The 72,089-nt window shown below is 42.8% G+C and overlaps 1 protein-coding gene across 1 annotated transcript; it reads right to left on the reverse strand.

Moving 5' to 3' along the window:
* Positions 1-26,677: 26,677 nt before the first annotated feature.
* Positions 26,678-28,697, reverse strand: LOC123185151 (transcription factor UDT1). The gene is made up of 4 exons (XM_044597133.1): positions 28,163-28,697; positions 27,743-27,913; positions 27,140-27,316; positions 26,678-27,037 (listed from the first exon to the last, which is right to left on the reverse strand). The coding sequence occupies exons 1-4, from the start codon at positions 28,409-28,411 to the stop codon at positions 26,960-26,962; spliced, it is 675 nt and encodes a 224-aa protein (XP_044453068.1). The 5' UTR covers positions 28,412-28,697; the 3' UTR covers positions 26,678-26,959.
* Positions 28,698-72,089: the final 43,392 nt, after the last annotated feature.

Below are 72,089 nucleotides of genomic sequence, written 5' to 3' on the forward strand. Positions count from 1 at the left end.
GGTTGGGTCTTGTCCATCACATCATTCTCTAATGATGTGATCCCGTTCATCAAATGACAACACATGTCTATGGTTGGGAAACTTAACCATCTTTGATTAGCAAGCTAGTCAAGTAGAGGCATACTAGGGACACTTTGTTTGTCTATGTATTCACACATGTACTAGGTTTCCGGTTAATACAATTCTAACATGAATAATAAACATTTATCTTGATACAAGGAAATATAAATAACAACATTATTATTGCCTCTAGGGCATATTCCCTTCACTTCCCTTTGGCATCTTTTCTTGAAACTAGTCGTCTTGTTCACCATCAACACTTGATGCTCCTTCTAGATTTCTACCTCCGCAGCCTTTAGCATCGCGAAGAGCTCGGGAATCGTCGGTTGCATCCCTTGCATATTATAGTCCATCACGAAGCCTTTATAGCTTGGTGGCAGTGATTGAAGAACTCTGCCAATGACACTATCATCAGCAAGGTTAACTCCCAGCCGAGTCAAGTGGTTATGGTACCCAGACATTCTGAGTATGTGTTCAGTGACAGAACTATTCTCCTCCCTTTTGTAGCTATAGAACTTGTTGGAGACTTCATATCTCTCAACTCGGGCATTTGCTTGAGATATTAACTTCAACTCCTGGAACATCTCATATGCTCCATGACATTCAAAACGTCTTTGAAGTCCCGATTCTAAGCCGTAAAGCATGGCACACTGAACTATCGAGTAGTCATCATCTTTGGTCTCCATATGTTCATAACGTCTGGGGTTGCTCCTGCAGCGGATCTTGCACCTAGCGGTGCTTCCACGACGTAATTCTTCTCTGCAGCAATGAGGATAATCCTCAAGTTATGGACCCAGTCCGTGTAGTTGCTATCATCATCTTTCAACTTAGCTTTCTCTAGGAACACATTAAAATTCAAGGGAACGGTAGCACGGGCCATTGATCTATAACAACATAGATATGCAAAAACTATCAGGTACTAAGTTTATGATAAATTAAAGTTCAATTAATCATATTACTAACCCACTTAGATAGACATCCTTCCAGTCATCTAAATGATCACGTGATCCATATCAACTAAACCATGTCCGATCATGACATGAGATGGAGTAGTTTTCAATGGTGAACATCACTATGTTGATCATATCTACTATATGATTCATGTTCGACCATTCGGTCTCAGAGCTCTGAGGCCATATCTGCATATGCTAGGCTCATCAAGTTTAACCCGAGTATTCTGCACGCGCAAAAACTAGCTTGCATCCATTGTATGTGAACACAGAGCTTATCACACCCGATCATCACGTGGTGTCTCGGCACGATTATCTATAGCAATGGTGCATACTCAAGGAGAACATGTGTACCTTGACATTTAGTGAGGGATCATCGTATAATGCTACCGCCGAACTAAGCAAAATAAGATGCATAAAGGATAAATATCACACGCAATCAAAATATGTGACATGATATGGCCATCATCATCTTGTGCCTTTGATCTCCATCTCTAAAGCACCGTCATGATCTCCATTGTCACCGGCTTGACACCTTGATCTCCATCGTAGCGTCGTTGTCGTCTCGCCAACTATTGCTTCTACGACTATCGCTACCACTTACTGATAAAGTAAAACAATTACATGGCGATTGCATTTCATACAATAAAGCGACAACCATAAGGCTCCTGCCAGTTGCCGATAACTTTTACAAAACATGATCCTCTCATACAACAATTATATCTCATCACGTCTTGACCATATCACATCACAACATGCCCTGCAAAAACAAGTTAGACGTCCTCTACTTTGTTGTTGCATGTTTTACATGTGGCTGCTACGAGCTTCTAGCAAGAACCGTTCTTACCTACGCATCAAAACCACAACGATTTTTCGTCAAGTGTGCTATTTTAACCTTCAACAAGGACCGGCTGTAGTCAAACTCGATTCAACTAAAGTTGGAGAAATAGACACCAGCCAGCCACCTGTGTGCATAGCACGTCGATAGAACCAGTCTCATGAACGCAGTCATGTAATGTCGGTCTGGGCTACTTCATCCAACAATACCGCCAAATCAAAGCAAGACGTTGGTGGTAAGCAGTATGACTATTATCGCCCACAACTCTTTGTGTTCTACTCGTGCATATCATCTACGCATAGACCTAGCTCTGATACTACTGTTGGGGAACGTAGCATGCAATTTCAAAAAAATCCCACGACACGCAAGATCTATCTAGGAGATGCATAGAAACGAGACGGGGAGAGTGTGTCCATGTACCCTCATAGACCGAAAGCGGAAGCGTTAGGTTAACGCGGTTGATGTAGTCGAACATCTTCACGATCCAACCGATCCAAGTACCGAACATATGGCACCTTCGTGTTCAGCACACGTTCAGATCGATGACGTCCCTCGAGCTCTTGATCTAGTAGAGGGTCGAGGGAGAGTTCTGACAGCACGACGGCATGGTGACGGTGATGGTGATGTGATTCGCATAGGGCTTCGCCTAAGCACTATGACGCTATGACCGGAGGAGTAAACTTTGGAGGAGGGCACCACGCACGGCTAAGAGAATTCTTGGTGTGCCTTTGGGGTGCCCCTGCCCCCGTATATAAAGGGGGGAGGAGGAGGCCGGCAGCTAGGAGGGGCGTTCCATGGGGGGGGTCCTACTTCGACTCCTAGTCCAAGTATGATTCGCCCCCCTCCTTTTCCTTTGTCCACCGAAGGGAATAGGAAGGAGAGGGAGAGGGAAAGGGAAGGGGGCGTCGCCCCCTCCTCCTTGTCCTATTCGGACTCCCTCATGTTCGTGATCTCATTCGGGACTCCGAACAAACTTCGGTCACCAAAACACATAACTTATAAATACAAATCATCATCGAACGTTAAGCGTGCGGAGCCTACGGGTTCGAGAACTATGTAGACATGACCAAGACACATCTCCGGTCAACAACCAATAGCGGAACCTGGATTCTCATATTGGCTCCTACATATTCTATGAAGATCTTTATCGGTCAAACCGCATAACAACATACGTTATTCCCTTTGTCATCGGTATGTTACTTGCCCGAGATTCGATCGTCGGTATCATACCTAGTTCAATCTCGTTATCGACAAGTCTCTTTACTTGTTCCGTAATGCATCGTCCCGCAACTAACTCATTAGTCACATTGCTTGCAAGGCTTATAGTGATGTGCATTACCGAGAGGGCCTAGAGATACCTCTCCGACACACGAAGTGACAAATCCTAATCTTGATCTATGCCAACTCAACAAACACCTTTGGTGACACCTGTAGAGCATCTTTATAATCACCCAGTTACGTTGTGACGTTTGATAGCACACAAGGTGTTCCTCCGGTATTCGGGAGTTGCATAATCTCATAGTCAGAGGAATATGTATAAGTCATGAATAAAGCAATAGCAATAAAAGTAAACAATCATTATGCTAAGCTAACGGATGGGTCTTGTCCATCACATCATTCTCTAATGATGTGATCCCATTCATCAAATGACAACACATGTCTATGGTCAGGAAACTTGACCATCTTTGATACATTGTTTGTCTATGTATTCACACATGTACTAAGTTTTCGGTTAATACAATTCTAGCATGAATACTAATAAACATTTATCATGATATAAGGAAATATAAATAACAACTTTATTATTGCCTCTAGGGCATATTTCCTTCATCTGCTATGCGTCAATGATATTGTCATCACTGCCTCCCGAGAGGATCTTCTTCGCGACATCATCGGTCATCTTGGCTCTGAGTTTCGGCTAAAGGACCTAGGCGTGTTGGACTTCTTCCTCAGCATTAATGTGCAATGTGATGCCTCTGGGTTCTTTGTTCATCAGGGGTAGTATGCTCTTGATCTTCTGGACCGTGCCGGCATGAGTGACTGCAAGCCAGCCGCCACGCCTGTTGAGGCCAAGCTGAGGCTCTTCGCCACCGCTGGCCAGCCCGCTGCTGACGCCGCCCTCTACCGCCACATTGTTGACGCTCTTTAGTACCTTACACTCACCAGACCAAACATTCAGTTTGCGGTGCAGCAAGTTTGCTTGCATATGCACTCGCCCCATGATGTTCACTGGTCTCTGGTTAAGCGCATTCTTCGGTACATTCATGGCACGCTGACCTACGGTCTTCGTGTGCGTGCCTCCGCCTTGACTGGACTCATTGCTTATACTGACGCGGATTGGGCTGGCTGTCCTGACACCCGATGTTCCACATCTGGCTATTGTGTCTTCTTCGGTGACTCTCTTATCTCATGGTGCTCTAAATGGCAGCCTACTGTCTCCCGTTCGAGTGTTGAGGCTGAGTACCGGGATTGTTGCCAATGTGGTCCCGGAGACCTGTTGGCTTCGTCACCTTCTTGATGATCTTCGGACTACCCTTCCGAAAGCTACTGTGGTCTTCTGCGATAACGTATCGGCCACCTACCTCTCATCTAATCCGGTGAAGCACAAGCGCACCAAACACATTGAGTTGGATGTTCACTTTGTGCGTGAGAAGGTTCAGTTGGCCAGCTTCGTGTTCTTCACGTACCGACTACCCAATAGTTCGCCGACATCATGACCAAGGAGTTGCCAACTGCTGCATTCTAGGAGTTTCGTTCCAGTCTTTGCATCACCGATGCCGACGCTTCGACTGCGGGGGGTTGAACCGTGACATATCTGTATTTATTACCGACTGATTCTCCTATCATCTCTAGCCTTGTATAGGTTAACTCCTAGAAATATTGTAGGGTTAGTTGGCTTGTCACCCAAGACATCACCTGTATATATTGTAACAGACTCCGATGAATACAATTGAGTTGCATCCTATAGTCTTCTACACAACTGAATACCCATGAACTGAAGTGGACCGTCCCTGGGTGTCCTAGTGTTGCCGTGGTCAAGACAATATCCTCTTTGGGTTTTCCTAGGTAGGATCTCCTGCCTAATTCTTCCTAGAGGAGAGCCTAGAAAAACTATTTATCAATCGTCTTCTGTGAAAGACAATAAAAAAACAATCAAAAACTAAAAATCAACATGAATCTCCGTGTAAAATTCAACGGTATAGTATTAGTTGAGCTATAACTATTTCTCAATCGATTGGGAAGCAACAACCATGTTTGGGTAAACAAGAGTTCAACAAAAGCTTGCAATGGTTATTTACCGTTTGTATGCGGTAACATTCTGCTGCTTCCTTGGGGATACAAATGACCCTAGAAATCATTAGGCTAAGCATCTCTCTCATCTGAAGCCTCAAAACCCTAGATACCGCATCGGTCCCCTTCCTCATCCCCATCCGACGGCCTCGGTGGCGGCAAGAGGAGTGGGGACCCGTATATCCGTTCCTTTTCTTCTCCTTAGGTTTTGTTTTCCCAGCGCCATTGTAACGCCCTAGATGTAACTTGCCATATTTGTAACTCCGACTCTTGCCTTTTCCAGAGATGCGATACGATATTTCCTTCGTGGTTGGGGTTTTGTCTTTCGTTTGCGTTTTGTTCTTGTCATGCATTTCATATCATGTCATCATGTGCATCGCATTTGCATTCATGTTCGTCTCATGCATCCAAACCTTTTCCCCGTTGTCCGTTTCGCAATCCGACACTCCCACATGCACCGGCGCACCCCTATTGTCTCTTTTCATGGGCGGGAGAAAAATGTTCTCGGAATGGACCGAGATTTGTCAAGTGGCCTGGGTACACCACCGGTAGACTACCTGTCAAATTTCGTTCCATTTGGAGGCCGTTTGATGCTCCAACAGTTAACCGGGTAACCGCAAAAGCCTCTTTGTGTTGCAGCCCAACACCCCTCCAAAACAGCCCAATAACCCATCTAAACCATCTCCATGTTCTCCACCGTCGGATCACGATCGTGTGGGCAAAAACCGCACCTCATTTGGATACTCCTAGCTCCTTCTACCTATATATGTGTGCCCCTCCCCGAAATTCGCGGATGAACCCTAGTATTCTTCCTCATCGCGCCGCCGGACACATCCACCCCCACGCGTGGACATGTCCGCCGTCGCCCCGGGCCACTCCACCGCCGCCACGTCACCCTCTCTCTCTCTCTCTCCCCCGCTGTCGCAGCCAACCAGGCCCAGATCCGGCCCGCCCCCGTGCCGGCGCCCAAGCCAAGCTCCGCCTCCCGGGAGCTCGCCGGAGCACCTCGGCTCCGCCGCGCCGCCGCCGCCTCGGCTCCGCCCCGCCACCGACGTAGCCGCACTGCCTACCTCCAGCCGCCACCGCATGCGTCGTGCCCTGCCGCTCGCGCCACAGCTCGCCTCCAGCGCCTCGCCGCCGCCATCGCACGCAGCCGCCGCCCCGCCACCAGTCGCCGTCCGCCGCTGCCCGCGCGTCGCGCCTCGCGCCGCCCTTCGCCGCCCCGCCATCGCCGGTTGCCCCGCCGCCCCGCTGCGGATCCGGTCGGACCGAATCCGGCCACCCGCGGCCTCCTCCGTCCTCTCCGGCGATCGCCGAAACCCTAGGGTTCGCCGGAGCCGGCGTTGACCCGCTCCAGGATGAGATCCACCAGCACCCCCATCCAAACACGGCGCCCCGTCCTGTACGCCTTCGTCCATGTACACCTCCGTACAGTTTTCCTAGAGGTGAATTTGACAAAGTCCCCGGAGATCCTATTATTTTTATGCCTCCTTCAACATGTCATATCTCCATGCTCGTTGATCCAAATCTTGCATATGATATATCAAATTGATCGTCTCGTTGAGCTCTTCATGGTAGAAGCATTGCCATGCATGTTCCTATTCATTATGATGTGATACGTCTCCGTTGTATCTACTTTTCCAAACACTTTTGCCCTTGTTTTGGACTCTAACTTGCATGATTTGAATGGAACTAACCCGGACTGACGCTGTTTTCAGCAGAATTGCCATGGTGTTATTTATGTGCACAAACAAAAGTTCTCGGAATGACCTGAAACTCCACGGAACGTCTTTTTGGAAATAATAAAAAATACTGGCAAAAGATGAAGACCAGGGGCCCCACACCCTAGCCGAGAGGGTTGGGGCGCGCCTGCCCCCCTGGGCGCGCCCCCATACCTCGTGGGCCCCCTGTAGCTCCTCCGACCTCAACTCTAACTCTATATATTTGCTTTCGGGGAGAGAAAAATCAGAGAGAAGGATTCATCGCGTTTTACGATACAGAGCCGCTACCAAGCCCTAAAACCTCTCGGGAGGGCTGATCTAGAGTCCGTTCGGGGCTCCGAATAGGGTAATCCGTCGCCATCGTCATCATCAACCTTCCTCCATCACCAATTTCATGATGCTCACCGCCGTGCATGAGTAATTCCATCGTAGGCTTGCTGGACGGTGATGGGTTCATGTAATCGAGTTAGTTTTGTTAGGGTTTGATCCCTAGTATCCACTATGTTCTGAAATTGATGTTGCTATGACTTTGCTATGCTTAATGCTTGTCAGTAGGGCCCGAGTGCCATGATTTCAGATCTTAACCTATTATGTTTTCATCAATATATGAGAGTTCTTGATCCTATCTTGCAAGTCTATAGTCACCTACTATGTGTTATGATCCGGCAACCCCGAAGTGACAATAATCGGGACCACTCCCCGTGATGACCGTAGTTTGAGGAGTTCATGTATTCACTATGTGCTAATGCTTTGGTCCGGTACTCTATTAAAAGGAGGCCTTAATATCCCTTAGTTTCTGCTAGGACCCTGCTGCCACGGGAGGGTAGGACAAAAGATGGCATGCAAGTTCTTTTCCATAAGCACGTATGACTATATTCGGAATACATGCCTACATTACATTGATGAATTGGAGCTAGTTCTGTGTCACCCTAGGTTATGACAGTTACATGATGAACTGCATCCAGCATAATTCTCTATCACCGATCCATTGCCTACGAGCTTTTCGTACATTGTTCTTTGCTTATTTACTTTTCCGTTGCTAGTGTTATCATCACTACAAAACACCAAAAATATTACTTTTGCCATCGTTACCTTTTACAATCGTTACCACTACTATCATATTACTTTGCTACTAAACACTTTGCTGCAGATATTAAGTTTCCAGGTGTGGTTGAATTGACAACTCAGCTGCTAATACTTGAGAATATTCTTTGGCTCCCCTAGTGTCGAATCAATAAATTTGGGATGAATACTCTACGCTCGAAAATTTTTGCGATCCCCTATACTTGTGGGTTATCAAGACTATTTTCTGGCGCCGTTGCCGGGGAGCAGAGCTCTATTCTTTGAGTCAATTGGGATTTATATCTGCTCATCATTATGAAGAACTTGAGAGATCCAAAAACCAAGATTTATCCCTCAACTACGAGGGGAGGTAAGGAACTGCCATCTAGCTCTACACTTGATTCACCTTCTGTTCTGAGTAAGCTTGCGACACCTAAATCTGCTTCTGCTATTCATTCTGATATGTCGCATGTTATTGATGATGCCACTTCTGCTATGCATGATACTTATGATGAAACTACTTCTATGCTTCATACTACTGTGCCACTTGGTGAATTTCTTGATGAACAACTTGCTAGGGATAGAGAGAATGAAAATATTGAAACTGATAATATTGATGAAAGTGATGATGAAGACTCTCCCCCTAATAAATATGAATTGCCTGTTATTCCTGAGGGTTATGTTTTGGAAAAAGAAGCTGCTTTAGCTATTTTAGCTTGCAAAGATAGATACGAGCTCAAGAGGTTATTAGCTAAATGAAAGCAGCAATCTCTTAATGCTAGAATGAAACCTAACCCTGCTTTTGCTACTTCACCTATCTGTGTTACTGATCAGGATTATGAATTCTCTGTTGATCCTGATATAATTACTTTGGTTGAATCTGATCCTTTTCATGGCTATGAATCTGAATCTGTTATGGCACACCTTACTAGATTAAATTATATAGCCACCCTGTTCACTAATGATGAGAAATCTCGCTACCTTTATATCCTTAAAATATTTCCGTTCTCATTAAAGGGTGATGCTAAGATATGGTTTAATTCTCTTGATCCTGGTTGTGTGCGTAGTCCCCAGGATATAATTTATTACTTCTCTGCTAAATATTTCCCTGCTCATAAGAAACAAGCTGCCTTAAGGGATATATATAATTTTGTGCAAATTGAAGAAGAGAGTCTCCCACAAGCTTGGGGGAGGCTTCTCAAGTTACTTAATGCTTTACCTGATCATCCTCTCAAGAAAAATGAAATACTTGATATCTTTTATAATGGACTAACCGATGCTTCCAGAGATTACCTGGATAGTTGTGCTGGTTCTGTTTTCAGGGAAAGAACACCGGATGAAGCTGAAATTCTATTGAATAATATGTTGACAAATGAAAATAATTGGACACTTTCGGAGCCTATTCCTAAACCAACTCTGAAGAAAAGAGGTGTTCTATTTCTCAGTCCTGAAGATATGCAAGAGGCAAAGAAATCTATGAAAGAAAATTGTATTAAAGTTGAAGATGTTAAGAATTTACCTCCTATTGAATAAATACACAGTCTTAATTTACCGCTTGTTGAAGAAACATATGATCTTAATCCATTACCTATTGAAGAAATACATGGTCTTGATAACCCGACACAGGTAGTAAAGGTAAATTCTCTCTATAGATATGATAAAGCTGAAATCCCTCTTACTAAGTGTGCTAGCCCATGCTTAGATGAGTTTGATAAATTTATGGTTAAGCAAGAAGACTTCAATGCTTATTTTGGTAGAGAATTAAAACGCAATTCAAATATGCTTGAACACTTGGGTGATTATATGGCTAATGTCAAAGGTGAACTTAAACTTATAAGTAAACATGCTTCTATGGTTACCACTCAAGTAGAACAAGTACTTAAGGCTCAAAATGATTTGCTCAATGAATTGAATAGTAAGAATAATGATTATGCTGTTACAGTGGCTACTAGAACTGGTAGAATGACTCGGGAACCTCTGTATCCTAAAGGCCACCCCAAGAGAATTGAGCAAGATTCTCAGAGAAATAATATAGATGCACCTAGTCCTTCTAAAAGGAAGAAAAAGAAAAATGATAGGACTTTGTATGCTTCTAGTGAACCTATTGCTGAAACACCTGAGAATCCAAATGATATTTATATTTATGATGCTGAAACACAATCTGGTAATGAACCTGAAACTAGTGATAATGTTAATGATAATGTTCATGTTGATGCTCAACCTAGCAATGATAATGATATAGAAATTGAACCTTTTGTTGATCTTGATAACCCACAATCAAAGAATCAACGTTATGATAAGAAAGACTTTGTTGCTAGGAAACATGGTAAACAAAGAGAACCATGGGTTCAGAAACCCATGCCTTTTCCTCCCAAACCATCCAAGAAAAAGGATGATGAGGATTTTGAGCGCTTTGCTGAAATGATTAGACCTATATTTTTGCGTATGCGATTAACTGATACGCTTAAAATGAATCCTTATGCTAAGTACATGAAAGATATTGTTACAAATAAAAGAAAGATACCGGAAGCTAAAATTTCCACCATGCTTGCTAATTATACTTTTAAGGGTGGAATACCAAAGAAACTTGGAGATCCAGGAGTACCCACTATACCATGCTCCATTAAAAGAAACTATGTTAAAACTGCTTTATGTGATCTTGGAGCCGGTGTTAGTGTTATGCCTCTCTCTTTATGTCGTAGACTTGATTTGAATAAGTTGACACCTACTGAAATATCTTTGCAAATGGCTGATAAATCAACGGCTATACCTGCCGGTATTTGTGAGGATGTGCCTGTTGTGGTTGCAAACGTTACTATTTTAACAGGCTTTGTTATTCTTGATATTCCTGAGGACGATAGTATGTCTATTATTCTTGGAAGACCCTTTTTGAATATTGTAGGGGCTGTTATTGATTGCAACAAAGGCAATGTCACTTTTCATGTTAATGGTAATGAGCATACGGTACACTTTCCGAGGAAACGACCTCAAGTTCATAGTATCAACTCTATTGGAAAAATTCCATCGATTATATTTGGAGGTTTTGAATTTCCTCTTCCTACTGTCAAGAAGAAATATGATATTCTTATTATTGGGGATGTGCATATCCCCGTTGAGGTAACATAGTGTTATTCAAAATTTCTCCGGTTCCATGTTACTCGGAATGAGTTTGTTAACAAGACCTGATCAACCTTGTTAGTGGATTCCTTTTGATGAGCATGAGATGGATGAAACTAGAAGGCACAACCTTCTGTACTCTCTTTCTACTTTCTGTTATTTATATTGAATAAAATAAAAATAAGTATTTTCCGTCTGTTATCTGATTTATCCGTGCAATATAAAAATACCCCAAAAACAAAAGTTCTCCAAATGCCCTGAAATTTAAATATGATTTTTTCTGGAATATTTGAGAATATTTGGCACTGAGAACACAGCACGGGGGGCATCCACATGGCCACGAGGGTGGAGGGCGCGCCCTACCCCCTGGGCGAGCCCCCCTGCCTCGTGGGCCCATGGTGACCCTCCTCCACTTATTCCTGCACCCACACACTTCTTCTTCCTCCCACAAACACCAATATCCAGCTCAAGCACGAGTTCTAGCTCATTTTGCTGCGATTTTCGATCTCCTTGCTCAAAGCACCTCTCACAAAACTGCTTGGGGAGATTGTTCCTTGGTATGTGACTCCTCCATTGGTCCAATTAGTTTTTGTTCTAGTGCTCTATTCATTGCAAATTTGTGCTGCCAAGGTGACCCTGTTCTTGAGCTTGCATGTCAAATTTATATGGTCCCAAGTAGTTCTAATGCATGATATAGGCTCTAGGCACTTGTAGGAGTTGTTGCTATCAATTTTGTTGAGCTTGGCTCACTTTTATTTGAAGTTACTAAAAATTTCAGAATTTTTCAAAACATAATGAAGAGATTTTTGAGGGGCTCATCAAGCCGAAGCTCGAAGGAAAAGCAAAGTGAAAAAGCAAAGAGGCCCAAATATAATCTGCCTCGCACCGCAGAGGCCTCACCGCCTTCCTCCACGACCAACGCGAACAGCCAGTACCTTGTTCCATTAGAGGCTATTCACGCCTACCGGAACCCTACATCAGCCATAGAGTCAGAGTCGGAACCACAAGTTGACCCTCCACGACAGTCTAATTACCAGTGGGATTCGGAGATGATTGCCAACCAGTGGCAATCAGAGTCTTCTTCTTTGCAGTACGACCCCAACTATTACTATGGATATCCGCCAGGCCAACCGTGGCCATAGACCAACTTAGGCCAAAAGCCTAAGCTTGGGGGAGTACGTATTTCTCACCGACATTACATTTATGTTCACACACTCATTGTTAGATGTCGGTGCTCATACTTTTTCATTGTATCATCCATGCTAGTTTATTTCCCTTTTTATGCTTTATTCTTGTGTGTTTAATAAACCTTAAGAAAAACCAAAAAAAATTAGTTGTAGATTTTAATTAGTTTACTTTCCATGCTTGTAGTAGTAATTAAAAAAGAAAACCCAAAAAGATTTCCTATTCTTCTTTTTGCTTGTAAGCAGCTTTCCCGTGTAAATAGTTTTATTTCTTTTCTTTTCTTTGGGGGTCGATAGGAGAAGACCATGATTAAATTGTTGAAGTGGCTCTTATATGCATTATTGTTGATCTGACAAAAGAGCCCATATTGCCTTGTTTTCACTTGTTTGTTGAATGCTTGCAGATTCCAGCTTAGTCCAATGCACGTGCACTATTATTATTGTTATCCACATCATTCGGTCGTGCAAGTGAAAGGCAATTATGATGATATATGATGGACTGACTAAGATGAGAAAAGCTGGTATGAACTCGACCTCACTTGTTTTTTGTAAATATGATTAGTTCATCGTTCCTAATTCAACCTATTATGAATAAACATGTTTGCAATGCCAATTAAAGATTATAGTTTCTTGTGCCATGCTTAATTAGCTAGGAGCTTATAATGGTTTACCTTGGGTGCCAACATGCTATTAAAATGGTTGTGATGTGGTATGATAGGGTGGTATCCTCCTCTGAATGATTTAAGTGACTTGACTTGGCACATGTTCATGCATGTAGTTGAAATAAAATCAACATAGCCTTCACGATTTTATGTTCATAGTGGATTATATCCTACTCATGCTTGCATTTGGTGTTGATTAATTTTAATGCATGTTCATGACTGTTGTCGCTCTCTAGTTGGTCGCTTCCCAGTCTTTTGCTAGCCTTCACTTGTACTAAGCGGGAATACTGCTTGTGCATCCAATCCAATAAACCCCAAAGTTTTTCCATATGAGTCCACCATACCTACCTATATACGGTATCTACCTGCTGTTCCAAGTAAATTTGTATGTGCAAAACTCTAAACCTTCAAATAAATATCTTGTTTTGTATGCTCGAATAGCTCATGAATTAACTAAGGCTGTCCGTATCTTCCATGTTAGGCGGGTTATTCTCAAGAGGAGTGGACTCCGCTCCTCACTCACGAGAAAATGGCTGGTCACCGGGATGCCCAGTCCCATGCTTTAAGCAAATCAAATCAAAATAATTGCAAACAAAACTCCCCTTGGGACTCTAGTTAGTTGGAGGCACTCGTTGTTTCGAGCAAGCCATGGATTGATACTTGTTGGTGGAGGGGGAGTATAAACTTTACCATTCTATTTGGGAACCGCCTATAATGTGTGTAGCATGGAAGATATCACCATCTCTTGGTTGTTATGTTGACAATGAAAGTATACCGCTCAAAATATTATTCACCTCTATTTCAAAACCGAGCTCTAGCACCTCTACAAATCCTTGCTTCCCTCTGCGAAGGGCCTATCTATTTACTTTTATGTTGAGTCATCATCCTCTTATTAAAAAGCACCAGTTGGAGAGCACCACTGTCATTTGCATTCATTACTATTAGTTTACATTGAGTATGACTTGACTGGATCTCTTTTACCACGAATTACAATGTCTAGTCAGTCCTTGATCTTTAAAGGTGCCCTGCATTTATGTTTTGCCGTCTCAGAAAGGGCTAGCGAGATACCATCTTGTTATATCATATTATGATTGTTTTGAGAAAGTGTTGTCATCCGGGATTTATTATTATTGCTCGCTAGTTGATTATGCCATTGATATGAGTAAACATGAGACCTAAGCGTTATTGTGAATATGGTTAGTTCATATTTTTTGCTGAAAACTTGAATGTTGGCTTTACATATTTACAACAACAAGAGCAAACAGAGTTTGTAAATTTTTTTATTTATCACTTTCAGTTTGTCAATTGAATTCCTTGAGGACAAGCAAAGGTTTAAGCTTGGGGGAGTTGATACGTCTCCGTCGTATCTACTTTTCCAAACACTTTTGCCCTTGTTTTGGACTCTAACTTGCATGATTTGAATGGAACTAACCTAGACTGACGCTGTTTTCAGCAGAATTGCCATGGTGTTATTTATGTGCAGAAACAAAAGTTCTCAGAACGACCTGAAACTCCACGGAACGTCTTTTTGGAAATAATAAAAAAATACTAGCAAAAGATCAAGACCAGGGGGCCCACACCCTAGCCACGAGGGTGGGGGCGCGTCTGCCCCCTGGGCGCGGCCCCTACCTCGTGGGCCCCCTGGAGCTCCTCCGACCTAAACTCCAACTCTATATATTTGCTTTCGGGGAGAAAAAAATTAGAGAGAAGGATTCATCGCGTTTTACGATACGGAGCCACCGCCAAGCCCTAAAACCTCTCGGGAGGGCTGACCCGGAGTCCGTTTGGGGCTCCGGAGAGGGGAATCCGTCGCCATCGTCATCATCAACCTTCCCCCATCACCAATTTCATGATGCTCACCGTCGTGCGTGAGTAATTCCATCGTAGGCTTGCTGGACGGTAATGGGTTGGATGAGATTTATCTTGTAATCGAGTTAGTTTTGTTAGGGTTTGATCCCTAGTATCCACTATGTTCTGAGATTGATGTTGCTATGACTTTGCTATGCTTAATGCTTGTCACTAGGGCCCGAGTGCCATGATTTCAGATCTGAACCTATTATGTTTTCATCAATATATGAGAGTTCTTGATCCTATCTTGCAAGTCTATAGTCACCTACTATATGTTATGATCCAGCAACCCCGAAGTGACAATAATCGGGACCACTCCCGGTGATGATCGTAGTTTGAGGAGTTCATGTATTCACTATGTGTTAATGATTTGGTCCAATACTCTATTAAAAGGAGGCCTTAATATCCCTTAGTTTCCGCTAGGACCCCGCTGCCACGAGAGGGTAGGACAAAAGATGTCATGCAAGTTCTTTTCCATAAGCACGTATGACTATATTCGGAATACATGCCTACATTACATTGATGAATTGGAGCTAGTTCTGTGTCACCCTAGGTTAAGACTGTTACATGATGAACCGCATCTAGCATAATTCTCTATCACCGATCCATTGCCTACGAGCTTTCCATATATTGTTCTTCGCTTATTTACTTTTCCGTTGCTATTGTTATCATCACTACAAAACACCAAAAATATTACTTTTGCCATCGTTACCTTTTACTATCGTTACCACTACAATCATATTACTTTGCTACTAAACACTTTGCTGCAGATATTAAGTTTCCAGGTGTGGTTGAATTGACAACTCAGCTGCTAATACTTGAGAATATTCTTTGGCTCCCCTTGTGTCGAATCAATAAATTTGGGTTGAATACTCTACCCTCGAAAACAGTTGCGATCCCCTATACTTGTGGGTTATCATGATGTCATTTTCATTGTTGCAAGAGTGCTATAAAATGTTAACTGTTGGTACTTATCAAATCATGAGGTTTTGTCATTTTTGTTGCATTTGATGTGTGCATTGTTTGAGCATGAGGTCTACATGTGTTTTGAACTACAGCATGCCATCTTTACAGGGGTGCTTGTATTGTATTTTTTTGACCTATGTGGTGACTAGCACAAGCATGCAAAATAGGCTTCGTGATGTTTTTGTTTTCAGGGACTTCGGATTTTGCTATCTTTTCCTGTTGTTATTTTGATGCCATGTAACCTTGATGCTACATAGTGGTCCATGCTTATTTTGGGATACTTCAGTAAGGGTGTTTTGAACATGGGGTTATGCTCTATCCATCCATGCCCCTGTTTGCAATTATGGAGTGCCCTAGCATGTCTTTTTCTTGCTCTACGTTTGCTATAAAATGTTCCTGGAAGAATGGTAACATGTTAATCAGTATTACCATGGTTGTTGCTAGTGATCCATATATCCTATGAACTTGCTGTTGCAATAGTTAGCTTCATGAACATGTCACCTTGCTATTGTTATGCTTATATTGTCATGCATTCTAAGTGGCATCATGTTGTTAATCGCAGTTTTGCATCATCCTTATATTGCTTGTCATTTGCAAACCGTGCATCCGTTTTCGGTGATCCTTATATCGATTTCGACCGAAATCACCTCTTCTTTCCAATGGCATATTTGGTTTGCCAAGTTCATGCCTTGATCATTCTTTCCCTTCTGGAGCACGTATATGCATTGCATATCATGTCTTGCATATCATGCCATGTATTGCATCATGTTGCTTGTGCTTTGCACCGTGATTGATTGTTGTTCCATTACTTGTGTTCTTGCCTTGGGTAGAGCCGGGAGACGAGTACGTGTATGAGGAACCTGTTGAGTATGCTAACGAGGATCAAGCTTTCGACAACTCTGAGTACATTGCAAGCAAGATGACCATACCCTCAAAATCACATCTATCTTTGCTTGCTAGTTGTTTGTTCTATTGTTATGTCGCGCTACCTAGCACTTGTTATATCATTCCTCCCATATTGCCATGTCAAGCCTCTAACCCTCCTTCCTAGCAAACCGTTGTTTGGCTAAGTTACCGCTTTTGCTCAGCCCCTCTTATAGCGTTGCTAGTTGCAGGTGAAGATGAAGTTTGTTCCATGTTGGGACATGGAGATGTTGGGATATCACAATATCTCTTATTTAATTAATGCGTCTATATACTTGGTAAAGGGTGGAAGGCTCGACCTTATGCCTGATGTTTTGTTCCACTCTTGCCGCCCTAGTTTCCGTCATACCGGTGTTATGTTCCTTGATTTTGCGTTCCTTACGCGGTTGGGTGTTATGGGAACCCCTTGATAGTTCTCTTCGCTTTGAATAAAACTCCTCCAGCAAGGCCCAACCTTGGTTTTACCATTTGCCTCGCCACCACCTACTTTTCCCTTGGTAGTCATGCTCCCAAGGGTCATCTTTATTTTAACCCCCCCCCCCCCGAGGCCAGTGCTTCTCTAAGTGTTGGTCCAAACTGGGCGATGTCCGGCGCCCCCTGGAAAACCAGGGTCTATGTCAACCCGACGTCTTGCCCATCCGGTGTGCCCTGAGAACGAGATACGTGCAGCTCCTATCGGGATTTGTCGGCACATTCAGGCGGTCTTGCTGGTATTGTTTTACCATCGTCGAAATGTCTGTAACCGGGATTCCGAGACTAATCGGGTCTTTCCGGGAGAAGGAATATCCTTCATTGACCATGAGAGCTTGTGATGGGCTAAGTTGGGCACCCCTGCAGGGTATAAACTTTCGAGAGCCGTGCCCGCGGTTATGTGGCAGATGGGAATTTGTTAATATCCGGTTGTAGAGAACTTGACACTTAACTTCATTAAAATGAATCAACCGCATGTGTAGCCATGATGGTCTCTTTTCGGCGGAGTCCAGGAAGAGAACACGGTCTTGTGTTATGCTTGAACGTAAGTAGCTTTCAGGATCACTTCTTGATCACTTCTAGCTTCTCGACCGTGCGTCGCTTCTCTTCTCACTCTTATTTGCGTATGTTAGCCACCATATATGCTTAGTGCTTGCTGCAGCTCCACCTCACTACCCTTTCCTACCCATAAGCTTAAATAGTCTTGATCTCACGGGTGTGAGATTGTTGAGTCCTCGTGACTCATAGATACTTCCAAACAGTTGCAGGTGCCGATGATACCAGTGCAGGTGACGCGACCGAACTCAAGTGGGAGTTCGACGAGGACCTTGTCATTTCTATGTTCCGTTTCCTGTTGATATGTAGTGGAGTCCAGTTGGGACGATCGGGATCTAGCATTTGGGGTTGTCTTCTTTTATTTTTGGTTCCGTAGTCGGACCTTGATTGTACTCTGGATGATGTATGTTTAACTTGTTATTTGTTTGAAGTGGCAATTGTAAGCCAACTCTTTATCCCTTTCTTATTCAGTACATGGGATTGTGTGAAGATTACCCCACTTGTGACTAAACTACCATGTGGTTATGACTCTAAGTTGTGCCTCAACATGTGGGAGATATAGCCGCATCGTGGGTGTTGCAAGTTGGTATCAGAGCCATCCCCGACTTAGGAGCCCCCTGCTTGATTGAATCGCTGACGTTGTTGAGTCTAAAACGAAAAGTTTTTAGTCTTAGGATTATATATATTGGAGAGTAGGATTCTTTTTACTCCTCAGTCTCTTTGTTGCTCTGGTGAGGCCTCCTGACGTAGAAGTTTTGACTCTTCTCTCCTCAAATTTCACTAAAAAAATTGAGGATCACGTGGGTATCTTGGAATCGTTCCGATAGTCTTGTGACGAGAACATTGTTCTTGGTGCCTCCTAACATTTAGGGGTTGTGGCAGTGTCCCGGGGAGTTGAGCTTCGAGGTGTTGTCATCACAATTTTATCTTTGTTGTTCTGGAATACCTGAGTTCACTAACATCGAAAATCTCATTTATGCAGTTGTTGGTGAGATAACCTCGATGCCACCCAGTACTGGGTAGGGAGTTCGGGAGTATTGCCATAACTCGTATAATGGATGCTTTTCGAAGGTTGAGGTACATGATTTCTGAAGGTTTCTTGGTTATGTGTTGAAGGATGGATACAGCTGGATGTAGGGATTGTTAGTTTGGGTGAGATATTATGCTTCCCCTGTATCCCCAACACCTGATTGCATAACCAGAAAGTTTCGGGAGTTTATAAGTGGGAATTCAAGTCTCACGTAGGAATTCTTTCAAACAGACACATGATACGATATGGGATCTATCATATGTTTGTTTCCGACTTATTCTGCAAGCCAATCCTTTGTTTTGTTTTGAGTTGTGGTATTCGAGTTGCTTCGAAGTCAAGTGTTGATTCCATACCTTTCCTAAGCGGTGTTCTCACACTTCTATGTGAATACCAATCCTTCTTGATCATCGAGATTGGCATGCCAATTCTTTTCCAACTGACGTGCTCTTTTTCAAGTGGATCCGATCATTTCAACATTCGCGAGATCAATTCTCAGTTATTTGCAACGGTGTTTGCTTCATCCGTCCCAAGTTGTCTTTGTTTTTCCCGCCCTCCCACCCTTTTTCTTCAAGGACTCGGATTTCTTAATCAAGTATCCATCTTATATATGTGAAGTCTCTTATTTCTTTTCTTTCAATGTTCTTATCCATTGACTCTCACGAAGATACTAACGGAGCTTCAAGTTTATCATTCTTCATTCTTTTCTTCTCCAGTGGATTTAATTCAAGCTTTATCGATCATATCCTTTCCTCGGTTCAAATGTTTTCTCATGCCGGTGCACCTCTTAATCATTCACTTCTCGCTTTCATTTGTTCTGGAGTGTTGAAGATATCTCAGAAGGCTCGTCTTTTCATTCAAGATCCGTTCAACCTATCTCAAGGTTGTTATCTCATTCAAGCCATTTAATTCAACCGGCGCAATCTCTCTTTTAAATAGTTCAATGATGTTTCCTTTTGAGTGGGCCCTAACCCACAGGTCTTTTCCCAGGATCTTAGACTCTTCTAATTTTCTCAGAATTACTCTCAAATTCTTTTCAAAGTGTGACGTAAGAAAGAATTTTTCATCAGTCAATTGCCTTCTCCAATATCGTTTTCAAATTCTTTTCATTGTTGGCGCAACTTCTTCATTATTCATTCTCAACATTTGAAGACCGAAGAAGAGTTTTTCCTCCAAATCTTATCCGTTTTTCTCTCAGAGATCCTCAGTTCAAGCTTGATGCTATCCTCTCATAATTGTTTTTGATTGTGACAATTCTTTTCAACCATCTGGAGCAATTCAAGAGTCTTTTCAGTTTTGATTCTCCGGAGCCCATCATGTCAAAATTATTCATTCAAGCTTTCAGCTCTCGTTCTCCAAGTCTTACCGGTGCAACGCTCAAGTATTCCCTAGTCAACTCATGATCTCTTCATTCTTATATATTTAAATTCCCTCAAGTATCTTCATTCGTTCTCTAATTCTTCCCGGTGTTTCTTTATCTTTTCTTCATTCATTTTCAATTGTTACAGTGATTCATTCAAGAATTTCTCTTCATTTGTTATCGTATCAACTCTTTCATTCTTTCAAATCCTACCGACGATTCGTTGAAGACCTTCTCAAGTTTGTGCTATATATCTCTTAATCATTTCTACGAGAATAAGTAGTATGCCAAATCCGTTGCTTGTCATCAATATAAATTGGTGAAGGATACGCATAACATAATTCTTATTCTTGCTTCATCCAAGTGATGGATTCATTCTTCCGGAGTTTGTTCACGATGAGTAAATTCTTGGTTCAAGTGCTTCATACTTTTCCCAGAGTTCCAAGATCTCTCAACTATATCACCACGAAGATTCATCTAAATCATTGCAAGGATTCACCTTGTATTTTCAACTTCTCTTTCCGTAAATCATCCTTTTATTACCGGAGTTCTTCATGGAGGCTCTACATGATGGTTCATCAACGATTTAATTCCTTCTCCAAGTGTTCATCGAGATTCTTTTCAGGGAGCTCAAGTATTCTTCATCTTGCATTCCGAAGTGCAATTCTTTCTACCTTAGCTTTTGAGATGGTGTTATGTCATTTTGACAGTTTCCTTAATGTTTCATGATTGACAAGTTGTCAGGAATGAGATATTTAAACCCATCATTTTCTTCCTTGGAGTTATCTTGGTATAGGTTTCACCTAAAGCCTTCCATTGGGAATGTTGCTCTTGGTGATGATTATCTATGATCCAAGTTTTCTCCTTATCACCTCGGTGGAAGAAGCTTTCTATCTTTTCTATCTCTCAATCAAATCTTTTTCTCGTGAGTGGCAGGTTGTCACATCATAATTTTGAGATGTCTGCCATAAGCCCACATCAATATTATCCTTTCGTTGTTGGTTTTTCCAACAACTCCGTTATAACCTTCTTGGAAGGGTGATCTCCAAGCTCTTTTGTGGCAGAAGTTGGCATTTTCTTCTCCATTCTTTCATTCCAATGATCTATATTTTATTCTTTCTTCTGGAGGCATTGTGATGTTGCTCTCTTCACTCATCATCTCGAATTGTGAGGGTCGTGTTCTTTTCATGCTTATCCATTTAACTGGAGTGTTGTGTCCTCTTCTCAAGTTCTTTTCATCTTATCAAGTCTTGCATCTCTTTTCAACCGGAGTGATGTCCGAATTTGTTCTTCCTTGTTCCTCTTTTCTAACGGAGTGTTTTCAACTTCGATCATCTCTGTTGTATTATTTTCTCAAATGGTTTAACCTCTCAAGGTTCATGGTTTCACTCGTTTGGCAAAGAAGCAAATTAGTTTTACCTCTTCTCTTCCTCTTCCGTTTCCCTCTGGTGCCATCCTAGATCTCGGGGCGAGCTCCTCTCGTAGTGGTGGAGTGTTGTAATGCCCCGGATGTAACTTGCCATATTTGTAACTCCGACTCTTGCCTTTTCCGGAGATGCGATACGATATTTCCTTCGTGGTGGGGGTTTTGTCTTTCATTTGCATTTTGTTCTTGTCATGCATTTCATATCATGTCATCATGTGCATCGCATTTGCATTCATGTTCGTCTCATGTATCTGAACCTTTTCCCCGTTGTTCGTTTCGCAATCCGACACTCCCACATGCACCGGCGCACCCCTCTTGTCTCTTTTCGTGAGTGGGAGAAAAACGTTCTCGGAATGGACCAAGGTTTGTCAAGTGGCCTTGGTACACCACCGGTAGACCACCTATCAAATTTCGTTCCATTTGGAGGCCGTTTGATGCCCCAACGGTTAACTGGGTAACCGCAAAAGCCTCTTTGTGTTGCAGCCCAACACCCCTCCAAAACAGCCCAATAACCCATCTAAACCATCTCCATGTTCTCCACCGTCGAATCACGATCGTGTGGGCAAAAACCACACCTCACTTGGATACTCCTCGCTCCTTCTACCTATATATGTGTGCCCCTCCCCAAAATTCGCGGATGAACCCTAGTCTTCTTCCTCATCGCGTTGCCGGACACGTCCACCCCCATGCCCAGACATGTCCGCCGCCGCCCCGGGCCAATCCGCCGCCGCCACGTCACCCTCTCCCCCCCCCCCCCCCGCCGCAGCCCACCGGGCCCAGATCTGGCCCGCCCCCGGCCGAACCGGGCCGCGCCCCCGTGCCGGCGCCCCAGCCAAGCTCCGCCGCCCAGGAGCTCGCCGGAGCACCTCGGCTTCGCCGTGCCGCCGCCACCATAGCCGCACCGCCTACCTCCAACTGCCACCACATGCGTCGTGCCCCGCCGCCTGCACCGCCGCTCGCCTCCAGCGCCTCGCCGCCGCCAGCAGCCGCCGCCTCGGCACCGGTTGGCGTGCGCTGCCGTCCGCCGCTGCCCGCGCGTCGCGCCTCGCGCCGCCCTTCGCCGCCCCGCCATCGCCGGTTGCCGCGCCGCCCCGCTGCGGATCCGGTCGGACCGGACCGGATCCGACCACCCGCGGCCTCCTCCGTCCTCTCCAGCGATCACCGGAACCCTAGGGTTCGCCGACGCCGGCGTTGACCCGCTCCGGGATGAGATCCACCAGGACCCCCATCCAAACACAGCGCCTCGTCCCGTACGCCTTCGTCCATGTACACCTCCGTACAGTTTTCCTCGAGGTGAATTTGACAGTGTCCTCAAAGATCCTATTATTTTTATGCCTCCTTCAACATGTCATATCTCCATGCTCGTTGATCCAAATCTTGCATATGATATATCTAATTGATCGTATTGTTGAGCTCTTCATGGTAGAAGCATGTCCATTCATGTTCCTGTTCATTGTGATGCCATGTTCATTGTTGCAAGAGTGCTATAAAATGTTAACTGTTGGTACTTATCAGATCATGAGGTTTTGTCATTTTTGTTGCATTTGATGTGTGCATTGTTTGAGCATGAGGTCTACATGTGTTTTGAACTACAACATGTCATCTTTACAGGGGTACTTGTGTTGTATTTTTGTGATCTATGTGGTGACTAGCACAAGCATGCAAACTAGGCTCCGTGATGTTGCTGTTTTCAGGGACTTAGGATTTTGCTGTCTTTTTCTGCTGTTATTTTGATGCCATGTAAACTTGATTCTACATAGTGATCCATGCTTATTTTGGCATACTTCAGTAAGGGTGTTTTAAACATGTGGTTATGCTCTATCAATCCATGCCCCTGTTTGTAATTATGGAGTGCCCTAGCATGTCTTTTTCTTGCTCTACGTTTGCTATAAAATGTTCCTGGAAGAATGGTAACATGTTAATCCATATTACCATGGTTGTTGCTAGTGATCCATGCATCCTATGAACTTGCTCTTGCCATGGTTAGCTTCATGAACATGTCACCCTGCTATTGGTATGCTTATATTGTCATGCAATGCTTTGGGATGAGTGGCATGAGCTCGCAAAGTTTCTATCATAATTCTTTTTATGCCATGCTCTGTTTTTCTGCTAAGTCTGAAACTGTTAATAAAATTTGCTATGTTTACATGGGTGCCATCATATCTTTTGTACCTTTTTGGCTCATGCTCAGTAAGGGAGTTTTGTTCTATGTATTTAGTAGATTAATGCCATGCCTTTATTTGTCATGATATGTTCCTGTAGCATGTTGTTTACTTGCTCTAAACAGTGCTTCCCGATGTTGATTATGCCATGTTAGTATTTTCACTAAGTCTGTGAAGCTGATATCTTTTGCACTTTTGCCATGCTTGTTTGAACCTGTTCTAGTGTGATTTAGTCGTAGCTCGGTGTTCATGTTTTGTCAATCATCTCTTGTACATCACTGCCATATGCTTTGTTGCTATGATGGCGAGCAGTAGCTTAGTTTTTTGTTGCATTCTAAGTGGCATCATGTTGTTAATCGCAGTTTCGCATCATCCTTATATTGCTTGTCATTTGCAAACCGTGCATCCGTTTCCGGTGATCCTTATATCGATTTCGACCGAAATCACCTCCTCTTCCCAGCGGCATATTGGTTTGCCAAGTTGATGCCTTGATCATTCTTTCCCTTCCGGAGCACGTATATGCATTGCATATCATGTCTTGCATATCATGCCATGTATTGCATCATGTTGCTTGTGCTTTGCACCGTGATTGATTGTTGTTCCATTGCTTGTGTTCTGCCCTTGGGTAGACCTAGGAGACGAGTACGTGTACGAGGAACCTGTTGAGTACGCTAACGAGGATCAAGCTTTCGACAACTCTGAGTACATTGCAGGCAAGATGACCATACCCTCGAAATCACTTCTATCTTTGCTTGCTAGTTGTTCGTTCTATTGTTATGTCGCGCTACCTACCACTTGTTATATCAGGCCTCCCATATTGCCATGTCAAGCCTCTAGCCCTCCTTCCTAGCAAACCGTTGTTTGGCTATGTTATCGCTTTTGCTCAGCCCCTCTTATAGTGTTGCTAGTTGCAGGTGAAGATGAAGTTTGTTCCATGTTGAAACATGGATATGTTGGGATATCACAATATCTCTTATTTAGTTAATGCATCTATATACTTGGTAAAGGGTGGAAGGCTCAGCCTTATGCCTGATGTTTTGTTCCACTCTTGCCGCCCTAGTTTCCATCATACCGGTGTTATGTTCCTTGATTTTGCGTTCCTTACGCGGTTGGGTGTTATGGGAACCCCTTGGCAGTTCGCTTTGAATAAAACTCCTCCATCAAGGCCCAATCTTGGTTTTACCATTTGCCTCACCACCACCTACTTTTCCCTTGGGAGTCGCGCTCCCGAGGGTCATCTTTATTTTAACCTCCCCCCCCCCCCCCCGGGCCAGTGCTTCTCTAAGTGTTGGTACAAACTGGGCGATGTCCGGCGTCCCCTGGGCAACCAGGGTCTATGCCAACCCGACGTCTTGCCCATCCGATGTGCACTGAGAACGAGATATGTGCAGCTCCTATCGGGATTTGTCGGCACATTCGGGCGGTCTTGCTGGTCTTATTTTACCATTGTTGAAATGTCTTGTAACCGGGATTCCGAGACTGATCGGGTCTTTCCGGGAGAAGGAATATCCTTCGTGGACCGTGAGAGCTTGTGATGGGCTAAGTTGGGACACCCCTGCAGGGTATAAACTTTCGAGAGCCGTGCCCGCGGCTATGTGGCAGATGGGAATTTGTTAATATCCGGTCGTAGAGAACTTGACACTTAACTTAATTAAAATGAATCAACCGCGTGTGTAGCCGTGATGGTCTCTTTTCGGCGGAGTCCGGAAAGAGAACACGGTCTTGTGTTATGCTTGAACGTAAGTAGCTTTCAGGATCACTTCTTGATCACTTCTAGCTTCTCGACCGTGCGTCGCTTCTCTTCTCACTCTTATTTGCGTATGTTAGCCACCATATATGCTTAGTGCTTGCTGCAGCTCCACCTCACTACCCTTTCCTACCCATAAACTTAAATAGTCTTGATCTCGCAGGTGTGAGATTGCTGAGTCCTCGTGACTCACAGATACTTCCAAACAGTTGCAGGTACCGATGATTCCAGTGCAGGTGACGCAACCGAACTCAAGTGGGAGTTCGACGAGGACCTTGTCGTTTCTATGTTCCGTTTCCTGTTGATCAATAGTGGAGCCTAGTTGGGACGATCGGGATCTAGCATTTGGGGTTGTCTTCTTTTATTTTTGGTTCCGTAGTCGGACCTTGATTTTACTCTGGATGATGTATGTTTAACTTGTTATTTGTGTGAAGTGGCGATTGTAAGCCAACTCTTTATCCCTTTCTTATTCAATAGATGGGATTGTGTGAAGATTACCCCACTTGCGACTTAACTACCATGCGGTTATGCCTCTAAGTCGTGCCTCGACACGTGGGAGATATAGCCGCATCGTGGGTGTTACAGCCATCAACTAGGTAGTGCAGGCTATGGCATGTTGGAATAAGGTCTCGGCCTCTCCCTACATCGATGACATTAGATTTGGCATCGACACAGGGCCTATGAGAGTTTGTGTCCCAAGAACTGTTGGCTCTCGCCAAATCTTGGTGATTGGTGTGTCCTTCAAGGAGAGCATTTGGCTGACTATTGGTGCGGCAACTTCAGCATCTTCTTCTGCGATTGTTTTGCGGCATGGTCCGGTTTCTCCAACCTTCTGGACCGGTAGATATAAATTGCAAGCGTGTTTGGCATGGGGTGATGCTCCAACTGATGCTTTTTCGGTGATTTCTAAATCTTGTCTCAAGGGCGAGTGGTTATTACGGTCTTTAAAGCCCGGTATGTCGGAGACATTTGCAGGTATCCCTTTCTTTTTTTGTTGGTTCGATGCAATTTTTAATCTTCAGCTGGCGGCATACAATCAAAAGAAGAAAAAGGCTAGTATGTCTTGCAATGTAATTTTATTTTATACCTTTTGGTCAGCATCCAATTGTTTTTCCATTTGATTGACTATTGTTTTCCTTAATAAATATCAGACACCCCTGGTGTCTCTTAAAAGAAACATTCGGCTAGTAAACACTAAATACATCCGGTTGAAAGATGTTTTGCATCTAGTCCTTGCACGCATTGCAATTTCGGGAGGCAATGTCACTGGCAACTAAATGGCTTGAGGCAATCCCATCCGTTAAAGTTTGAGTTGGACTGCTGTATGCATGATTTATTACCACCCACACCATTAGTAGAAAATACAAAGGTGAATTATGAAATGATTCCCATGTTCAACACAAAATTCAGACTTCTTCCCGTCAGTTTTGTCAGTTCAACATTGTATCTCTGTATGCTCTCCCTACACAGACCACACCACGCTAGACTTCTTTTTTTCTTTCTAAAAAGAGGATGCATTTCCACAGAATCATATATGATTTCTTTCATTTGAATTCTGTGAGTTATTGTTTGCAAGGGCCTCGAATGGTCAAATGCTTGGAACCTCCACAATACTGGACAGGAGGTCCCTTAGCTCCACCATCACAACATCCTGCTCACCCTTAACCTGCAAATGGAGACATGGAGAAGAAGCCGGCCGCCTTATCAGAAGTTAAGCAGTATAATCTAGCAAATTCTGCTGCAGGCAAAAATTGTGAGGGTTTTTTACCTCAATGCAGAAGAAACTCTCTGCATAGCCATAGTAGGTGATGGTGTTGAGGCTAAGCACCTGCACATTGTAGTTGCAGAGTGCCTCCAGCACCTTGGTGAAGAGGCCTGCCCTTTTGGTCCAGAAGATCTTGAGGTTGTACTTACAAGACCCCAGAGGTATCAGCTCCACCTGACCCTGCGAACATGAACAGCTCGGTTAGTATGCGAGAAATCGGCTGGATATCACAACTGACTCTGGAGGCGATGAAGCAATGCACAATACTACGTTATACCTTTGTACCTTGTACACAAATCTGTTCTCTTTTGTAAAACTTGGCCTCCTAGAAATACTCGGGTAGGTTTTATTGGGGTAAGAAAAAATGCATGACTACTTTATACTAGACAAAATAAAAGTGTGAATTTCTCGCCTTGGTTTGGCTGTGTTTAGAAGTGGTTATATTCTGAAAAGTATTTGGCCAGTGTGGTGAAGTTGAGCGATCGTATTCTGCAGATTGCGGCATTGGTTGGTTGATCTGAATTTCAGGTTCTCGTTGGGTTATGTTTTTTTTTACTCTGGTATATAGTTATTCATGGCTCATAGCAGAGGTTACTACGTACGTACCTGATAATGGATGTTGTCGGTGGGGGCGAGGGATTCGGAACAGGAGGCGCTGCCTTGCTTCTCCCAGGCCTCGCCGGGCGAGTCGGCGAGCTGGCTCTGCAGCTCGAGGACCTGGTTCTGGAGCTTCTTGATGTGACCGATGGCGTCGGCCAGGGTGGACTCCTTGCTCATCTGAAAACAACACAACAACAAGGTCGATGAGTGTCAGGAATGTCAACCGAGTTTTCACTTTTCTCCCAGGAAGAAACAATTTTTTCTTTCAAAACTAATTATTATTATTATTTCGTTCTTTGCAGACAGATATGTCCGGAGAAGCAGAGGCAACTTCCTCTGTCCCGCCCGATTGTTGGGTGGGGTGGGGTGGGTGTGTGATCAGTGCAGTTAATCGCTGCTGGAAGAGAGGATTATGGAAGGAAGCACCTTTGTGATGTTGGGCACGACGGCCCTGAGCTTGAGGATGTTGGTGTTGAGCCTGCCCCTCCTCCGGCGCTCGGCGTCCAGGTTCTTGGACTTGTACTGCGTGGCGTCCGCCGCCGGCAGCTGCTCCCCCTCCTCGCTCTCCTCGCCCTCGCCGCCGCCGCCCAGGTTCAGCATCGACTCCACGAAGTCCTCCATCTTCACCTCCTCGCCGCCGCTGCCGCCGCGGGAGGCCCTCGGGCGGCGCGGCATTGCTCGCTGGCCGGCCGCTAGGAGGGTCGATCGAGGAAAAAGATCAAGCTGGGTGGCTGCGTGCCTCCCGGTCGCCCACCGAACGAGACCAGAGGGCAGCGCCGTGCAGTGTCACTCACTCTCACTCACCCTCCCTCCTCTGCTGCTGCCGGTGCGGTGCCTTGTGGGCATCTTGCGCCTCGGGTGGTGGTAGCTTATAAGGACGGGACGGGGCTGAGGAGAGGAGGAATCTCGCGGGAAAGCAACCGCAAAGGAAGGGCTCCAACGCAAACGCAAGTGAGATGAGACGGTGTGCTCCCTCCCTCCCTCCCTCCCTCCCTCCCTCCTCGTGTCCTTGGAGAGAGCCGAGTTAGTTGCGGCGGCACCTGATGCGGTTGGTTGCGCTGTTGACTGACTGCACCGAGGTAGCGAGCGAGGAGCTCCCGGTGTTCTTTCCTCCCTCTTCACGGTTACTACTACTGAAAAAGGTGGTAAAGTTTCAGGTGTGATTGGGTCATGGCGCTCATCGGCATTATGATTTCATGGCTGTATGCATCGCTTGATGGGTACTCCTCCTTTTCGAAAAAAAAAACGGTATTATGATTTCGAAAATGGGTGGTACACGTACAGCAGACGATGGTACAGCGAGATCTCTGAAGCACATCCTATGATTTCTTTCTTTCCGGTACAAGATGCTGCGGCGCAAGATCGAGCAGTGCGTTATTTGATCGGAGGGGGCTCTTCAGTCTCTCTCTGCAGCTTTTGGGCAACCCGGTAACCGAAAAGACGTAGTGCTACGTACGCTGGATCGATGGATGGATGGACCAGCGTGTGTAGATCAGTGCAGGATCATGGGAATTCTCAAAAGGCAGAGAGGTACATGCAGATATATCTCGCGTACTACACCAATGATCCGGCAAGGTCTCTGAAACTTTATATCTTTCCCGATTTCTTTCTTTCTGGCACAGTAGCTGCATTGCATTGCATCTCAATCTCAACGAGTACACCGGACGCTCTGAGCTGATGCTTGCGTTGGTTGGAGTTCCTCTGCCCCTCAGTTTGCTCCTAGTTATTGTGTTGCGTCAGTGCAGCGAATGTATTGCTGCGTCGATCTGTTCTGTGGTCCGAAGAATCCATCAAGACCGTTCTGTTAGGTTGATCTCTCCACCTATGGGCCCAACGGCTCATTGGGCCCTTAAACCACGCCCTGATCGGGGGTGTCCAGCCCAAGCAAGGCTGATGGGCCCCTATCGCGCAGTGCTATAAAGAGGAGGTGGGGACCAGGGGCACAGGGTACGAGGTTCGTCACCGCCACTGTTCCCCACTCCTAACCCTATCCGATCCAGAGGGAGGCACTGAAGCGATGGGAAGCTCCACCGCCGCCACTCACGCACTTCACCGTCGACCTCTACACCAACCGTCGATGCCCGTGCGCAGACCTTCATCGAAGGACCAGCTATGGCCGGAACGCTAAGGTATACGCGCAAACAGATCATAGATAGTTCAATCTACTCCGAAACCCTAGCCTAGTCGATCCCATGGTTTTAACAATGGTATCAGATGCTGTCAAGGGCTTGATTTTGGGTAGAAACAGAGAACAGGGACCCTCCCCTTACCAGATCGGATCGAATCCGAACCCTAAACAGAGGGAAAAAAAGTTCTTGAATCACTTCACAGAAAAGTGCGCCGCCACTGAGCCGCGCTGTTCCTCTCGATCTCGATGCGCATCGGCGAGCCAAGGCATCTGGGAAGAAGAACACCACCCCTTCGGGGGCAAAGGGCACCACCACCGAGCCGCTTGACGGCAGCGCGTTCACCCTAGGGTGCTCGCGCACGCCGGCAAAAGGGTCGGCAGGGGCGCCATCTTCACACGCACGCCGGCATAGGGTAGCAGCAGGAGCCGTCGCGGCTCTCTCTCTCTCACTGGCCAGTAGGCGGTGGTGGATGGAGAAAGAAAGAAGGGGAGGAAGAGAAAGCGTGGCGCGGTGGCCGTCGCCGCCGTCGCCGGCGGCCAGGCGCTGCGCGACACAGTGGCCCGGCGATGGGGATCAGAGGAAGGTTCGACCGGGACCTCTCTCTCTCTCTGTTGCTATTTGCAGTGGTGGACAGAAAGGAGAACAGGAAAGGGGAGAAGAAAGAGAACACGGCCAGGCTCGCGCAGCGGTGGAACTCGTCGCCGTCGCCGGTGTCAGGTGCGGCGCGGTGGCCCGGCGTACGGGAGAGAGGCGCACAGAAGTTTGTTCAGCCGATCCGCGCGCTGGACCGTCGGATGGAATCCGACAGTCAGGCAGCAAACCCTAGCTCGCTGCTGGGCCGCTGGGCCAGAAAGGGAGCAGGCGAGAAGGCCGTGGGACGGTTTCTCACCGCGGGGAACAGGCGGCGCTCGCCAGCTGGCCGTGGGCCAAGAGCAGCAGGCCACAGAGCGACGCGCTGAGCGGGCTGTGGGCCGCTGGCGTGAAAGGAACGGCCCACGCACAGAGTTTCCTCTGATAATTTTTACAGAGCACCGTTTTGATGTTTTTTGTCAAGTTTTTGGGCAGATTTCAAACAATTTTTCTATGCAAAATTTTCCAACGAAAATATTTGTTTAGAAAATAGAAAAAGTAAACAGAAAGAGTTTCTGAAAATAAAAAAAATAGGAAATTTTTTAAAAAAGAAATTGTTCATGAATTTATAAAGAAAATAACAAATTTCATGAATTTTTATTTAGTCAAAGAAAAGTTTCTGCAAACAGTAAAAAGTTCATGAATTTTTTATTCATGTTTTTCCGCTGCGTAAATAATTAATAGTACTATTTTACAAAGAAAGAAAAAGTATTATCCTTCAATTAAATTGGAACCAATGGGAAAATTTAATTGGATGAACAGTTTTTTGAGAGAAGTTTTTTCACTTATGGGTGAAATCAAATTCAGATAGCTTCTGCTATGACAGTACAAAGATATTTGATTAAAGTTTAATTATGGTATTGTTATTTTCTGACCAAGGTTGATGATGACAATATTATAATTCAATGAGTCTTGTAGTTAAAAAGTTCAAATCTCTGATAAATTTTGTATCAAAGTGACCTTTTTTCAGAGAATTTGATAAAGACTGAGAAATGTATATTGCTAGTTTTCCGCTGCAATAAAGTTGATGATGATTATCATTTCTGAGCAAAGTTATTTAATAGAAATACTATCATCACATTATTCATGAGTTATATGCATTATTTCCATTTCCGCCCAACGGTGATATGGAATTAATGTAGAAGAATGAGTTTTATTCTAATTCTACCAGAACGATGATTTAGAGTATAAAAGGAAGTTTTGCAAAAGTTTATTGTGCATATTTTTTAACCAGACCAACGTAGGGTTATTTTTATGCTCATTATTGCTGATTATTGGCTAAGTTTTCTCAGACCAAAAGTTTTCCATGCTTCCATTCATGAAAGCGAATGGTTGGGTACTTGTGACCCGAAAGATGACCAAGAAAGGTCATAACATGAGATAGTATGTTCTCTCTAAAGAATGGTTTCAAAAGAAAAGAGATAGATCATTGAGAGTCTTGGTTGATGAATGTCTTTCATGTACTCTCTATGATTTGAGATAAAACAAGCAACATGCATGTTTAATTTGACCAACGTCGAATCAAGCATGTGTGTCAAAGAGCATTCGGATTTATTTATAAATTTGATGATTGAATATGCAGTCAAAAGAGCCAATTCTGGCATTTATGTCCCTTGCAGGGAATTACCCGCATGGCGGGAAAAGATGATTATGACAAAACCCGCATGGCAGGATAAGTCTGGGAAAGTCCCTGCGTAAACCGTATGGCGGCAGAAATTTTCTCAGACTTATCCTGTATGACAGGAGAAAGACATGATGACTCATGTGCTTTTAATATGTCCCACTCTGGGAGAAAAGTATGGAGTAGCTATTATGCTTTCCTAGTATCGACCGTACATCTTATGTGTAACGGTCATTAAGCACTCAATAAATCCAAAGAGAATAAAAGTTACAGACGAACCTAAAGATAAGAATGATATGCAAGTGTGACTTGCAAAAGTACTAATGATAAAGAACTCTGTTGAGTTTCTGAAATAGAATGAGGAAAAAGTACTCCTGATAAATGAAGTAGATAATCGAAGTTTCCTCATTCACAAGAGTTATGAATGGCTTTTCGAAATTGTGGCAGAAAAGTTCTTGCCACATTTCGAGGGGGAGAAAGATATATGAGATAAATTAAGAATGATGAAACTCCCCTATACTTTAGATAATGTGATAAAGAATGTGATCGTGTGGGGGAGTATGACGGTCATATTAATACCCCTAAAGAAAAGAAATAGATGTATTCCTGGATCTTTTACAATTTCGAAAGCAGACTAAGGAATACTAAGATGGTGCTTAAAAGTGCCATAAAGAAGAAAGTTTTAACAGAATAAACCCAAACAATAAAGTTTAAAGATACGCCTTTTTAGTGAAGATGGAGTAATCTGGGGGAGCATGTTGTATGACGTATACAACACCTGATGTTAGCTCTATAAAGGATGAATGAGTACACATGGATCTTGTAAAACTTGTTGCCTCTTGGAAATGAAAGACTATATAATTAATTTGCCTCTTGGCAATGACAGAGCAACAACAACCCCATATGAAAGAAGTGCCAGTACCTGAGACACCGATGGTCTCAAGGAATGAGAAAATCAGATACTTTTGATTACTATAAAGTCTATGTTAGTGAAATTCAAATGGAGGTTGATCCCACCTCATTTAAAGTTCTCATTCAAGTTTTGAGAAGTGTCTGCTTATCTAAATGATAAGAGACTATGTGAGATGAAATGAAATTAGTGAATCCCGACGATGTTTGGGACTGATGAGTAATTTCCAATGGAGCCAAAACAGTAGGCTATAAAGAGTCTACAAGCACAATCTGACTCCAAAGGAAATACGTAAAGGTGTAAAACACGACTTAAATCGAAAGGTTTTTGCGCGTTTTGCACTGAATAGATTACAATGAGTGTTGGTAGCACATCATGATCTAAGTTACATCAGATGAAAGATATTATGATCTGAGTTACATCAGATGAAAGTAAAGAACACAGGGGATACTGCCTGAAGAAGTCTTTTATGGACTAAAGAAATCAAATGTTGTTTTGGGTTAAAGAAATGTGAGGACAATTGTGTTTGTATAAAGTTATAGAATGGGAAATTCATTTCATAATCCTGTGCGTGTGGATGACGTCCTACTTGCTAGTGGTCATGTCAATCTACTACAAGAGAAGAAAAGAAGTTTTTGTTCTCAAAGTTCAAAAGAATGTTCTCAGTAGAGTGTCTCTCGTTATAATTATCGAGATTCACCAAGAAAAGAATAAAAGGGGTATTAGTAATGTCGCATGGACATACTAAGAAAGGTCTCTAAAGTATGCATGCGAGAAAACCTACGCCTGTTCTTATAGTCAAGGGTAATGGAACTGGAAACTATGGTGTTCCAAGAGTTGATGAGAAAAGATTGAAAACGGATATGGTACCATATGCTTCAGTTGTTGGAAGCTCAATACATTACCCTGACACAGTTCACATATCCGGGTTGTTTTGTCAATGTCCAGTCCATATGTAGATCACTGGAACGAAGTCAAAGATATTGGCCTCAAGCTGAAAGAAATAAGTGCTCTCAAAAGATTGTGAGTACAAAGACATGACTTGTGAAATGTATAGCGAAATCCACAATTGTCGCTAACTTTCATACTTGGAGGTTTTTGTGTGGAAAAGCTCCAAAGAATGAAACAATTATCATCAATGTGATGCAAAGATATGTTGTAGCTTGATATGAGGCTAAGGGACATGCAAAATGGTTAAGGAGACCTGTACCCGGAGTTGATAATGGTTGACAACAGCGATAACTATTTTAAGTCTTTCGCTCCTATGACAACGAGTCAAGTGTTGGTGCCAAACACATTGACACAAAGTAATACGTTGTTAAGGAGGAAGTCCGGAATTATGTTGAAATGCTTGGAGCATGAAAGCAACAGACAAGTATTTGCAGATCTACTTATTAAAGGCTTACCGCCCAGTGTGTTCGTAGAACACACAGTCGACATGGGTTTTATGGTATAGTCTAACATTTCCGGACAATAAAAGGGCCCAAGGTTAAAGAATCTGTTTCAAAATAGAGGAGTGTGTTGTAGGTGTTGATTCTATCGGAAATGAACCGTGATGATGAGACATGCTCTACATGCAAATCTGTGATGGAACGAGTGCTTTGAAAAGAGTTATTTCAAAGTATAAAAGTTAAAAGTATATGATGAGATCAAGGGGGAGAATGTTAGGTTGATCTCTCCACCAATGGGACCAACGGCTCATTGGGCCCTTGACCCACGCCCTGATCGGGGGCGTCCAGCCCAAACAAGGCTGGTGGGCCCCTATTGCGCAGTGCTATAAAGAGAAGGTGGGGACCAGGGGCACAGGGTACAAGGTTCGTCACCGCCACTGTTCCCCACTCCTAACCCTATCCGATCCAGAGGGAGGCACTGAAGCGATGGGAAGCTCCACCGCCGCCACTCACGCACTTCACCGTCGACCTCTACACCAACCGTCGCTGCCCGTGCGCAGACCTTCATCGAAGGACCAGCTATGGCCGGAACGCTAAGGTATAAGCGCAAACAGATCATAGATAGTTCAATCTACTCCGAAACCCTAGCCTAGTTGATCCCATGGTTTTAACACGTTCAGCCTCCATTCCTCTCCGTCGTCAAAGATCGATGTTATGTTACCGAATATCTGCTCGGCTGGATTTGTTTGCGGGTCTCTTTGGGTGTGCTGAAAAAAACTTGCTCAAGAATATCTGAGCTACTCCCTTGAATGCAAGTGCGGATTGCTTTACCCCGGCCCGGTCCGCATAGAAGGAGCTAGTGCTTCACTTTGGGTGTTGAAGTACGAGCCAAGAAGAGCTCTCAAGCATTAGCGAATTTTGTAGCGGAATGGACTGGATCTCAATACCCTTCCACCTAGCTACAGTCGTTTTTTTAGGAATTGGCAGTTGTGCTGCCCATATACATAGTTTAAAAAACCGAACCGGACCAGCGGTCGAACCAAAAAAAACGAGAACCATGAGGCGCAGCGGTTTTTTAAGCTAATAAGACCGTTCTGCAATCAGACCGGAGAAAACCGGTCAAACTGACCGGTTTTATGGAGAACCAGCAAAAAAAGGGGCCCTTAAACCAGGAAAAATAGGAAAATGTTTTAGTAGAAATTGGGAGAAGTGCAATTCAATCCCAAGTCGTGTGAGTAGTACGTGGGGCCTGCCCATGGCCAAATAAACAACTCAGCTGTGATACTTTGTTGTCCATACATGGAAATAATTTTATTTGACCATGTTTCACACTATATTAGCACATATATTATTTTATTGCTTAAAAACCGGCAATCGAACCGGTGAACCGGTGGTCCGACCGGTAAAAACCTGAACCGACAACCTTTTCAGTTCGATTTCCGGTTCGGTTTTTTAAACTATGCCCATATATTAAGCACAAGAAAAATAAACCAAAATTAGTTCAATGCAGAGCTTGACAAAGTTTACAATAGTTCATGGGTGAACAAGTACCACATGCCTAAAAATGAGGTAAAAGAGTAATCTAATTCGGATTTTTTTTCTTGAATACGCAATCTAATCCGGCTTTGGTTCCAGTTCATTCTTGCAATCCAACACCCAATGTGATGCTGCTTGAGATCGTCTCATGTCCAGCTTGATTAGATGAAGAATCTCGGTCGCTTGCATTAACTTATGGTCAAATACTCGTCTGACCTTTCCTTCCACAATTGCTAGAAGTGTAAATTGCCATAGAGAGGCTTGGCTGCAAGGCTACCAGTTAGGTCGTTCCACCAGTGCGCGATGGAAGTGGAGTACTGTGCATTGACTGCAAGTAGCGGAGAGCCAATCCATTTTGCCACCATTAGCCAAACTGGGCGAGAGAATGGGCATTCCAAGATTAGGCGGAAAGGGATTTCATCCTTCTAGTTACAAAGAGGGCAAAGATCCTCATGTGGCAAGACCCTAGTAGCCAGATTATCACTCGTGAGGATCCTCCCACGCAACCAAACCTGCATAAAGAATTTGCACTTGGCTTCGACCTTGCCCTTCCAAACTTTTTCAAATCTGATGGAGGGGTAAGAACCAGCAAATTGAGCAAGATAGGCGGACTTAGCAGAATATAGTAGAGAGTTGTCTAAGTTTCAAACAATTGAGCCCTCGTTGTTAATATCCAAGTTCATGAAGGAAATATGCCCTAGAGGCAATAATAAAGTTGTTATTTATATTTTCTTATATCATGATAAATGTTTATTATTCATGTTAGAATTGTATTAACCGGAAACTTAGTACATGTGTGAATACATAGACAAACTGAGTGTCGCTAGTATGCCTCTACTTGACTAGCTCGTTATCAAAGATGGTTAAGTTTCCTAACCATAGACATGAGTTGTCATTTGATTAACGGGATCACATCATTAGAGAATGATGTGATTGACTTGACCCATCCGTTAGCTTAGCACAATGATCGTTTAATTTGTTGTTATTGCTTTGTTCATAACTTATACATGTTCCTATGACTATGAGATTATGCAACTCCCGAATACCGGAGGAACACTTAGTGTGCTATCAAACATCACAACGTAACTGGGTGACTATAAATATGCTCTACAGGTGTCTTCGATGGTGTTTGTTGAGTTGGCATAGATCAAGATTAGGATTTGTCACTCCGTGTATCAGAGAGGTATCTCTGGGCCCTCTCGGTAATGCACATCACTATAAGCCTTGCAAGCAATGTAACTAATGAATCAATTACATGATGTTGCATTACGGAACGAGTAAAGAGACTTGCTGGTAACTAGATTGAACTAGGTATTGAGATACCGACGATCGAATCTCGGGCAAGTAACATACCGATGACAAAGGGAACAACGTATTTTGTTACGCGGTTTGACCGATAAAGATCTTCGTAGAATATGTAGGAACCAATATGAGTATCCAGGTTCCGCTATTGGTTATTGACCGGAAGTGAGTCTCGGTCATGTCTACATAGTTCTCGAACCCATAGGGTCCGCACGCTTAACGTTCAATGATGAACGGTATTATGAGTTTATGTGTTTTGATGTACCGAAGGTAGTTCGGAGTGCTGGATATGATCACAGACATGACGAGGAGTCTCGAAATGGCCGAGACATAAAGATCGATATATTGGAAGGCTATGTTTGGACATCGCAATGGTTCCGGGTGAGTTCAGGCATTTACCGGAGTACCGGGGAGTTACCGGAACCCCCCGGGGAGTCAATGGGCCTTATTGGGCCTTAGTGGGAGAGAGGAGGAGGCGTCCAAGGTGGAGGGCGTGCCCCCCAAGCCCAATTCGAATTGGATGGGGGCCGGCCCCCCTTTCCTTCCCTCTCTCTCCCCCTTCCTTCCTTTCCTACTCCAACTAGGGAAGGGGGAATCCTACTTCCACCGGGAGTAGGACTCCCCCCTTGGGCGCGCCATGAGAGGGCCGGCCCTTCCCTCCTCCACTCCTTTATATACGGGGGAGGGGGAACCCCATAGACACACAAGTTGATTGTTTAGCCGTGTGCGGTGCCCCCTCCATGGATTTCCACCTCGGTCATATCGTTGTAGTGCTTAGGCGAAGCCCTGCATCGGTAACTTCATCATCACCGTCATCACACCATCGTGTTGACGAAACTCTCCCTCGACCTCAGCTGGATCTAGAGTTCGTGGGATGTCATCGAGCTGAACGTGTGCAGATCACGGAGGTGTCGTACCTTCGGTGCTAGGATCGGTCGGATCATGAAGACGTACGACTACATCAACCGCGTTGTCATAACGCTTCCGCTTTCGGTCTACGAGGGTACGTGGACAACACTCTCCCCTCTAGTTGCTATGCATCACCTAGATGGATCTTGCGTGTGCGTAGGAATTTTTTTGAAATTACTATGTTCCCCAACAGTTCACTTGTTGCAACCTCTGTCAACGATTGGACAAATGTCGAAGCTGCAGGATAGTGTTCATACCCCGCAGCCCAGCCATCTAGGAATGATTTTTATAGCATCCGCCACAGTGGTGTTCTTCCGTGAACAAATAGGCAAGAGATCCGGCACAAGATCCCGGGGAACTTGGCCATCAAGCCAATGATCATGCTAGAATAAGGCCTTGCACCCATTACCGAGTGTGATGGTGGTAGCAGCAGTGAACAAGGCTACATCGAACTCGTCACACGGCATCAGAGATCCCATCCATGGCCTTTCATCACCCATCCACTCCAAGCACTTCCTCCTAAGATGAAGAGCCCTTCCAAACCTCGTGATATCTATAACACCCAGACCACCAAGGTCCCTTAGCCGGCACACCATTGCCCAATTAACCAGGGCTAAGCCCCCAACATTAGGCTTAGATCTCCAAAGAAAATGTCTCCTAAGTTTATCAATCTGCTTAATGGCCCATACATCCAGCTTGAAGACCGGGATCAGGTACGAGGGGATGATAGATAGCACCGAATTGACCAATCTTAGGCGAGCATCGCTAGAGAGAAGTTTGCCACTCCAAATTTGTAATTTAGCTACCATTTTATCCAAAGTTGGTTGGATGTCCCCACGTGTGATCTTATTGTAGTGCAGAGGTAGGCCAAGGTACTTGCAAGGGAAGTTAACTACTAGGATTAGAAGATCAATAAGCAAGGAAGGTAGGTCAATATTTTCATAGGAAACTAGAAGGATTCTGCTTTTGTCCAGATTGTCTTGTTGTCCAGAGGCACTTCCAAAGGCATGCATAATTTGCTTGACCACCCTAACATCTACCGGTGTGGGAGCAACAAACAGAGCAACATCATCAACATAAAAGCTAACCCGCAACTGAGATGGAGGAAGGCAAAGATTGCTTAGAATTTTGGTAGAGGGGGCCTTAGCAAAGAGTCAGATATTTGGACCATGTATTTTGATGTCTCTAAAATATTGGTTGACGTGGGGTTGGTGTAGTCCTAATTGTGAAAATAGAGAAAGAGAGATGGGTTCGACGCACCATACGTGATGGCCTTAAGGTCATATTTATATATACGTTCACTAGGGCACTTTGGCAATGCCAGATTACATAGGTTAGTACAACCGAGAGATCATGGATTGTTATCCTAACAACTATATCTCAACTAAGTTACATGTTTAACATTCCCCCTCAATGTCAACTTCTATATAGAAGATTGAGATTGAACCTTTAGATACAAATGGTGCCTCGGCCAAAGGTTCAGTGAATATGTCAGCAATCTATTCCTTGGAAGAAATAAACCGAATCTCCAATGCCTTCGCTGCTACCCTCTCTCGAACAAAATGGAAGTCCATTTCTATGTGTTTTTGTTTCCCAAATAGACACGAGTGTGCATGTCATGCATTAAAGAAGACAGAGTGGGCAAAGCGCCCTCCACCCCAGAGTGTTACAAGTTACAAGTATCTCATAACACTCCACCAACCTCATTAGCTAAACATACTCATTCTAACCTCTCTCGTTCACCCACCTAGCTAGGCGACCCAAAAACTCGTCTATGCACATGATAACCCACAAGTATAGGGGATCACAACAATTTTCGATAAGTAAGAGTGTCGAACCCAACGAGGAGCTAAAGGCAGAACAAATATTCCCTCAAGTTCTATCGACCACCGATACAACTCTACGCACGCTTGATGTTCGCTTTACTTAGAACAAGTATGAAACTAGAGGTACTTTGTAGGTGTTGTTGGATAGGTTTCCAAGATAATAAAGATTACGTAAATAAAAAGTAGGGGTTGTTGTAAGTAAAGAAGCAATAAAGTAAATATAGCGAGTGTGGAAAAGTGGTGGTCGGAGTTGTGAAATTGCCCCTTAAGCAATTGACTACTTTACTAGACCGATAGCAGGTTTTATGTGGGAGAGGCCACTGCTAGCATGTCATCCCTGACTTGGAATTCTATGCACTTATGATTGGAACTATTAGCAAGCATCCGCAACTACTAACGTTCATTAAGGTAAAACCCAACCATAGCATTAAGATATATTGGTCCCCCTTCAATCTCGTATGCATCAATTTCTATGCTAGGTTGAAGCTTCTGTCACTCTTGCCCTCCAATACATAGCCCTATCAACATACAACTAACCCTATGGTGTGATCCACGCGCACGCTCATATGATGGGCACCAAAGGATAACAACATAACCACAAGCAAATTAAATCAATCATAAGAATTCATCAGCGACCAATAGGACAACGAAAATCTACTCAGACATCATAGGATGGCAACACATCATTGGATAATAATATGAAGCATAAAGCACCATGTTCAAGTAGAGGGTACAACGGGTTGCGGGAGAGTGGATCGCTGTAGATAGAGGGGGAAGGTGATGGAGATGTTGGTGAAGATGGCAGAGGTGTTGGAGTAGATCAAGGTGATGATGATGATAGCCACGGCAGCGTTTCGGCGCCACCGAAAGAGAAGGGGAGAGGGGGGCCCTTCGTCTTCTTCTTCCTTGACCTCCTCCCTAGATGGGAGAAGGGTTTCCCCTCTGGTCCTTGGCCTCCATGGCATGGGAGGGGCGAGAGCCCCTCCGAGATTGGATATGTCTCTCTGTCTCTCTCTGTTTTTGCGTTCTAAGATTCTTCCCTTTCACCGTTCTTATATTCTCGGGGATCCGTAGCTCTGATTGGTCTGAAATTTTAACACGGTCTCTATCCGGATATTAGCTTTCTTGCAGCGAAAGAAGGGCACCAGCCGCCTTACGGGTGACCACAAGGGTCAGGGGCGCGCTTGCCCCCCTGGGGTGTGCCCCCTGCCTTGTGGGCCCCTCGAGCATCGTCCCGCGTTAATTTCACTTCCCAAAAATCACATATATTCCAAAAAAATCTCCGTCCATTTTTACCCCGCTTGGACTCCGTTTGATATGGATTTTCTGCAAAACAAAAAACATGCAACAAACAGGAACTGGCACTGGGCACTGGATCAATATGTTAGTCTCAAAAATAGTATAAAAAGTTGCCAAAAGTATATGAAAGTTGTAGAATATTGGCATGGAACAATCAAAAATTATAGATACGACGGAGACGTATCAGCATCCCCAAGATTAATTCCTGCTCGTCCTCGAGTAAGTAAATGATAAAAAAAAGATAATTTTTGATGTGGAATGCTACCTAGCATAATCTTGATCACATATCTAATCATGGCATGAATATTAAGACATGAGTGATTCAAAGCAATAGTCTATCATTTGACATAAAAACAATAATACTTCAAGCCCACTAATAAAGCAATCATGTCTTTTCAAAATAACAAGGCCAAAGAAAGCTATCCCTACAAAATCATATAGTCTAGCTATGCTCCATCTTCACCACACAAAATATTCACATCATGCACAACCCCGATGACAAGCCGAGCAATTGGTTCATACTTTTTAACGCGCTTCAACATTTTCAACCCTCGCGCAATACATGAGCGTGAGCCATGGATATAGCACTATAGGTGGAATAGAATGGTGGTTGTGGAGAAGACAAAAAGGAGAAGATAGTCTCACATCAACTAGGCGTATCAACGGGCTATGGAGATGTCCATCAATAGATATCAATGTGAGTGAGTAGGGATTGCCATGCAACGGATGCACTAGAGCTATAAGTATATGAAAGCTCAAACTGAAACTAAGTGGGTGTGCATCCAACTTGCTTGCTCATGAAGACCTAGGGCATTTGAGGAAGCCCATCATCGGAATATACAAGCCAAGTTCTATAATGAAAATTCACACTTAGTATATGAAAGTGATAACTCAAGAGACTCTCTATATGAAGAACATGGTGCTACTTTGAAGCACAAGTGTGGAAAAAGGATAGTAGCATTGTCCCTTCTCTCTTTTTCTCTCATTTTTTTGTGGGCTTCTTTGGCCTCTTTTTTATTTGGGCTTCTTTGGCCTCTTTTATTTATTTTTAAAGTCCGGAGTCTCATCCCGACTTGTGGGGGAATCATAGTCTCCATCATCCTTCCCTCACTGGGACAATGCTCTAATAATGATGATCATCACACTTTTATTTACTTACAACTCAATACTAGAACAAGGATATGACTCTATATGAATGCCTCCGGTGGTGTACCGGGATGTGCAATGATCTAGCGTAGCAATGACATCAAAAAACGGACAAGCCATGAAATATAATGCTAGCTATCTTACGATCATGCAAAGCAATATGACAATGAATGCTCAAGTCAAGTATATGATGATGATGATGGAAGTTGCATGGCAATATATCTCGGAATGGCTATGGAAATGCCATGATAGATAGGTATGGTAGCTGTTTTCAGGAAGGTATATGGTGGGTTTATGGTACCGGCGAAAGTTGCACGATACTAGAGAGGCTAGCAATGATGGAAGGGTGACAGTGCGTATAATCCATGGACTCAACATTAGTCATAAAGAACTCACATACTTATTGCAAAAGTTTATTAGCCCTCGAAGCAAAGTACTACTATGCATGACCCTAGGGGGATAGATTGGTAGGAAAAGACCATCGCTTGTCCCCGACCGCCACTCATAAGGAAGACAATCAATAAATACCTCATGCTCCGACTTTGTTACATAACGGTTCACCATACGTGCATGCTACGGGAATCACAAACCTCGGCACAAGTATTTCTACTAATCCATAACTACCCACTAGCATGACTCTAATATCACCATCTTTATATCGCAAAACTATTGCAAGGAATCAAACATATCATATTCAGTGATCTACAAGTTTTATGTAGGATTTTATGACTAACCATGTGAATGACCAATTGCTGTCATCTCTCTAAATAGATATAAGTGAAGCAAGAGAGTTTAATTCTTTCTACAAAAGATATGCCCACGCTCTAACAAATATAAGTGAAGCAAAAGAGCATTCTACAAATGGTAGTTGTCTAAGTGAAGAGAAACAGGCAATCCAAACTTCAAATGATATAAGTGAAGCACATGAAGCATTCTATAAAGCCATAATCAAAAGATATAAGTGAAGTGCATAGAGCATTCTATAAATCAACCAAGGACTATCTCATACCAGCATGGTGCATAAAAGAAAGATGAAAACTAAATGCAAAAGACGCTCCAAGATTACACATATCGCATGAACGAAACAAATTCGAAAACATACCGATACTTGTTGAAGAAAGAGGGGATGCCTTCCGGGGCATCCCCAAGCTTAGAAGCTTGAGTCTCCTTGAATATTTACTTGGGGTGCCTTGGGCATCCCCAAGCTTGAGCTCTTGCCTCTCTTCCTTCTTCTCACATCGAGACCTTCTCGATCATCGAACACTTCATCCACACAAAACTTCAACAGAAAACTTGGTAAGATCCGTTAGTATAATAAAGCAAATCACTACTCTAAGTACTGTTGCAAACCAATTCATAATTTTTTTTTGCATTTGTATACTGTAATATAGCTTTTCCATGGCTTAATCCACTGATACAAATCGATAGTTTCATCAAAACAAGTAAACTATGCATCAAAAACAGAATCTATTTAAAACAGAACAGCCTGTAATAATCTGAACATTCACCATACTTCTGATACTTGAAAAATTCTGCAAAAATGAGTAAAAATAAACAATTTGTATAGGAAGATAGTGCGAAAAGAATCAGAACCATTTGACGTTCCAGCAAAAAAATTAAAATCGTGCACTACAGCCAAAGTTTCTGTCCTGCACCGTACAAACCATCAAGCAAATGTAAACATCCTAAAGGCAAACCTTGGCACATTATTTTTATAATACAATGGAATTGTACAAGGGGATAATTATTTTTGTTGAAAAATTCGTGTAATCAAGATTCACGAAGTTTCAGTGAGCATGAACAAAGTTCAAGGACCTCTCCCACTTCAACAATGCTTGTCTTTCTCACTTTCACTTTCCTTTTTGAAAAAGTTTTGGGTTCCCCTCTTTATTTTTGTTGTTTTTAAACTATATGAAAGCACTCAACAGAAATAAATGACTCCCTGAAACTCCTGGGTTGTCTCCCTGGCAGCGCTTTCTTTAAAGCCATTAAGCTAGGCATATAGTGCTCAAGTAGTGAATCCACCCGGATCCCAAGGTATATCAAAGCCAATTTTAATTAGCAATCATTTGGCATTCAATAGTGAGCACAAATCAACATATATAAAGTAATGACGAAGTCTAACTCTCTTCCTATGCATCGGCATGTCATAAAAGAACAATTTATGCACACAAAGTAAAGGCCAATGCATAGTATAAACAGTTTCTTGCAATTTTATCGTGTGGGAAACATAGAGAGGTGGAGATATAGTTCCTCTCTCATAATAATTGCAAGTAGGAGCAGCAAGCACATGCATATTATATCTATCAAAATCATCATGTGTAACGGTAAAAGGCAACCCATCAATATAATCCTTAATAAGTGGAAACTTCTCTGATATAGTGTAGTCGGGTGAATTCAAAAGGATAATAGGACTATCATGCGTGGGTGCAATAGCAACAATTTCATGTTTAAAATAAGGAACTATAGCAAGTTCATCTCCATAAGCATAATTCATATTGGCATCTTGTCCACAAGCATAGCAAGCATCATCAAAAAGGGATATTTCAAGAGAATCAACGAGATCATAACAATCATCATAGCAATCATCCTTCGGTAAGCACGAAGGGAAATTAACCATATATGAGTTGAAGAGTTACTCTCATTAGAAGGTGGGCACTGGTAGTTAATCCGCTCTTCCTACTTTTGTTCTTCGCTCTCCTCCTCATCTTTTTCATCCAATGAGCTCATAGTTTCATCAATTTCTTCTTCCATAGACTCCTGCAAAATATTAGTCTCTTCTTGGACAGCGGGGTAGTCCTCAATATATGGTTCAACATAGGCATTAGAAGCATAATTATCATAGCAATATTTAAGTATGGCAAAATTTTCAGATTTGTAAAGAGTAGCATCATACGTTTCAATCAAAGAAGCAATTTCATAAGCACCCTTAAAAGCAACAAATTCTTCAATTTGTTGAACATCATAGTAACTATAAACACCCTTAGCATACGAAGATACGATTCCATTATCACTAAACTCACATTTATAGGGAAGGTGTTTCTTAGGTTTTTCAGAACAACAAGTAATATCATATATTTCGCATAAATTCCAAGCATAGCATTGCAAACGATGAATTTGACACAGTAAAATTTTCCCTTTTTCAGATATTCGGTGTCGCACATAACAAGCATGCTCATCTAAGGATTTGCCCTCAACTAAGCTAGTTGGGGTTTCAGCACGAGCACATAGGGATCGAAGATGAACCAAGTAATAAGCTTCAGCAGTGTGATAGATTTTGAGTGGTTCTTCAACCATTGGTTTAGTAGGTACAACTAGTTTTTTTTGGTATTCTGTGTTTCCTACCCATAACTAAAGATAGAAAACAACTAAGAACAGCAAATAAAAATTACTTAGAGATAAAGCAAACAAGCACACACGAGAATATTCACCCCATGCTATTGCTCCTCGGCAACGGCGCCAGAAAAAGGTCTTGATAACCCACAAGTATAGGGGATCGCAACAGTTTTCGATAAGTAAGAGTGTCGAACCAAACGAGGAGCTAAAGGCAGAACAAATATTCCCTCAAGTTCTATCGACCACAGATACAACTCTACGCATGCTTGATGTTCGCTTTACCTAGAACAAGTATGAAACTAGAGGTACTTTGTAGGTGTTGTTCGATAGGTTTGCAAGATAATAAAGATTACGTAAATAAAAAGTAGGGGCTGTTGTAAGTAAAGAAGCAATAAAATAAATATAGCGAGTGTGGAAAACTGGTGGTAGGAGTTGTGAGATAGCCCCTTAAGCAATTGACTACTTTACTAGACCGATAGCAAGTTTTATGTGGGAGAGGCCACTGCTAGCATGTCATCCCTGACTTGGAATTCTATGCACTTATGATTGGAACTATTAGCAAGCATCCGCAACTACTAACGTTCATTAAGGTAAAACCCAACCATAGCATTAAGATATATTGGTCCCCCTTCAATCCCGTATGCATCAATTTCTATGCTAGGTTGAAGCTTCTGTCACTCTTGCCCTCCAATACATAGTCCTATCAACATACAACTAACCCTATGGTGTGATCCACGCGCGTGCTCATATGATGGGCACCAAAGGACAGCAACATCACCACAAGCAAATTAAATCAATCATAGCAATTCATCAATCACCAATAGGACAACGAAAATCTACTCAGACATCATAGGATGGCAACACATCATTGGATAATAATATGAAGCATAAAGCACCATGTTCAAGTAGAGGGTACAGCGGGTTGCGGGAGAGTGGACCGCTGTATATAGAGGGGGGAAGGTGATGGAGATGTTGGTGAAGATGGCAGAGGTGTTGGAGTAGATCGCGGTGATGATGATGATAGCCACGGCAGCGTTCCGGCGCCACCGTAAGAGAGGGGAGAGGGGGCCCTTCGTCTTCTTCTTCCTTGACCTCCTCCCTAGATGGGAGAAGGGTTTCCCCTCTGGTCCTTGGCCTCCATGGCATGGGAGGGGTGAGAGCCCCTCCGAGATTGGATATGTCTCTCTGTCTCTCTCTGTTTCTGCGTTCTAAGATTCTTCCCTTTCACCGTTTCTTATATTCCCGGAGATCTGTAACTCCGATTGGTCTGAAATTTTAACATGATCTCTATCTGGATATTAGCTTTCTTGCGGCGAAAGAAGGGAACCAACCACCTTACGGGGTGGCCACGAGGGTCAGGGGCGCGCCCCCCTGCCTCGTGGGCCCCTCGAGCATCGTCTCGCGTTGATTTCACTTCCCAAAAATCACATATATTCCAAAAAAATCTCCGTCCGTTTTTATCCTGTTTGGACTCCATTTGATATGGATTTTCTGTGAAACAAAAAACATGCAACAAACAGGAACTGGAACTGGGCACTAGATCAATATGTTAGTCTCAAAAATAATATAAAAAGTTGCCAAAAGTATATGAAAGTTGTAGAATATTGGCATGGAACAATCAAAAATTATAGATACGATGGAGACATATCGGTTCACACCTAAGAAGGCCGACCTATTTCTAGCTTCTCCCTTCCCTCTCGATAGAGCTTATGACCTTGAGTTGAGAAGGCATTTCCCCATCAAATACTATGGTGTTCCGGTGCTTCCAGTGCTCCCGCATGGTGAGGATAACGATGGCCCTCAATTCCTTGGCTTGACATTTGTCTCCCTGCTAGTCGAGCACCAAACGCTGAGCATGTCCTGCATACTAGGCACCCACTCCGGTCTTCCCAAGGCAAGACACACCGTTGTCCAAGTTTCCTGGGCGAACACACATTCTAGAAGGATGTGGTTGATTGATTCCTTGCATTGTGCACAAAACGGGCAATCATCCTCGTGTGGAAGCCCACCTTGCCAGGCGGTCCGACATCCAACATCTGTTCCAAAGAGCTAACCAAGCAAAGAATCTGCATTGCAGTGGCGCTCGCGACTTCCATGTGAACTTCGTCGTTGGTGCCACCTCTCTCCCGCAAAATTTTGCCGCATATGCCGATCTTGCCGAGTAAAGGCCATCCTTCTCCCATGCCCAAGAGAAACTGTCACAAGTGTTGTCATCGAGTTGTATCATGTCAACCCTAGTCCATAGCTGGAAGTACTCCTGTATGAGTCCTTGGTCCAGCTCAGGGCTAATATCCAAAGCCCAAACACCTTCCCTGATCGATCGGTGCACCATCGTTGTTCTTCTCGCACCAAAGAGACCCTGTCATAGATTCGAGGGGGGGGCAATTCCTGCACCACATAGCCATCGATCCATCGGTCCCCCCAGAATAACGTTGCCTTTCCATCCCCGATCGAACAACACATGGCAGATTTGAATAGGGCTAGTGACTCCTTAGGTACTTGAATCTAAAACTCTGCCCATGGTCTAGATGGCTATGTTCTCTGCAACCAAGGCCATCAAGCTTGCATGGCCCCATTTAGCCACCCCAGGTTCAGGATGCCTAGGTTGTCGGTCCATTTAGGAGCACATATCATGTCCCACGATGTCGCACAGTTACCACCATTCGCCTGGGCTTTACAGCACCACAAGAAGCCCCTGCATATTTTCACCATCGCCTCTAAGGTTTTTGGGGGAAGATACAATGCTACCATCACATTGACAGGAATCGTGCACAGAACTGTTTGCACCAGTAATAGTCTACCACTCTTCGGTAGTGACGCCGCTCTCCATGTGGGAAAATAGGTCGCCAATTGCTCAACTAACCCAGTGAATTGCGCAGCCGTTGCTTCCAGATTATTAGCGGTAACCCCAGGTCTTGCATCGAAAGGATCCCACAGGCAGTTGAGGAGCGTACTGATGGTCACCATGTCCTCCTCCGATAATCTAATTGGCATGGTCGCACTCTTCACCAAATTTACGCTCAGGCCGGAAGCTTCCGCAAACAAGTCAAGGATGGTAGCACTCGCCCTCAGATCATCGACCCTCGGCTTGATAAAGATCACCACATCATTGATAAACATTAAAAATCTCTGCTTCAGCCCACTCTAGTGAAATGTGCTAATTCTCCATGTGTCACTGCGAGCTCAAAGAATTTCTGGAGGGTTTCCATGATTTGGTTGAAAAGCATGGGTGACAATGGATCACCTCGGCGGAGTCCCTTACAGTTGAAAATTGGCTTCTTGGGCACCCCATTCACCAGCACCCTCATTGATGCATTGCTGAGCAGACCACCCTCATTTAGGAGGTTCATTAACCTTTTTCCTGATTTACGTAGTTTAGTTACAAGCTTTAACTAGGGTTTCTACAACTAGTGTTGTAACTTCTGGTTCAATCATGTAGACAACTTTTGGAACAACTTCTGGTTTGTTAATCCTGCTAACTTTTGCCGGAGATTCAATAATCTTATCTAGCTTGCACTGTCCTCCTACTTACTTATTTAGTGAGAAAACTCCTTGAGAAAGTGTTCATTCTTTGTGACAAACATTTTGTCCCTGAACTTTTGGTTGAAGGAATATCCAATTTGTCTCTGTTGGATAACCTACAAATTAGCATCTGACTAGATCGAGTACTCCATAACTCATATGGTGTTGTACTGTCTGATATAAGACGGTGCTTTATTTAGTATATACGTTGTTGTTCCAAGTATATATCCCCATAATTTAATAAAAGCATATCAGTGTGAAATAATTCCACAATTATTTGAATGTTCGCTAAACTCATGACTTAGATATATTTCTTCATGTTTGAAGAACCTTTTATCTTTTGTCATAATGATTCTTATCTTCATTCTAAATTTCTTTGAACTCTTTCAAATATTTTAGATCTTATGTTTTATTAAGTAAACCATATTTACTCCTAACATCAATGTAGTATAAGTATTCACCGTAACCTGGTTTTCTCATTGGACCATATACATCACCATGTATTTTGTCAACTGATTCAAAACCAAAAGACTCCAATACATCATCTACATGAAGATTATTTTTCTGATATAACCAAGCAGTGCCACATTTAAGTGGTGTTTATCAGTCTTCTCAAGAAGTTTAGCATTATGTTATAAATTTTCAATTCAATATTCATGAATAAACCATCAATAATAGAGGTAAATCCAAAACATATTCTTATAACAACTTGAATAACTATTGTTTAAAACTTATAAGTATATCCATCGCATAACCCAAAACATAATGTTTTACACAACTCCAGAATGAAATAACTATTATCCAGTTATGAGATAAATCTTGAAAATAAACTAAAGGCATGACTTCAACGGCTTGAGTAGCGATTCTGTCGCCATTCCCGATTTGCATCGCGACTTCATTCCTTCCCCGATCCGTGCAGACAATTGCTTCCACTTGGCGATAGGAACTGGATCATCTAGCAGTCGGCTAACCAAATCAAGGACTTTGACTGGAGCGAGTTCATCCAACAACAAGGGTGCACATACTCCTTGTCCGATTTATTTTAGTCTCTCCAGCAGGCCAATGGTCTGCCCTAGTCAGTCCTCCAACACGGCTAAACTCCAGAAGATCTGTTCAGCATGAGGAATCACTGCCACTTGGTCTGCCACACGTGCAGCCTCACCCTCAACATTAGGGCATTATTCTGAAAAAAGGCAATAATTAGCAACAAAGACAACACACCAAAATATAATCTTCTCCATAAGGAGAAATGATTTACCAAATAGCCTATGTTCATAGGAATACATATAGATTCATTTGCCAATTTTCATCAAGTGATGTTTGATGTGTGACAGCCTCTTGGCTACTAGAGCAAAGAACAAAAGTGTTAAGTTAAGAAAATGACTAACACTATGAAGATCACGGAAATGGATAAGGCACTTATGCTGACGCCTTTTGTGGGTTGATGCTTCTCTTCCTCCTCTCTAGAGCAGAAGAGGATGCATCTACCACCTTGGCCGAGGGCCATGCTGCCTTGACAGATCTAGCAGAACCGCCACTCGTCGCCATAGACTGGCTCTACGGGTGTGCTTCATGGATAGATGAGGCATTGATTGGATCCCGAATGCAAATCCCATTCTTCGACTTCAGCTTCCTTGTGTTGGCGACAGGGGTTTTCTTCCCTCGCCACCTTCGAAACCGTGTTGCTGGGAGCAACCTTCTTCGAAGACTTCTTCCTAGCCCCGACAGAACTTGACTTGGCATAGCGCGGATTGTTCTCGGGCTGATCCTCCGAGAGAGGGGTATTAGAGGCATATCCTTCAAAGGTCTAAGAAGACAAGTAGGATCCAAAGTTAGAAAGGAGTTCTAATAAAAGAAGAAAAATACCAAAGTAAATCTACTAAGTCAGAGGCTTACTTGCGGTAGTGGATGAGCCGCGTCATACTCAGGGAAGCCTTATCCAAGGCTATACAGGCAACCATACTCTTCTGATGTCTACTACACAACCTTCTTCTTGTAGACGTTGTTAGGCCTCCAAGTGTAGAGGTTTGTAGGACAGTAGCAAATTTCCCTCAAGTGGATGACCTAAGGTTTATCAATCCGTAGGAGGCATAGGATGAAGATGGTCTCTCTCAAGCAACCCTGCAACCAAATAACAAAGAGTCTCTTGTGTCCCCAACACACCCAATACAATGGTAAATTGTATAGGTGCACTAGTTCGGCGAAGAGATGGTGATACAAGTGCAATATGGATGGTAGATAATAGTTTTTGTAATCTGAAATAATAAAAACAGCAAGGTAGCAAGTGATAAAAGTGAGTGTAAACGGTATTGCAATGTGTTGAAACAAGGCCTAGGGTTCATACTTTCGCTAGTGTAAGTTCCCTCAACAATACTAACATAATTGGATCATAAAACTATCCCTCAACATGCAACAAAGAGTCACTCTAAAGTCACTAATAGCGGAGAACGAACGAAGAGATTATGGTAGGGTACGAAACCACCTCAAAGTTATTCTTTCCAATCAATCTGTTGGGCTATTCCTATAAGTGTCACAAACAGCCCTAGAGTTCGTACTAGAATAACACCTTAAGACACAAATCAACCAAAACCCTAATGTCACCTAGATACTCCATTGTCACCTCAAGTATCCGTGGGTATGATTATACGATATGCATCACACAATCTCAGATTCATCTATTCAACCAACACATAGGATCTCAAAGAGTGACCCAAAGATCTACCGGAGAATCACGACGAAAACGTGTGCCAACCCCTATGCATAGGTTCATGAACCCGCAAGTTGGTCACCTTAACATACATCAAGTGGAACGAGGTATCCCATTGTCACCACAGATATCCACAGCAAGACACACATCAAGTGTTCTCAAGTCTTTAAAGACTCAATCCGATAAGATTACTTCAAAGGGGAAACTCGATTCATTACAAGAGAGAAGAGGGGGAAGAAACATCATAGGATCCAAATATAATAGCAAAGCTCGCGATACATCAAGATCGTATCACCTCAAGAACATGATAGAGAGAGAGAGAGAGAGATCAAACACATAGCTACTGGTACATACCCTCAGCCCCGAGGAAGAACTACTCCCTCCTCGTCATGGAGAGCACCGGGATGATGAAGATGGCCACCGTAGAAGGATTGCCCCCTCCGGTAGGGTGCCAGAACGGGTCTAGATTGGTTTTTGGTGGCTATGGAGGCTTCTGGCGGCGGAACTCCCGATCTATTGTTTGTTCTGGAAGTTTTAGGTCACGTAGGTATATATGGGTGCAGGAGGTACGTCAGGGGAGCCACGAGGGCCCCACGAGACAGGGGGCGCCCTAGGGGGGGCGCCCCCACCCTCATGAGCACCTCGTTCCTTCCTTGACGTAGGGTCCAAGTCCATCGGGTGTGTTTCCTTCCAAAAATAACTTCTCCAGTTGATTTCGTTCCGTTTCGACTCCGTCCGATATTCCTTTTCTTCAAAACACTGAGATAGGCATAAAATAGCAAATCTGGGCTGGGCCTCCGGTTAATAGGTTAGTCCCAAAAGTAATATAAAAGTGGATAATAAAGCCCAATATTTCCCAAAACAGTAGATAATATAGCATGGAGCAATCAAAAATTATAGATACGTTGGAGACGTATCAAGCATCCCCAAGCTTAATTCCTGCTCGTCCTCGAGTAGGTAAATGATAAAAAGATAATTTTTGATGTGGAATGCTAGTTGGCATAATTTAAATGTAATTCTTCTTAATTGTGGCATGAATATTCAAATCCATAAGATTCAAGACAAAAGTTTAATATTGACATAGAAACAATAATACTTCAAGCATACTAACAAAGCAATCATGTCTTCTCAAAATAACATGGCCAAAGAAAGTTATCCCTACAAAATCATATAGTCTGGCTATGCTCCATCTTTACCACACAAAATATTTAAATCATGCACAACCCCGATGACAAGCCAAGCAATTGTTTCATACTTTTGATGTTCTCAAACTTTTTCAATCTTCACGCAATACATGAGCGTGAGCCATGGACATAGCACTATAGGTGGAATAAAATGGTGGTTGTGGAGAAGACAAAAAGGGAGAAGATAGTCTCACATCAACTAGGCGTATCAACGGGCTATGGAGATGCCCATTAATAGATATCAATGTGAGTGAGTAGGGATTGCCATGCAATGGATGCACTAGAGCTATAAATGTATGAAAGCTCAACAAAAGAAACTAAGTGGGTGTGCATCCAACTTGCTTGCTCACGAAGACCTAGGGCACTTGAGGAGGCTCATTATTGGAATATACAAGCCAAGTTCTATAATGAAAGATTCCCACTAGTATGACAAAACAAGAGACTCTCTATATGAAGAACATGGTGCTACTTTGAAGCACAAGTGTGGAAAAAGGATAGTAGCATTGTCCCTTCTCTCTTTTTCTCTCATTTTTTTTATTTTTATATTTTTTTATTTGGGCCTTCTCTTTTTTATGGCATCTTTTCTCTTTTTTTATTTGGGCTTCTTTGGCCTCTTTTATTTATTTATTTATTTATTTTCGTCCAGAGTCTCATCTCGACTTATGGAGGAATCATAGTCTCCATCATCCTTTCCTCACTGGGACAATGCTCTAATAATGATAATCATCACACTTTTGTTTACTTACAACTCAAGAATTACAACTCGATACTTAGAACAAGATATGACTCTATATGAATGCCTCCGGCGGTGTACCGGGATATGCAATGACTCATGAGTGACAAGTATGAAAGAATTATGAACAGTGGCTTTGCCACAAATACTATGTCAACTACATGATCATGCTAAGCAATGTGACAACGATGAAGCGTGTCATAATAAATGGAACGGTGGAAAGTTGCATGGCAATATATCTCGAAATGGCTATGGAAATGCCATAATAGGTAGGTATGGTGGCTGTTTTGAGGAATGTATATGGTGGGTTTATGGTACCGGCGAAAGTTGCGCGGTACTAGAGAGGCTAGCAAAGGTGGAAGGGTGAGAGTGCGTATAATCCATGGACTCAACATTAGTCATAAAGAACTCACATACTTATTGCAAAAATCTATTAGTTATCAAAACAAAGTACTACGTGCATGCTCCTAGGGGGATAGATTGGTAGGAAAAGACCATCGCTCGTCCCCGACCGCCACTCATAAGGAAGGCAATCAATAAATAAATCATGCTCCGACTTCATCACATAACGGTTCACCATACGTGCATGCTACGGGAATCACAAACTTCAACACAAGTATTTCTCAAATTCACAACTACTCAACTAGCATGACTCTAATATTACCATCCTCATATCTCAAAACAATCATCAAGTATCAAACTTCTCTTAGTATTCAACACACTCATAAGAGAATTTTATTATTCTTGAATACCTAGCATATTAGGATTTTTAAGCACATTACCATGCTATTTAAGACTCTCAAAATAATATAAGTGAAGCATGAGAGTTCATCTATTTCTTCAAAATAAAACTACCACCATGCTCTAAAAGGTATAAGTGAAGCACTAGAGCAAATGACAAACTACTCCGAAAGATTTAAGTGAAGATCAATGAGTAGTTGAATAATTATGCAACTATGTGAAGACTCTCTAACGTTTAATAATTTCAGAACTTGGTACTCTATTCAAACAGGAATCAAAGCAAAATAAAATGACATTCTTAGGATCAACCGAAACTAACCGATAGTTGTTGAAGAAGAAAGGTGGGATGCCAACCGGGGCATCCCCAAGCTTAGATGCTTGAGACTTCTTGAAATATTATCTTGGGATGCCTTGGGCATCCCCAAGATTGAGCTTTTGTGTCTCCTTAATTCCTCTCATATCATTGTCTCCCTAAATCTCAAAAGCTTCATCCACACACAACTCAACAAGGACTCGTGAGATAAGTTAGTATAAACCATTGCAAAAACCTTATTATACTCTACTGTAGCAAATTACTAAAATTATTATTCAAAATTGCATACTAAATTCCTCTGCATATTTAATAGTCCTATCCTCAAATAGAATCATTAAAGAAGCAAACATATCCAAACAATGCAAACATAACAGCAATCTTCCTAAACAGGATAATCTGTAAAGAATGCAGCAACATCCATACTTCCCTAGCTCCAAAAATTATGAAATAAAAATCCCACTGTAGTAAATTTATCAGAGCTTAATATGCAAAAGGTTTCAACATTTTATCACATTCTGACTTTTCTAGGGAATTATTGCAACAGCGGTAAACTTTCTGTTTTCAAACAGCAACATGTATACTTGTAACATAGGCATAGTAAAGGCTATCAATGCCACTTTTATTGAAATAAAAGATGCAAAACATTGTTATAAATAACAGAAAGCAAATCCTAACAAAATAAATTGACGCTCCAAGCAAAACACATATCATGTGGTAAATAAAAATATAGCTCCAAGTAAAGTTACCGATGAACGAAGACGAAAGAGGGGATGCCTTCCGGGGCATCCCCAAGCTTAGGCTCTTTGTTATCCTTGAATATTACCTTGGGGTGCCTTGGGCATCCCCAAGCTTAGGATCTTTCCACTCCTTATTCCGTAGTCCATCGAATCCTTACCCAAAACTTGAAAACTTCACAACACAAAACTTAAAGTAGAAAACTCGTAAGCTCCGTTAGTATAAGAAAATAAATCACCACTTCAAGGTACTGTAATGAACTCATTATTTATTTATATTGGTGTTAAACCTACTGTATTCCAACTTCTCTATGGTTTATAAACTATTTTACTAGCCATAGATTCATCAAAATAAGTAAACAACACATGAAAAACAGAATCTGTCAAAAACAGAACAGTCTGTAGTAATCTGGATCAAACGTATACTTATGGAAATCATAAAATTCTCAAATAAATTTCTGGACCTGAGGAATTTATCTATTAATCATCTGAAAAAATAATTAACTAAATATCACTCTCCAAATAAAAATGGCAGCAGTTCTCGTGAGCGCTAAAGTTTCTGTCTTTTACAGCATGATCAACAAGACTCTCCCCAAGTCTTCCCAAAGGTTCTACTTGGCACAAACACTAATTAAACACATAAAACCATATCTAAACAGAGGCTAGACAAATTATTTCTTACTAAACAGGAACAAAAAGCTGGGAACTAAAATAAAATTGGGTTGCCTCCCAACAAGCGCTATCGTTTAATGCCCCTAGCTAGGCATGATGATTTCAATGATGCTCACACGAAGGATAAGAATTGTAACATAAAGAGAGCATCATGAAGAATATGACTAGCACATTTAAGTCTAACCCACTTAATATGCATAGGGATTTTGTGAGCAAACAACTTATGGGAACAATAATCAACTTGCATAGGAAGGTAAAACAAGCATAACTTCAAACCTTTAAGCACATAGAGAGGAAACTTGATATTATTGAAATTCCTACAAGCATATATTCCTCCCTCATAATAATTTTCAGTAGCATCATGAATGAATTCAACAATATAACCAGCACCTAAAGCATTCTTTTCATGATCTGTAAGCATAGAAAATTTACTACTCTCCACATAAGCAAACTTCTTCTCATGAATAATAGTGGGAGTATCATAAGAGACTTGAATATTATAAATTGTTTCCACATTAAAAGAGTAATGTTCAGAAAAGGGGTAACCATAATCATGACAAGTTTTATAAATATAATCCTTACTACTTTTTATAGCATATGTATCATCACAATAATTATCATAGGTAGGAGGCATGTTATTATCATTATGAGTTTGCATATCAAAATTTGGTAGACTAAAAGTATAATCTTCATTAAGCGTAGAATCCCCAAGCTTGGGACAAACATTAATTGCAGCAAATATATTCTCAAATATGTCATCCTCATCAAACCTAGCTTCTCCAAGCTTGGGCCTTTTTGTATCATAAGAATAATCACTCTCATCATTAATAGCATGGATAGCACCAATAGTATAGCAATTATTATCTTCTTCCAAGCAAGTGCCAAAAAAATTTTCAAGATCATAAGAAGTATCATTATCTTCCACAATCATATTTTCATGAGGCATAATAGTAATAGGAGCAGCGTTATTTCGGAGAGATATCTTTTTACCTCTCTTCCTTTTTCTTTTCTTCTTCTTCACCACATCATGCGTGGGTTCAATTCTCTTTTTGGAGCTCCTTATTAATGAGATTGGTTGAATAAAAGGCTCCTCCTCGTTACCTGATTCATCATAAGAAATAATAGGAGGATATTGGGAGGTCTCTTCCCTTTCATTAGTATTCTCTTCATCCTCTATTTGTTTTCTTTTCTTTATGTAATTGGCAATAGAAGGATTTTCAATGCAATTCACCGCACAATACATATAAACCTTCTCTAGATCAATATCAAGGAATTTCTCAAGGTTATATTCTGGAATATGCTTAGTTTGACGTTTCAATTCTTCATAACCCAAAAGCAAACTTAGTTCATTATAATGCGCAAGGGAAATCAAGTCATCACAATTTTTGGACATGATTCGGTCATGAAACAATTTGCATTTGATATTTAAATGACCATGTTCATTACAAAGTTCACAAGTACGGTAAAGATATTTTAAATTTTCAGCACTCTCATCAAGACTTTCTTGCAACAATTTATTTCTAAACACTTATGCCTCTTGCAATATCTATCTTCCCTATTTGGTGTGTACTTGCAAATCCAATCTACTCTGCAAAAATTGACATGTTTATAGGAGGAATTTTCATCATAACTAGTGCAATCATCATTAGCATCATGGATATTCAAAGAATTCATACTAACAACATTGCAATCATGCTCATCATTCAAATATTTAGTGCCAAACATTTTAGAGATTTTTTCTTCTAGCACTTGAGCACAATTATCCTTTCCATCATACTCACGAAAGATATTAAAAAGGTGAAGCGTATGAGACAAACTTAATTCCATTTTTTGTAGTTTTCTTTTATAAACTAAACTAGTGATAAAACAAGAAACTAAAAGACTCGATTGCAAGATCTAAAGATATACCTTCAAGTGCTAACCTCCCCGGCAACGGCGCCAGAAAAGAGCTTGATGTCTACTACACAACCTTCTTCTTGTAGACGTTGTTGGGCCTCCAAGTGCAGAGGTTTGTAGGACAGTAGCAAATTTCCCTCAAGTGGATGACCTAAGGTTTATCAATCCGTAGGAGGCATAGGATGAAGATGGTCTCTCTCAAGCAACCCTGCAACCAAATAACAAAGAGTCTCTTGTGTCCCCAACACACCCAATACAATGGTAAATTGTATAGGTGCACTAGTTCGGCGAAGAGATGGTGATACAAGTGCAATATGGATGGTATATAATAGTTTTTGTAATCTGAAATAATAAAAACAGCAAGGTAGCAAGTGATAAAAGTGAGCGTAAACGGTATTGCAATGTGTTGAAACAAGGCCTAGGGTTCATACTTTCGCTAGTGTAAGTTCCCTCAACAATACTAACATAATTGGATCATAAAACTATCCCTCAACATGCAACAAAGAGTCACTCCAAATTCACTAATAGCGGAGAACGAACGAAGAGATTATGGTAGGGTACGAAACCACCTCAAAGTTATTCTTTCCAATCAATCCGTTGGCTATTCCTATAAGTGTCACAAACAGCCCTAGAGTTCGTACTAGAATAACACCTTAAGACACAAATCAACCAAAACCATAATGTCATCTAGATACTCCATTGTCACCTCAAGTATCCGTGGGTATGATTATACGATATGCATCACACAATTTCAGATTCATCTATTCAACCAACACATAGGATCTCAAAGAGTGCCCCAAAGATCTATCGCAGAATCACGACGAAAACGTGTGCCAACCCCTATGCATAGGTTCATGAACCCGCAAGTTGGTCACCTTAACATACATCAAGTGGCACGCGGTATCCCATTGTCACCACAGATATCCACAACAAGACATACATCAAGTGTTCTCAAGTCTTTAAAGACTCAATCAGATAAGATTACTTCAAAGGGGAAACTCGATTCATTACAAGAGAGAAGAGGGGGGAAGAAACATCATAGGATCCAAAGATAATAGCAAAGCTCGCGATACATCAAGATCGTATCACCTCAAGAACACGAGAGAGAGAGAGAGATCAAACACATAGCTACTGGTACATACCCTCAACCCCGAGGGAGAACTACTCCCTCCTCGTCATGGAGAGCACCGGGATGACGAAGATGGCCACCGGAGAAGGATTGTCCCCTCCGGCAGGGTGCCGGAACGGGTCTAGATTGGTTTTTGGTGGCTACGGAGGCTTCTGGCAGCGGAACTCCCGATCTATTGTTTGTTGTGGAAGTTTTAGGTCACGTAGGTATATATGGGTGCAGGAGGTACGTCAGGGGAGCCACCAGGGCCCCACGAGATAGGGGGCGCGCCCTAGGGGGGCGCCCCACCCTCGTGAGCACCTCGTTCCTTCCTTGACGTAGGGTCCAAGTCCATTGGGTGTGTTTCCTTACAAAAATAACTTCTCCAGTTGATTTCGTTCCGTTTCGACTCCGTCTGATATTCCTTTTCTTCAAAACACTGAAATAGGCATAAAACAACAAATCTGGGTTGGGCCTCCGGTTAATAGGTTAGTCCCAAAAGTAATATAAAAGTGGATAATAAAGCCCAATATTGCCCAAAACAGTAGATAATATAGCATGGAGCAATCAAAATTATAGATACGTTGGAGACGTATCATCTTCCTTTGGGGTGTCCAGGAAGTCCTTGATCCTAGAAACAACTTTGCCATCGCCCATAGGAGCCTTGACGGTTTGATGACCTAATCGGGGTCCTCTTCTCAAATGTATTGTGACATGTAACCGGTCCGGATCCTCATGGTTTGGATCTGGCGACGCAGAAAGGCCTTTAGTATAATATATATTGTCAACCCCTCTCCCACCTTTAGCAGAATAATTTCATTAAAGAGGGGAAGATATTCATGAGTCTTTGTGTCTATCAAGGTCTTGGCTCTGGAGGCGCCATCATGAACTCTGGCAAGTGATACGTCTCCAATGTATCTATAATTTTTGATTGTTCTGTGCTGTTATAGTGCCAAGTGCCAGTTGCTGTTTTTTTCATGTTTTTTTCATCGCAGAAAATCAATACCAAACGGGGTCCAAACGCAACGAAACTTTATGAAGATTTTTTTTGGACTAGAAGGAACATAATGGGCCCTGACTGCGCCTGGGGGATGCTCCGAGGAGAGCACAACCCACCAGGGCGTGCCAGAAGGCCCAGGCGCGCCCTGGTGGGTTGTGCCCATCTCGGGTGCCTCCCGGGCCGCCTCTTTACTCTATAAATGCCCCAATATTTCCAGAACCCTAGGGGAGTCAACGAAATATTCATCTAGATGTCGCAGAGTCCAAAACCACCAGATCTAATCTAGACACCATCTCAGATGGGGTTCTGATACGTCTCCAACGTATCTACTTTTCCAAACACTTTTGCCCTTGTTTTGGACTATAAGTTTCATGATTTGAATGGAACTAACACAGACTGACGCTGTTTTCAGCAGAATTGCCATGGTGTTATTTTTGTGCAGAAAAAAAATTCTTGAAATGACCTGAAAATTCACACAGACACATTTTGCAATTTATAAAATATACTAGTGAAAGAATCAGCGTAAGAGGGCCCACACCCTGTCCACGAGGGTGCAGGGCACCCCCCCTGGGGCGCCCCCTGCCTCGTGGGCCCCCTGAGGCTCCACCGACGTCATCCAACTCTATATATTCATGTTCGGGGAGAAAAAATTAAAGAGAAGGATTCATCGCGTTTTACAATACGGAGCCGCCGCCAAGCCCTAATCTTCATCGGGAGGGCTGATCTGGAGTCCGTTCGGGGCTCCGGAGAGGGGAATCCGTCGCCATTGTCATCATCAACCTTCCTCACCAATTTCATGATGATCACCGCCGTGCGTGAGTAATTCCATCGTAGGCTTGCTGGACGGTGATGGGTTGGATGATATTTATCATGTAATCAAGTTAGTTTTGTTAGGGTTTGATCCCTAGTATCCATTATGTTCTAAGATTGTTGTTGCTATGACTTTGCTATACTTAATGCTTGTCACTAGGGCCCGAGTGCCATGATTTCAGATCTGAACCTATTATGTTTTCATGAATATATGTGAGTTCTTGATCCTATTTTGCAAGTAAATAGTCACCTACTATGTTTTATGATCTGGTAACCCCGAAGTGACAATAATCAAGACCACTCCCGGTGATGGACGTAGTTTGAGGAGTTCATGTATTCACTAAGTGTTAATGCTTTGGTCCGGCACTCTATTAAAAGGAGGCCTTAATATCCCTTAGTTTCCAATAGGACCCCGCTGCCACGGGAGGGTAGGATAAAAGATGTCATGCAAGTTCTGTTCCATAAGCACGTATGACTATATTCGGAATACATGCCTACATTACATTGATGAATGCTACCTCTTGAGCATGTGTTGGTTTTCCCTTGAAGAGGAAAGGGTGATGCAGCAAAGTAGCGTAAGTATTTCCCTCAGTTTTTGACAACTAAGGTATCAATCCAGTAGGATACTACACGCAAGTCACCTAGTACCTGCACAAACAAACAAGAACCTCGCAACCAACGCGATAAAGGGGTTGTCAATCCCTTCACGGTAACTTACGAAAGTGAGATCTGATAGAGATAATAGGATAAATATTTTTGGTATTTCTGTTGTATAGATTGAAAAGTAAAGATTGCAAAGTAAATAGTAAACAAGAATTGTAGATCGGAAACTTATATGATGTAAAGTAGGCCCGGAGGCCATAGGTTTCATTAGTGGCTTCTCTCAAGATAGCATATTATTACGGTGGGTGAACAAATTACTGCCGAGCAATTGATAGAAAAGCGCATAGTTATGATGATATCTAGTCATGATCATGAACATAGGCATCACGTCCGTGTCAAGTAGACCAAAACGATTCTGTATCTACTACTATTACTCCACACATCGACCGCTATCTAGCATGCATCGAGAGTATTAAGTTCATAAGAACAGAGTAACGCATTAGACAAGATGACATGATGTAGAGAGATAAACTCAAGCAATATGATATAAACCCTATCTTTTTATCCTCGATGGCAACAATACAATACGTGTCGGTTCCCTTTCTATCACTGGGATCGAGCACTGCAAGATTGAACCCAAAGCTAAGCACTTCTCCCATTGCAAGAAAGATCAATCTAGTAGGCCAAACCAAACTAATAATTCGAAGAGACTTGCAAAGATATCAAATCATGCATATAAGAATTCAGAGAAGAATCAAATATTGTTCATAGATAATCTTAATCATAAACTCACAATTCATCGGATCTCGGCAAACACACCGCAAAAGGAATTACATCGAATAGATCTCCAAGAACATCGAGGAGAACTTTGTATTGAGATCCAAAGAGAGAGAAGAAGCCATCTAGCTAATAACTATGGACCCGAAGGTCTGTGATAAACTACTCACACATCATCGGAGAGGCTATGGTGTTGATGTAGAAGCCCTTCGTGATCGATTCCCCCTCCGGCATATCACTGGAAAAGGTCCCCAGATGGGATCTCACGGGTACAGAAGGTTGCGGCGGTGGAAAAGTGGTTTCGTGGCTCCCCTGGATGTTTTCAGGGTATAAGAGTATATATAGGCGAAAGAAGTAGGTCGGTGGAGCTGCGGGGGCCCGCAAGGGTGGGGGGCGCGCCGCCCTACCTCGTGGCCGCCTCGCTGCTTCCTTGACGTCCACTCCAAGTCTCCTAGATTGCGTTTGTTCCAAAAAAGATCCTCGCGAAGGTTTCATTCCGTTTGATATTCCTTTTCTGCGAAACACTGAAATAGGCAAAAAACAGCAATTTGCACTGGGCCTTCGGTTAATAGGTTAGTACCAAAAATAATATAAAAGTGTATAATAAAGCCCATAAACACCCAAAACAGATAATATAATAGCATGGAACAATCAAATAGATACGTTGGAGACATATCAAGCACCCCCAAGCTTAATTCCCGCCCGTCCTCGAGTAGGTAAATGACAAAAACAGAATTTTTGATGTGGAATGCTACCTAGCATAATTTTCAATGCATTTCTGTTTATTGTGGCATGAATGTTTAGATCCAAAAGATTCTAGACAGAAGTTTAATATTGACATAAAAATAATAATACTTCGAGCAATGCTAACCAAGCAATCATGTCTTATCAAAATAACATAGACAAATAAAGTTCATCCCTACAAAATCATATAGTTTGGCCATGCTTCATTTTCGTCACACAAAATGCTCCCGTCATGCACAACCCCGATGACAAGCCAAGAAATTGTGTCACACTTTACTCTTTTCAAACTCTTTCAACTTTCACGCAATATATGAGCGTGAGCCATGGATATAGCACTATGGGTGGAATAGAATATGATGATGGAGGTTGTGTGAGAAGACAAAAAGGAAGAAAGTCTCACATTGACGCGGCTAATCAACGGGCTATGGAGATGCCCATAAATTGATGTCAATGCAAGGAGTAGGGATTTCCATGCAACGAATGGACTAGAGCTATGAATATATGAAAGCTCAACAAAAGTAACTAAGTGGGTGTGCATCCAACTTGCTTGCTCACGAAGACCTAGGGCATTTGAGGAAGCCCATTGTTGGAATATACAAGCCAAGTTCTATAATGGAAAATTCTCACTAGTATATGAAAGTGACAACATAAGAGACTCTCTATCATGAAGATCATGGTGCTACTTTGAAGCACATGTGTGGAAAAAGGATAGTAACATTGCCCCTTCTCTCTTTTTCTCTCATTTTTTGGGGCCTCTTTTTTTATGGCCTTTCTCTTTTTTTCTTTTTTTTGAAGAACTTTCCTCACATGGGACAATGCTCTAATAATGAAAATCATCACACTTTTATTTACTTTACAACTCAAGAATTACAACTCGACACTTAGAACAAAATATGACTCTATGTGAATGCCTCCGGTGGTGTACCGGGAAATGCAATGAATCAAGAGTGACATGTATGAAACAATTATGAAGGTGGATTTGCCAAAAATATGATGTCAACTAAATGATAATGCAAGGCAATATGACAATGATGGAGCGTGTCATAATAAATGAAACGGTGGAAAGTTGCATGGCAATATATCTCGGAATGGCTATGGAAATGCCATAATAGGTAGGTATGGTGGCTGTTTTGAGGAAGATATAAGGAGGCTTATGTGTGATAGAGCGTATCATATCACGGGGTTTGGATGCACTAGCGAAGTTTGCACCAACTCTCGAGGTGAGAAAGGGCAATGCATGGTACCGAAGAGGCTAGCAATGATGGAAGCGTGAGAGTGCGTATAATCCATGGACTCAACATTAGTCATAAAGAACTCATATAATAATTGCAAAAATCTACAAGTCATGAAAATCAAGCACTACGCGCATGCTCATAGGGGGATATATTAGTAGGAAAAGACCATCGCTCGTCCCCGACCGCCACTCATAAGGAAAGCAATCAAAGAACACCTCATGCTTCAAATTTGTCACACAATGTTTACCATACGTGCATGCTACGGGACTTGCCAACTTCAAGACAAGTATTTCTCAATTCCATAATTACTCAACTAGCACAACTCTAATATTACCACCTTTATATCTCAAAACAACTATCAAGAATCAAACTTCTCATAACATTTAATGCACTCTATATGAAAGTTTTCATTATACCCATCCCGGATGTGTATCATATTAGGACTAATTTAATAACCAAAGAAAATTGCCATGCTGTTCTAAAAGACTCTTAAAATAATATAAGTGAAGCATCAGAGATCAATAATTTCTATAAAATAAAACCACCACCGTGCTCTAAAAATATATAAGCGAAGCACTAGAGCAAAAATATTTAGCTCAAAAGATATAAGTGAAGCACATAGAGTATTCTAATAAATTCCGATTCATGTGTGTCTCTCCCAAAAGGTGTGTACATCAAGGATGATTGTGGTAAACTAAAAATCAAGGACTCAAATCATACAAGAGTTCCAAGCAAAACACATATCATGTGGCGAATAAAAATATAGCCTCAAGTAAAGTTACCGATAGATGAAGACGAAAGAGAGGATGCCTTCCGGGGCATCCCCAAGCTTAGGCTTTTGGTTGTCCTTGAATTTTACCTTGGGGTGCCTTGGGCATCCCCAAGCTTAGGCTCTATCCACTCCTTGTTCCGAAATCCATCAAATCTTTACCCAAAAACTTGAAAACTTCACAACACATAACTCAACAGAAAATCTCATGAGCTCCGTTAGTACAAGAAAACAAACCACCACTTTAAGGTACTGTAATAAACTCATTCTTTATTTATATTGGTGTTAATCCTACTGTATTCCAACTTGTCTATGGTTCATACCCCCCGATACTAGCCATAGATTCATCAAAATAAGCAAACAACACACGAAAAACAGAATCTGTCAAAAACAGAAAAGTCTGTAGTAATCTGTAGGTTTCGAATACTTCTGTAACTCCAAAAATCCTGAGAAATTAGGAAATCCTAAATAATTTGTATATTGATCTACTGCAGTTGGAACCAGTATTTTATCGCTCTCTGGTTAAAAATGAAAATTATTCTCGTGAGTGCATACTTTCTGTTTTTTTAGCAAGATCAAATAATAATCATCCAAGAAGATCCTAAAGGCTTTACTTGGCACAAACACTAATTAAAACATAAAAAACACAATCATAACAGAGAATAGATGATTTATTTATTACTAAACAGGAAAAAAATCAAGTAACAAAAAATAAAATTGGGTTGCCTCCCAACAAGCGCTATCGTTTAATGCCCCTAGCTAGGCATAAAAACAAGAATAGATCTAGGTATTATCATCTTTGGTATGTAATCCATATGTGGCTCTCATAATAGATTCATAAGGTAATTTAATTTTCTTTCTAGGAAAGTGTTTCATGCCTTTCCTTAACAGAAATTGGAATCTAATATTTCCTTCTTTCATGTCAATAATTGCACTAATTGTTCTAAGGAAAGGTCTACCAAGAGTAATAGGACATGTAGGATTGCAATCTATATCAAGAAAAATGAAATCTAGGGGCACATAATTCCTCTTTGCAACAATAAGAACATCATTAATCCTTCCCATAGGTTTCTTAATGGTGGAATCCGCAAGATGCAAATTTAAAGAACAATCATCAAATTCATGGAAACCTAACACATCACACAAAGTTTTTCGAATCGTGGAAACACTAGCACCCAAATCACATAAAGCATAGCATTCATGATCTTTAATCTTAATTTTAATAGTATATTCCCACTCATCATAAAGTTTTCTAGGAATATAAACTTCTAGTTCAAGCTTTTCTTTATGGGATTGCATCAAAGCATCAACAATCTGTTTAGTAAAAGCTTTGTTTTGATCATAAGCATGAGGAGAATTTAGCACGGATTGCAACAAGGAAATACAATCTATCAAAGAGCAATTATCATAATTAAATTCCTTGAAATCCAAAATTTTGGGTTCATTGCTATTTAAAGTTTTGACCTCTTCAATCCCACTTTTACCAATTTTTGCATCAAGATCTGTCACGACCGGTTTTCCAATAAAAATATTTATTGAGAAACCAATCTTTTGAGTCCAGTATGAGAGAAATCCTCCTCACTGGTAGACAGATTCTTGATACAATAAGCCAGTAGCATAAAATATATTACAGGGTCGAACTACGGTTGCTCAACCAAATTATTACAAGCACGCCAATAATTATACATAATGGCGGACATGACACAGTGGTGTGGAGGCATACTACTGACTCGAGGATAGGGCGGTGGTGGAGAAACACAGCGGGGAGAGAAATACAAGACTCTAAGTCTGTCATCTCATCGAGCGTCGAGGTGAGGCTCGATGTATTTATTTGGTAGCGGAAGCGGATATAAAACAGTGACCAAATCCAGGGTCGCACGAGACTGACTGGGACTCCTCTAGGTGTCGGACTCGCTATCAAACTCTTCATCCATGAGATCGCCTTTGTCAGCATCTGGCCAAATCAACAAGCTAGTGAGTACTTTGAAAGTACTCGCAAGACAGTTCAGATGTAGGATATAACAAATGCATGCATGGATGCGTCATGAATAATTCACCAATGTACATTCAAAAATTAGCATAACAAGGTAAGTAAAAGGGAAACGGCGGTAGTCCGCCTGAAATCCCACAAAACATAAATGAAGACCGATCGGGTGTCTGAAGCGACGCCTCGAAAGGTGGACAAATAAATATAAGGAAATGATGCCACAGTCGGGCGTCTTAGCGACACCACATAAAGGGCTTTAAAAGAAATACCACAATTGGACGTCGAGGCGACATCACAGAAAGGGCTTTAAAAGAAATGCCACAGTCGGATGTCGGGGCGACATCACAGAAAGGGCTTTAAAAGAAATGCCACAGTCGGACGTCGGGGCGACATCACAGAAAGGGCTTTAAAAGAAAGTAAAATACAACAATGCCACAGTCGGACGTCTGAGCGACATCGCAGAAAGGGCTTTTATTCACAAGTAAGTAATACTCATAATAAACATTTAATTCATGAGAATAAATGGGTTAGTCCATCCACAGGAATAATCATTTAACCGGACTTAGCACTCATGCGATTCACCGGAGTCTCTGTCATCAAACTGATACTGTTAGGACAAGATAATATGAATTTGGACATGGAATAGATGATTCAAGGAATATATGACTCTGCAGAGTTTGTACAAAATTATTCCCACAGCCAACGGATTTCCGTAGTCACGAAGGACTAGTTCCGTTTACGGTATTTTGGAAGAAAACACAGCTAACCAGTACACACCCATCCTACCTCTCGATGCTAGGAATCACCCTAGACATCGTCCAAGAAAAACTTTTGAGATGGGGAGATCACAATCTCGAATAGCATGGGATCAAATTTATATACGCGCGCTCTAAGGGGTGCCCCCCTCTCGGTCCCAACCGGAAACACCCATGCCCCCTGACTGGATGACTGGCTTTAATCCAGGGCCATGGAACCATCATCACGGCCTCTCCTTTTGGTGTGTACCAGAAAAGTGGTTTGCAACTTACTAAACCATATTCCTTGCAGAAAACATGTGGTAATACAGGGAAGGAAATGAGAGGAACTGGACCGATACGGTTTGACACTGAAGTCACATAGTCTGGCATAAGACTGGCATGCTACGACACTGCCATCTTACCCATCCTCATGCCAACACATGGCCATTCATACTCACATCCATCCACTTATGGATCATCGAACCCACTTACCTCATTATTGCATAAAATAACGTTCATCGATATGCTCCTCAACATGTCATGAAACTAACTAAATGCAAAACATGCCAAGACACTCATCATATCAAAAGTTCAAACATGCTTGCCTGGTTCAGAGTAGTCGGAGCCTAGCTCAGTGAAGTTCGCGGCTCCGTCACCTCCTTCGGTATCTACGGTATAAAGGAAATATATGCGCTATCGTAAATACCAAGGAGTGCACAAAAAGTATTCCAAATATTTTTCAAATAAATCTTGTAAAAAACTAGACAAAATTTTAAAGAGAACAGAAAAAGAATCAATCAAAAATACCTTTCTGTTTAAAAGTTATAAAGGTTTTTGCCCAGGGACTCATCTGTAATGAAACAGAAGATTTCCAGGGGCTAGCTTATAAAAACAAAAAACGCTTCGGCAGAAACTACGCCAGCCCAAAGGGAAAGCGCATTTGGCAGAAGGCGTTTTCAGAAAACGCTTCATTTAGAAAGGACAGAGAGGCTGACAGCGGGTCCCGCCTGTCAGGTTTGAACTTTCAAAAAGGGGGGAACGAAGCTCGTCGGCGCCCGAGAGCCGCGGTGGTCGCCGGCGGCGATCCACGGCGAGGCAGGGGGATTGGAGGGTACCTCCGAGTTCAGGACGCCATTCCGCGTCGGTTGGTGGTGGTGGTGGTCGCCGGCGAGTACCACGTCGACGGCGAGCTTTGCTCCAGCGGACGGCGGCTCGGGTGGTCGAGGGACTCATCAGAGAGGGTTGCAGAGATCAAATTGAGGAGGGGGTTAGGCTCTTGGTAGCTAGAGGGAGTAATTGACGGGGTTAGAGCGCCGGAGATGGCCTCACCAGAGCGAATCGTGGTGGAGGCCGAGGCGGATCGGGGCGGCCGGAGTTGGGGGAGGAGAGCTCCTCGAGGTCCTCCTAGTGGCTTGGCAGAGCTTTGATGAAGTGTAGAGGTGGTGCAAGCTCGAGAGTGAGCTCAGGGGCCCTTTTTATAGGCGGCCCGAGGCGGTTGCCGTGAACGGGGGTCTCCGGCGAGTGATTACGGCGGTGCTGTGGTTGGGCAGTGGGATTAGGGGCTTGGGCATTGCCGTTGAGGTCCACCGGTTCCATTTAGGTGCTAAACGGGCTGGGATTTGGTGCTATGGGCGAGCTCGACGGAACAGGGTGGCGCGGCCCGTCGGTGGCAGGGAGCACGTTCCGTGCTTGCCGGGCCACGGCGATGGTGCCACGGGCGTGCGCTGGCATGGCAGGGACACGCAGAGAGCCAGGGGGTGTTGGGCGGCGCTGGGTGGCGTGGCGGGAGGGCTCGGTCCCTTGTTGGCCGCCACGGAAGGTGCAGCCACCACAGAAGCTTCCAACGCCGGCGAGGCTCGTTGCTACCGACGCCAGGAATCGGCCAAGCGTGCGTGCGGGGTGCTGGTCAGGGAGAAGAGGCTGCGTGCAACGCGCCAGGGCGCACTGTGGCCGCGTGACCGAGTCTGACGAAGGAAAAAAATGACTGAATCTCTGAACTTTCTGAACTTGCAAAGGAACAGTGCAGCTCAGGTGTTCGACAGAATGTTTTTGGCCTCTGGGGATTTTTCCTTGAGCTGATCTTTGGTGGAGTGGCTTCTCATTGCTCCAGTAGGCTGCCTGATTTTTGGTGAAATTTTTGGAGCAGTGTAGATATGAATTTCACCAAATTTGGCAAATCTGGTCCAAACTTGCAGAGACTGAATTTGGAAAAATTTGAAAAGAGGAGGAGTGGATCAAGATGGTTCTGGGTTGTGGGTACAAAGGACTATCCAGGAGAGTTGGTTTGAGGTCAAAACTCAAATGCAAAAGGGTACTTGCTTTGAAAATCACTCAGGCTCCAAATAATTTTCAGAAATGATTTGAGGGGAAAAATAATTAGAATAAAATCCAAAACTTGCTTGGATTAGTTGGGACAGAGAATTTAGGCTGATTACAAGGAGTAGGGGAGGTTTTGGAGGGGTTTTACCACATGGGCCAAATGCAAAGTCATGGGTGGTTTTCAAGATATGAAAATCCCAAGTTTTTCATAGAGTTTATTTTTAAAAGAAAAAGATTAAACTCCCAAAATAAATTTGAGAGGGAACCAACAGAGAAGAAGTTTCAAAAGATCAAACACCAAAGTTTGAAAAAGATAAAATCCTTGCCAAAGCAAAGGAAGTTTTTAAGAGGAAGGTTTTCTGGAAAAAAATTAAATGGCCTCTTTTCAAAAAAACCACAAAGTTTTTGCTGAAAACCAAATAAAATTTTTGGAGTGTCACAACACCTACCCCCTTAGGAAAAATCTCGTCCCCGAGATTTCAGCTGATCCTTAAATAAGTGTGGATGCTCTGTCCGAAGAAAATCCTCGCTTTCCCAAGTTGCTTCACTGTCGTTGTGATTGCTCCATTGGACTTTGAAAAACTTGATGGTCTTCTGTCGGGTCCTCCTTTCAGACTCCTCTAATATTCTTACGGGACGTTCCCGATAAGTGAGGTCTGGCTGCACGTCAATGTTTTCATGGGATACTTGTTTCTCTGGGTTGCTTACGCACTTCCTCAATTGCGAGACATGGAACACGTCGTGGACATCGGATAATTCCTCGGGTAAGTCTAGCTGGTAGGCTACAGTGCCTCTTCGTGCCACTATGCAGAATGGTCCAATGAATCTTGGTGCTAACTTTCCTTTAATCTTAAACCGTTGCAGTCCTCTCATAGGGGATACTCTCAAGTATACGAACTCACCGGGTTCGAAGCTGACCCTACGATGTTTCTGATCATAATAACTCTTCTGTCGACTTTGAGCGGTCTTAAGTCGGTCTCTGATTAGCTTGACCTTTTCCTCGGCTTCTCTGAGCATGTCTGGTCCGAAGATGTGGCTGTCTCCGGTCTCTGACCAATTTAACGGGGTACGACATCTTCGTCCGTATAAAGCCTCAAATGGTGCCATTTGTAGGCTGGCCTGGTAGCTATTGTTATACGCGAACTCGGCGTATGGCAGGCTTTCTTCCCAACTGGTTCCATATGTGAGGACACATGCTCTCAGCATGTCTTCTAAAACCTGGTTTACGCGTTCTGTTTGTCCATCAGTTTGTGGGTGGTATGCGGTACTGAAGGCTAGTTGGGTTCCCAGAGCCTGTTGTAAATGCTCCCAAAATCTTGAGACGAACTGAGTGCCTCTGTCGGATATTATAGTCTTCGGGACACCGTGCAGACAAACTATGCGGGAAAGATAAATCCTGGCAAGCCTCTGAGTGGTGTGGGTCGTCTTTATTGGAATAAAGTGTGCCACTTTGGTTAACCTGTCAGTGATGACCCATATGGCATCATTCCCGTGTCGTGACCGAGGTAGTCCGACAATGAAATCCATCCCTATTTCATCCCATTTCCACTCAGGTATTTTGTTTGGTTGCAGTAGTCCGGCTGGTCTCTGATGCTCAGCTTTTATGCGTTGACATGAGTCGCAACATGCAATGAAGGTGGCTATGTCCCTCTTCATACCGTGCCACCAAAATCTTTCCTGAATATCCTTATACATTTTGGTTCCTCCAGGGTGGATTGAATATGGAG

This window comes from Triticum aestivum, chromosome 2A, assembly GCF_018294505.1.
Source record: "Triticum aestivum cultivar Chinese Spring chromosome 2A, IWGSC CS RefSeq v2.1, whole genome shotgun sequence".
Classification (NCBI taxonomy): Eukaryota; Viridiplantae; Streptophyta; class Magnoliopsida; order Poales; family Poaceae; genus Triticum; species Triticum aestivum.

What these genes read in the sequence shown, in the direction of transcription:
- LOC123185151 (XM_044597133.1), bottom strand. Translation starts at nt 28,411, where the DNA reads ATGCCGCGCCGCCCGAGGGCCTCCCGCGGCGGCAGCGGCGGCGAGGAG. An exon ending in CCGACAACATCCATTATCAG is followed by an intron (nt 27,317 to 27,742) that starts GTACGTACGTAG and finishes TCATGTTCGCAG; the next exon opens with GGTCAGGTGGAGCTGATACC. An exon ending in AGAGTTTCTTCTGCATTGAG is followed by an intron (nt 27,038 to 27,139) that starts GTAAAAAACCCT and finishes CTCCATTTGCAG; the next exon opens with GTTAAGGGTGAGCAGGATGT.